Source organism: Eutrigla gurnardus (assembly GCF_963514095.1).
Source record: "Eutrigla gurnardus genome assembly, chromosome: 6".
Classification (NCBI taxonomy): Eukaryota; Metazoa; Chordata; class Actinopteri; order Perciformes; family Triglidae; genus Eutrigla; species Eutrigla gurnardus.
Genome location: NC_139920.1, coordinates 18,991,960 through 19,064,048, shown reverse-complemented (window position 1 = coordinate 19,064,048; position 72,089 = coordinate 18,991,960). Strand labels below are relative to the sequence as shown.

General features: G+C 43.2%; 3 protein-coding genes across 5 annotated transcripts; all 3 read left to right on the top strand.

Moving 5' to 3' along the window:
- Window positions 1–33,501: 33,501 nt before the first annotated feature.
- On the top strand, window positions 33,502–35,516 carry jun (Jun proto-oncogene, AP-1 transcription factor subunit). Its single transcript, XM_084011665.1, has one exon. The coding sequence runs from the start codon at window positions 33,800–33,802 to the stop codon at window positions 34,784–34,786; it is 987 nt and encodes a 328-aa protein (XP_083867791.1). The 5' UTR covers window positions 33,502–33,799; the 3' UTR covers window positions 34,787–35,516.
- A 7,043-nt stretch (window positions 35,517–42,559) lies between these two features.
- Window positions 42,560–45,598, top strand: LOC311014613 (uncharacterized protein). Its single transcript, XM_084011316.1, has 5 exons — window positions 42,560–42,675; window positions 44,168–44,208; window positions 44,293–44,367; window positions 44,460–44,649; window positions 44,950–45,598. The coding sequence occupies exons 1-5, from the start codon at window positions 42,609–42,611 to the stop codon at window positions 45,453–45,455; spliced, it is 879 nt and encodes a 292-aa protein (XP_083867442.1). The 5' UTR covers window positions 42,560–42,608; the 3' UTR covers window positions 45,456–45,598.
- Window positions 45,476–50,259, top strand: faslg (Fas ligand (TNF superfamily, member 6)). 3 transcript variants are annotated; one of them, XM_084011313.1, is made up of 5 exons: window positions 45,476–45,798; window positions 47,621–47,863; window positions 48,610–48,655; window positions 48,744–48,803; window positions 48,897–50,259. In XM_084011313.1, exons 1-5 carry the CDS (start codon window positions 45,610–45,612, stop codon window positions 49,313–49,315), a joined length of 957 nt encoding a protein of 318 aa, XP_083867439.1. In that variant the 5' UTR covers window positions 45,476–45,609; the 3' UTR covers window positions 49,316–50,259. The 3 variants fall into 3 exon arrangements, with proteins under 3 accessions (XP_083867439.1, XP_083867441.1, XP_083867440.1); XM_084011315.1 differs by having other exon boundaries at window positions 45,664–46,041; XM_084011314.1 differs by lacking the exon at window positions 45,476–45,798 and having other exon boundaries at window positions 46,057–47,863.
- The last annotated feature ends 21,830 nt before the right edge of the window (window positions 50,260–72,089 follow it).

The following is a 72,089-nucleotide window of genomic DNA, read 5'->3' as shown; positions in this document are numbered from 1 at the left end:
TCTGTCAGCTTGATGCACAACGGAGACAGAGCAGAGGAGTCACGAACGCACAGTTTCATGCACGCACAACACACAAATAAAGGCCCGCTGTCAATCGGCGCTCGGTGAGAGAGGCAGGAAACAGACGGGCTATTCTGTCCCCCTTGGCACGAGTCCCTAAACTGTGGCCCCGGCCGCCGCAGCGAGAGCACTGTGTGTCACACGCTACCGATACAGGCTGCCCTCTGTCACGCACAAACAACTCTCTCTCACTCGCCGGCTCGTTGTATTTCGTTCCGCCACGAACCCAGCGTTCCCATCTGCATGCGTGCACGACGGCCATTCACACACACACACACACAACGCAGAAGTAAGCTGAAAAAAAACAAACCCACGTGTGAGCTGAGACAAAGGCGGCAGCGCTCGGAGAATGCCCGCCAGACCGGTTCACCTCGCCATGAGTGCACACGGGTTTACGTCTGTGTGTCACCGTGCACGCTGGAACCCCCCTGAATGTTACGCCACTGTGTGAGTAGTGAACACATCCTTTCCGCTCTTCTGGGAAAGGCTTTGGAAGACAAACCTGCTGCAGCGATCTGCTCCAAAAATATACCCAACATTTCACACCGTCATCAAATGTCTAAGTTCACTTTGTGGCAAAGCGAAGGGTTCAATACTGTCCTTCGTGTTGAGGTCAGAAGAAAAGAAAAGAAAGAAGGCTTTTAGAGGAACAACAAAATTATGGTTTTGATATTACTATCTTGGTTTCTGTGGATCCACATACAATGAGGAAGTAAAGAAGTTACAATTCATATAAACACAAGTGGCATTCAATGATTCAGTTCTTCCCTAAAGGTGGTGAAGGGGCCCAGAGGCCTCCGTGTCGGCCAGTCCAGTTCTTCCACCACCGATAAGCCTCTGGCGGGAACAGGCCTTTATTTTTGGGGGTCCCAAGATTTCCTTTTCTGTGCCATGGCCATTGTTTACAATCCGATTCGTTGGTTGAATAACTCTACTACCGACACTACGCCTCGTTTTCGAAGGTCGAGTCTAGCATCAAAAGGGTCGATAGCAGTTTCAGTGCGACTGAACTGCTTCATGTCGGTTTGCATGTCAACACAGTTTGCTAAATACAAACCAGTCACTGTTGCAGTTGCTGAACACATCTGGTCGGGTGTTTGTATCTCTAGTTCATGTGTCGTTGTGAACCGACCAGTTGGCCAAAACACCCACGTTTCCCTGAGGCTGTTTGTATGCTATAACATCCATCATGCAGCTGCTGGTTAAAGACTTAATAGTTATTGTTTTGTTTTTAACGAGCTCGTGTGCCAGGAGCGTGCACATTCTGATACTCATAGGAGCAAGTACAGACTCGTACAGAATCAGAGGTGGAACACTGTCTGTCATTTCTTTCATTTTAATTTGTTCATCACCTTAACCTACCTTTTTATTTGTTTATCTTGACAACTGGGTTGGGTTGGTCCCTAACCTGACACGCCGGTTGGTTTGTTTTTACAGAACCACGGGAGAAGGAAACTATTTGAAAAGGGGGCTGGCACTTTCAAAGAGTTGCTTGGCAGGTGATTGGATGAAATCTGTCAAATCAAAGTCTTCCAGTTGGGAGAAATCGAGCGAAATCGTCTTCTGCTTCGAGAAAAAGCCTTCGATGTCGTTCTTTGCTCTTCTTTCAGTGTAGGAATAGTTCCCACGGTTCTGATGCAACCGATGCTACTGCAGCGACGCTATCCTCTTCAGGAGCCGCCCCCGTCTCATCACACACATAGAAACCACACCCTCAGCTGCCCGTAGCTCGCTGATTGGTCCGATCACATGCTGGCCAGACAGAAACATAAGAAACTTGCCTAAATAGATTTTAGGCACGTCAATTCTCGCGTGATCTCGCGAGAATCCAGCTGGCATTCAAGATAATTGGTCTTTCCCAATATGTGACTGAAGTTTTGTCCTCTTGCACATGTTGCTGTGGAAAACTGAAGCTGGACCAGCAGGTCCAGAACAGGGATTAGAAAAGACCTGGAAAAGGACTGCTCACAGAAGAATCAGGAAACCCCCGAAAACAGTTGGCTTTCTTCTTTTGAAGAAAAGTGACATTTTAATTAAGTGAATGAATGCATTCATTAATAACCCAAATCATCCCTGTGATCAAACATAATGTGCTAAGTGAAGCCTAAAGGTTGTGTTTGCCCATCTGCTGCCAAAGAACCCACACTGGGCTTCCCCTCTTATCTAAGGGTCACCTTCTTCATCCACAAGTCACTCTCTCACACAGGGAAACTACAGTGCTGAGCGCTGGCACTGACCTTCGACTCGAGGCCTTCCAGCTCCTCCGCTGAAGCCATAATGAGGCTTTTCCTTCCAGAGGCTTCTCCACAGTCACTCCCCCCCCAAAAAAACGACCGCAGGAAATGGAATTTTCTAAAAGGATCAAAACAAGTCGAGAGTTGTAAATGGTTTGAGTTTCCGACAAAGACAATGTGCCAGATTCCAGCGCCTTGAGGGACACGACCGTATCACAATGAGTCCTCTGTCTGCCGGGGGAAAAAAACGTGCGCACGGGCACACGCCCACTTGTCCACACACACACACACACACACACACACACACACACACACACACACACACACACACAGTGTTTACGAGTAGTTAGGAGATCCTGGGAAGCGGTACAGTATTCCAGTGGTTTTCCAGTGGAATCTTTCCCATACCTGTGTGTCAGGGCTTAGCCAGGTGCATGCCTCTGCATATCCTGCACTTCTGGTCTCGTATGTATGTGTGAGCCACAGTCCTCCGGGCCTTAAGGCAGTCTTACATTTAACAGTACTCTGCTTTTGTGTTTGGGGCAAGGTTCAACAGGGTTTTTGGAAGAAACTCTGTTTCAGCCTGTGTGTGTGTGTGTGTGGGGTCACGCAGCCCATTAGCGAGACAGCCACTGATCTAATTGCCTCCTTCCAGCAGCCAGTCTGACAGCTCCGTGATCTACAGTTACTCACGGTGCTCGCCACGGTAGGTCTGTTTGTGTGCATGGGCGTGGACGTAGACGCGCTTCGGTTGGCGAGGCAGGTTACAGATTAACTACCACACGTGTTGCTTACCTGCGGTTTATCTCTGCTCTATGATGAGTTGGGAACACTGTGTGATTCCGAAACGTTCATTCTTCTTCTCCGCGACATCTATAATCACTGGAACCAGCATGAGCGCAAATGTGGAAAAAAACGTGTCCAGCTGCACGACAGAGTCCAGTGAGGTTGTTTTCATCATGTCAGGTGGTTTATGTGTTTAATCTACAGAATGGCACGTTTGGAAGGATATTAAACGAGTGCCTGTAGAGGGTGCGGTGCAGTTGATGTGCACGACAAGTGTAATGATACTCTGTTAGAAATAAGGGTTCCAAAAGGATTCTAACTGAAGGGCTGAGGTTCTACCCAGAACCATTTGCTTCCGAAGAACCCTTTTTTCGAAGAAAAGGTTGTTTTTTTTCAAGGGTCCTTTGTAAGAATAGAACCCTTTTCATCCAAAGAGACATTTTTGGAAGAATGAGTTCTTGTATGGTTGTATAAAGTACAGATGTTAAAAGGGAACATCCACAATCCAGACCTCACAACCCCCCAAAAAAAAACCTGTGAATGTGAATCAAGATTGTTGCGGCTCATGGGTGGGTTCTAGAAATTATTCTTTATAGAACCCCCCCCCCCCCCCCCCCGGATAGGCTTCTAGATTAAACCCTTGGAATATGAAAGGGTTCTTGGTAGAACTCCCTGGATAGGCTTCTAGATAAAATGGATGGATAGAACCCTCTCCAGAGAGGGATCTGGGTGGCATCATTACACTATAGTCGGGCTCTGTAGAACCTCTCAAAGGGGGTTTTAGGTCGAACCCTTGACATACATGGTTCTAAGTGTAGCACTCTATGTCGGGTTCTAGGTAGATGCCTTTGAATGTTTACAGGTGGAATATTAATAAGTGTTTTCCAGGAACCAAAAAGCAGGGTACGAGTTATGATTTAATCTCTGTGGGGGTCTCCAAAAAAAAACAAAAAAAACTATGGATGCGCAAGTAAATATAAGCTATGATTAAAAAATAGGGCCGTCTTTAGTGATGACTACGTTAGGCATGCACATTGTATGCATACAAACTGAACTTTTAATTTTTTGTTGATGCCAAAAAGGGTTCTCCTCTGGGGACAATGACAAACCTCAGAACCCTATGTGCAATGTGTAAGGTTAGTGGCCACCACGTATTAACATGTTTATAACTTTAAGGGTGAAATCGTACACGTAGACTCATAGTCTCATAACAATCTTTGACAGGACCTTTTAAAGTTTTAGAGAGAGAGAGAGCGAGAGAGATAGAGAGAGAGAGCGAGAGAGAGGGAGAGAGAGAGAGAGAGAGTCAGTTTTAAAAAGAATGCTTTCATGTTTCCCACAGGCGGGCTGAGAGTGGTCTTATCTCTGAGGCTTGGCCCAGCTATCTAGAGTAAACCACAGTGTCTGCACACACAGGGCTAAAATTGATGGCGCAGTCCAATTTCTCCCTGTTAAACATTAGTCCCAGGAATCCCCCTTGGCTTTGTGTGTGTGTGTGTGTGTGTGTGTGTGTGTATGCGCGCGCATGTGTGTGTGAGTGAGTGAGTGCTTTCAGCCATCAGGAGATTTCCAAGAAGATAGCACCTGTTCCGGAGAACAGAGAAATAAACATTCCTGCAGACCTTCTGTGTGAAGAAGGTCGGGACGATCACGTCTCGGAGGAGTCGTTCACGTAGTCAAACAACCACGAGAGAAAGAAGCGCCGCTGAAGCAGAAGAGGCCAAAATACCAACAGGACAGATGCATAAAAAGAGGGAGAGACAAGAGAGTTAATTGGATGGACAAGCTGTCAGACGCTGAGAAGAAAGACAGTCTCTCGCTCTCTCTCGCTCTCTATCTCCCTCTCTCCCACACACACACATGCACACACACACACTCAAGCTCTCTCTGTCAGAAAGACAGCAGACCTTTGGCTACGATAAGCACCCTGGAAAACAGTTCAATCAGTAAGAGATTTCCTCTGCTGAACACAACACACACATAGACACACACACACAACACACACACACCTGCATGTACCAGCAAGCCTGAACTCCTCAACTCTCTGCACATACACACACACACACACACACACACACACACAGCCAGCAACCGAAACGTAATCGGCGACAGATTGCCAAAGCCAACAATTTGCATCTTTTCAACTTGATTGTGAGCCGAACATGAGCCACGAGTTCACGAGAGTCGACGAGGTTTCACCCATCCACTTTCCCAGGACTCTCTCAAAACATTGTTTTCCATTCTGACAGTTAGCAGTGTGTGTGTGTGTGTGTGTGTGTGTGTGTGTGTGTGTGTGTGTGTGTGTGTGTGAAACAAACCGCCTGTTTCAGCTACAGTCTGCAGCTCTGCGCGTCTGTTTTATTTTGGCCGTAGCCTAGCAACGGAGCTGTTTCTGCTTACTTCTCTCTCCACCCTCTGGCCCAAATGCTCCAGGCTGCTCTTCCACGTGTGTGTGTGTGTGTGTGTGTGTGTGTGTGTGTGTGTGTGTGTCACACATCTGCTTTACATTGCGGAGGATCTCGGCGCTGACTGTTCTCTCTCTAAGCCCCCAATTTTGTTACGGCGAGGCAGTGAGACGAGGAGGCAGTGGAGGAGGAGGTCTGTGGGTGTGAGGGGTGAAGATGGAGAAAGAGCAAGCAAAGACGTACGAAGGAAAATAGGAATAAGACGGCAGGGACAGTGCTGCGAGAGCGTCTGTGGCACATGCAGAAAGAACGTGACCGCTTCATGGCAGACTGGGGGGGGGGAGGGGTTTAAATATTATGGAGCTATAAAAGTTTTCCAGTGTTTCACACAAGCAGCAGAGGTTCCACGCTTTGCCTCCTGCGGGGTTGGGGCGAGCGGTCGGGCGGGGCCAAGATTTTGGCGTGCTGCTAGGTGAGGCTAAGAGAGGATGGGTAGGGCGGAGTCGGGGATGGAGATGTCCTGTCGCTGCCAAAAGAGGAGAGCATCAGAGAGCGGGATACGCACTGGGGTCACCGGGTTCGTTCAGCTGCTCCGACGGCTCCATCTCCCTCCAGTCCACCGTTTGGTTGCACTCCTTCCCCTCTATATCATCGTATTCCCGTGGGCTCGATAGCCCCCTCTCACACCGGTGCCAGCTAATTATTGGGGCCTCGCTTTGTGATTATTTATTGCACGTTGCGGAGGGATGAGTCGAGGGCTGAGAAGTGGAGTAGAGGTGAGAGAAAGGGTGAGCTCCAACGTGAGAAATGACTGCAGTCAGTTGCAGTGAAACATTTTGGCAAAGGGCACTGGGCAAGTAAAGCTTCGGGTCCGTGGACAAGCGGGTATGTGTGTGTGTGTGTGTGTGTGTGTGTGTGTGTGTGTGTGTGTGTGTGTGTGAGTCAGTCTGGCATTGAACCAAGATATCAACTATAGGGTGCTTGAGCTTTGGGGAAGCTGGGGTACTGCCAAGAGAGCATTGTGTGCTCACAAAAATATATAAAAAAAACTATACAAGAACAGCTGTGGTGCATGTTTGCATGTTTTTGTGCACTTGCACGCTCACATGTGTGTGAATGTGTTTTGTGTAAACTGTGTTGGAAACGGCGTCCACTTGAGTCTTTTCAATCAAACTAAAGTGGAGAAGGGAGCGCCAAGAGAGCACTTTAGCCTTTGGATGAAGAGTGATGAGAATAGACCAATAATTACTGGTGAATCCTCTCAGTCTGCAACCTTCAGCCCAAAAACACTGATTGTGTGTGTGTGTGTGTGTGTGTGTGTGTGTGTGTGTGTGTGTGTGTGTGTGTGTGTGTGTGTGTGTGTGTGTGTGTGTGTGTGTGTGTGTGTGTGTGTCATTCATCTGTCTAACAACGAACATGCTCCATCACATGTCATCATGAGCAGCAGCCTTCAAGTAAGCCGACACACACACACAGAAACACAAAGCTTGTTGGCAAGGGCGTACCTTTATTTTCATTATGTGTGCTTGCAATGCAACACGTAGCCTATTATAAGTTAAACCTTTCCCTTTTTTCCGTGTCCTGCCCCTCCCACCTACAAACATGACGCATCAAATTGTCTTAATGGAGGGAAAGGTGTGCTATGAGTTGTTATAACAATCTGAAGTTTGCTAAGCTGAACTTTAAACTTCTATTAGTGTACATCAGTTTTTTTTCGCAACTCTTTCCGTCAGATGTTTTATGAATTTTTCAGGATTTTATTAGGATGTGAAATTAATAGCGACCACCCAGACAGCAACCATCTGGAAACTCCTCTTCAAACACCCGAGCAACTAGCGAGCAACTAACAAGTGAAACTTCCACAACCATCATGCAAAGGTTCGAAGGATTTCTGAAAAACATTTTCTTATTTTTCGCACGATCCTACGAATGTCCAGCAACATGAGTGACCAGTGTGCCTGGGAAGCCCAAACTATTCGTAAGGTTTACGAAACGATCGTGATTTAAGTACAAATAAATACGTTACGTATTTTGCTACATAAAATAACTATATTTGCTATGCAACTTACATAGTTGGCATTAGTTTAGTAAGTACGTTACTTGCCAAAACTAAGTGTAAAGATATGAACTCTGATTTTTGGTTCCACGTGGGACATGAACAGCAGTTTCCTGGGTGAAAGTCCTGTTTGATCCACCCTAAACTATTTTCTTCACTAGACAAAGAAAATGTCAAAACCACCTGACTCCCGAGAAAGGCTATAAGACACACCCACTTTACAGCAAGACATACCAGCAAGGGTTAACTTCCCAAATCAAGTTATTTTCGAAACATAACCAAGTAGTTTCTGTGACTAAACCTGACAAAATATATTTCGGCATCAACCAAACTGCATCAACTTTGAGATGTCGTCACAGATTTACTCGCCATGAGCTGCAGTGCTGCACGTTTTGGTTTTGTTTTCCAACTTGCAATCTTTTAGCACTTAGTATCCGTCTTCTAATGACCCACCATCCAGTAACATCTTAGCAACCACAAAGCACAAAATGTGAGCACTTTCAAGAACAAGCTAGCAAACTTTGCTCAGGCAGAAAGCATGCGTGACATTAAAATCGGTAACATTTGTAGTCTGTTCTCTAAAAACTCTTCTGCTCAACCGCTTCCTGCCCGTCTCCCCTCACTCGACACGGCACTCTTACAGCCGTGTCGGTTCATGTGGCGGCCAAAGTCGGGTCATCAAAAACATTACTGGCGACTCCGTCTGCGTTCCGCTGACTTAACTTCTCCAGCAACTAAACTGTCTGAATGTGTGCGCGCGTCCAACTGTTACCGTCCGTCTGTTTGAGGCTCCGACCATAACTTATCTTAATGGCAGAGATAATCTGAAGGTATATTTACAGCGATGTGGACAAAGACACACACACACACACACACACACATGGATCCTGTTAATTTCCAGGCCGGCTTGTTGTTCAAAAGGTCTAGTTCAAGACAGAAATCTGGTCCTTGTCCCTTTTTGACCTTAGACACACACACACACACTCACTCACACACACACACACCGGCGGCGGCAGGCTAAAGGCCTGTGGCCAGTAATATCAGAGACAGTTGGTGTTTTCGCAGCACTTAGCAGCCCGGTATTCTCTTACCACCACAACATCCAATCACCTGCCAGCTCCCGACCTCTGACTTCTGCTACAGAGCCGGGGATCGAGTTGGGATGGAGGGGGATACAGCGCATACCGGCGTGGGGTTAGGGTGGTCCGCAAGCCACAAGGAGTTGAAAGCCTTTGGTTTGCCTCCAGGCAAAGGGGGGACCTGCACACAAGTGATTAGAGAGAGAGAGAGACCGAGAGAGAGAGAGGCGGTTCATCGATACACTACATTAGGCGGGTACAAGGATGACTATCTTTTCATTACTTACGTGGACAGATGAACCTCCCTGAGGGATTTCCCCTCCCTTCACTTCACCATCTCTCCATCTCGCCCTGCTCCTCATCATCCCATCTCACCCCTCGTCCTCCTCCTCCTCCTCACCCTCTGATCTGAAAAAACAACGCATTTCAGTCTTTCCTCCCACATTCAGCCGTGCTTGGGGAATCCAAAATTCTGCTTTTTTCTTTTTTTTTTTTATCCTACTCGTGGACAAATTAGGGATCCGCCAATTTTGGGGATAAGAAAGGTGGTGAATCAAAGTTTTCTGGGCCTCCTTAACAAATTCTCTTTGTCCGTTTGTCCTATCGATCAACAACTCCTCCTCTAGTCCTCCTCCAAATCTCCAGTTTAAAAGGAATATGATGGAGCACGGGCAATTTATGTGATGGGACTTGTGCTGTAAGCAATTACCATGAAATCAGCCTTTTTTTAAAAAAATCATTACTGATAAACCCAAGGGCACACACACACTAATGCACTGAGTCCTTGTGTATTATATGAGTGGTGTAGAAGCCCATCGTTTTGGTAGGCATGCAAATTCATTAGCTCTAAAAACAGCATTGGATAATAGGGATGTGTTGATGGGGTAATGAACCCTGTGTGTGTGTGTGTGTGTGTGTGTGTGTGTGTGTGTGTGTGTGTGTGTGTGTGTGTGTGTGTGTGTGTGTGTGTGTGTGTCTGATGGGAATCAAGCAGGGAAAACGATGATTGAATTCTGGGCCATACTCATGACTCAGTACTTTACGGGGAGCGTTTCTCCTTCTCAGAACCACTAAGTGGAGTGAATAAGTGTGTCTTGGTGTGCGCTCGTGTGTGTGTTTTTATGTGTGGGTCTTCTTCTTCCTCCTCATGCACGCAGTGCACATTCACGGCGTTTATTAGCGCTAAACACGCATTTCACCGCGTTGGGGTAAATTTCCTCCAATAGGCATTTAGGCTTAAACCGTTTGCTATTTCCTGTCATATACAGGGCAGATGCAAGGATGCTGCCAGCACCGTTTTTTAAAAGCGTGAGGAGGGAAAGACTTCACTTACTATTTCCAGTCACTCAGCAGAAAAAGTCTCCAACCAGAGCCCTGCTATAAATCTGTGGACGAATGAGCCAAGTATGGCTGCTGGCACGCAGAGAAAAAACATTCCCATTGTCTTTATTTAAAGCCACTGTGAGGAACTTTTAACTAATTGTGAAACGGTCTCAATTCAAAACGGATGCACACACGAGGAAACTCAAACCATCAGTGGGACTATTGGGTATTTCTCTGTAGTTCTTCATTGTGTCTGATTCCCACGCAAAATCAGAAAGACCCAGACTGGCACCTCCTCCTGCAACCAGGAGCAGAGCTTCGCCTCGCTGGGAGCCAACACCACTATGGTTCCATCCATAGTGAAGGGAGACACGGGGGGAACCAGAACCAGGACTACGCATGGGAAGATTATTAGACAACCGGAGGACAATCTCAATGCTAATGGGCCTTCGCGACACGGCATCAGGCAAATGTCTTGCTCCAGTTGAAACATTTAAACTTGCGCGAATGTGCAGATGTTGTGAAATTCGCCTCACGTCACACATTCGCCCCACGAAAAGTTAGCTTTGCATTTGTTGTGTGCACCGAATACGTATGAGAGAACCCGATTCGGCGGTGCAAGTTTATGTTAATAAGGGTCAGGGAGTCTGTTTAAAAGGTACAATGAAGTGTTTTTTGTGTGGGGAGCAGAGGGGATGGGGGAGGTCGAACTGTCAGCCCAGAGCAGCAGCAGCTGTCTGGCGGCCTCAGCGCCCGGCTCCACGTCCCCGTCCAGCATGTCGGAGGGATCACGGTGGCTAACTGGATATAAGGGGAAGGATTAAGCACCTGGACATCACACAGAGCGGCCTGTCCGCCTGCGACATGAGATGAATGTCGTCACCTAGATAAGTGATCCGGGGGGGGTGGGTGTTAGGACGAAAGGGTGAGGGGGCAACAAAAGGAGGAGAAAGCACGGTGAGATTGATGTCCAAGCCAAGAGGAGGACGGAAGATAGTGTCGGGTGAGAGTAATAAACTCTGATCTACAGTGGTCCATCCATCAGCCCGATATCACAATGCAGAAACTGGTAGAACACGTTGTACGAGGCAAACGTGAACAAGGGGAGTAAAGGAGAGAGAGAGGAAGGGGGAGGGAATCCCTCCTCACTGCCTGGAGGGTCACAGGTCCGTGTCAGAGACTTGGCCTGCGGTCAAGTTCAGCAACCTGCGGTTCACTCGCTGGACTATCAGTGTCTGCCTTTCCTTAAAGCAACATTGTGCAACTTAACCTTAAAGCAACAGCTTCAAAGTCAATTCCACGGCACGCTATCAGGTTGTTATTCACAAGTAGCAACATCACGACGAGTCTCAAGGCAGGAAAACGACGAGTTTACAACCCTGTCGATGTTTTTTATGAAAGGTTAAATAAATGAAACGAAGCCGAGACATCGTTGTATACCTTGTGATAGTCATTATCCATCCTACTTGTGTCAGCATGCTAACATTTTGGTAATGAAGTGAAAATCCCATTCATAACCTAAATTGAGGATAAATTATTAGCCATAATGTTGAAGCCAAACAAGGTGGACGTACCACAAGCTATGGGATTATGAAAAAAATGATGAATGGGAAATTAGCATTTATTATTATGAAAAACGTTGGCTCATAATATGATGAAAGGTTAACAGATCCAAAGTCAGTAGGATTATAGGAACCATAAAAGTCAGTATCCAATTCAATTCAACTTGATTTAAAGTGTCATATCAAAACAGAAGTTATCTCAGGACTAGAACATGCTCATCATATCAGAGTCAATACATTAACTTCAAGATTCGTGCCAATTGATACAGTGAGATAATTAATTGGATGAGTGAAAACTTCAAACTGCTGGTGGCACTCGAGGAAAAGGTAATGGATCACTAAAGTCATTATGATTCATCCTCAGGGTATCTCATCTGCCCTGCTTCATGTTTTTAGGGGTTTGGTTTTTTTTTTACATCTTTCATGACAATCATTAATTTTTTGCAGCTTCCTGTCTTATTTTGTCACTCACCTTCTCTCGTTTCATTACCACTTCCTGCCTTTGTGTGTCTTCCCGCCGGTTTTGGATTGTCTGCCCCGCCCAATTCGTTTCACCTGTCCCCGTTTGCCCCTGAACTCACCAGACCTCCTGCTCAGCTGTTCCCCAGTCAGTTTCTCGCTACAAACTCCAGCCCAGCTCTTTGTCTTCTTGGTTAACGTGGTGTTCTGTCGCCTGCTTTCCTGCGACCTTCTCCCCGTTTACACTCTCGCCACATATAAACTGAATCTTCAATGCTGCCTCTCTGCTCCTGTGACACGGAGTGCAAGAAACTTCACAATATTTATTGGAAACACATCAAACAGTTGTTGAGATATTTCAGTTCAGAACCAAAATTGTGGACCGACCAACGTGGCCGTCCAAGCCCCACTAGCTAGCGTGATGAAAAACAACGTATATTTATGTCTCATTGTTTCCAGAACCAGTGTGGCAACACAGTCACCCACCTTTTCTCTCTTTTTCTGTGGACTTCAAATTAAGCCATCAGTACATTACAAAATCTTGTTGAATCAGCGTTAATGACTGTTTATCTGGCGGTGTCTGTGCTTGAGTGTGCGGAAGAAGCATTAAGTTGTTCCTCATTCTGTGGCTGGCTTCCACCATGCTTTCATGCCACATTTACAGACATAACAAGCACAACTTCTGGGTTGGTCCACATTACTGAAACATTTAGCAAGGCTACATTGTTTTTATGTTACCGTTGATGGTAGCCTAACCCTTTCAAATTATTATTTATTATTACTATTATTAGCTAATTAAATTAATCGCTAATTGCTAGCATGTTGTTTTAATAATGGTTAGGTAAGAGTGCTGTATCGGTCTGTTGAGGTGACAGAATACAGTGGTACAGTGGTACATTCGCAAATTTTAGTTGACATACAAAGCTATGAGATATGTCAATGCTTGCGATTAGCAATAGTGCTAGCAATTAGCATGAAGCAATTCACAGCTAATTGAAAAGGTAGAGTTTGCAGAGACGAAGCTGCTTATATCTTGCGCCATATTATGTTGCAATTATTGTGAAATCACAATAATTGGGTTTCAGCTAGTCATAGGAGTCGCTATGCACATCGCAATATGTTGAATTCAAATACTTTGCTGTTAAATGTCAAGATTTGGACTTTTGGAATCCATCAACAACAATCCTCATACACATTTATACAGTTTGCTTGGCAATCATTTGAGGGATTTAGCATGAAAACACCCCCAAATATACGCGCAATGTTGAATATCCAGTTCACAGATAGGGTTCTAAAATAATGGTTCATGTTGTTTTTAGAGATCCAACATTTGTTAATGTGTAGGAATGCATGCACACGCAGATATCGTATACATGTTTGCACCCAAGGTGTGTAAGCTTGCACGGGCGTTCGCCTGCGTGTCTCTGCACTGGTATGTGTGCTTGTTTCTCTCCGCCTGTTCTATCCGACTGCCAAGCCAGAACAAGCCAGGTGATATGCAGATAGTTATTATTTATGGTCTTGTTATTAGTATCTGGCAGCGGAGTTGCTCAATATTAATAGCCAACGTTTCCCCCCCGCTCGCCGTTGCGTGCAAGGACAGAGTTATTACGTCGCAGTCGAATGTTAAAATTCGGGATTCTGTTCTGTGCACGACAGAGAGGTCAGACAGCTGCAGGACAGCGAGACGAGCTGCAGAGAAATGAACTGCAGCTATGTAAGCAGCGAGTGTAATGGCTGCATGTGACGTGTCAGAACGTTCTCCTTGTTGTAAAGTCAACACAGTCAACAGGGAAGATGTTGTTCTCAGACCAGGACAGAAACTATGTGTGCGTGTGCGTGTGTGCGTGTGCGTGTGTGTGTGTGTGTGTGTGTGTGTTGATGCATCGTGCGTTCCTCTTACAAAAGGACAGGAACAGCTGTCGCTCCCAGCAACAAGCATGTGGATGTGTGATGGCATTGGATTTCTCGTCTTTGATACTCTTTCCGCGGCCGCCGTCTCGTTTCTCTCGCGTCGCCGTGGCGCTCGCTCTCTCCTCCTGTTGCCGTGCAGCGTGGCAGCGGAGGAGGGGGGGGGGGGAGGGGGGGGAGACGCCTCTGTAAATGTTTACTGTAACGAAAGGCTGCGAAGAAAAAAAAGTGAGCGATAAACAGAAAACATCTGGATGTGGACCCGACATCTGCTGCCTCGAGGGAGCTGGACGGGGAGAATCTCTGAAGGGGGAAGGAAGAGAAGAGCGAGGGAAAACTCTCTCTCCTCATCTCTCCCTCCAGCCCTCGTCTTCCTCCCTTTTTTTCGTGGACAAACAGCCGAAGAGTTCGGGGTGTCCAACACCCACTACAAGGGTGGGCCAAGCCGAGGAGGGAAAACAAAGCCAACGAGGAGCAGATGTTCAAACACACACATTTGGCGTATATAGTGGTTCCTCCTCGACTCGAGACCAGGACCACACCCCTTCAACGCAGCCACACTGATGTCAAAGAGAGAGTAGCGAGGCCACACATCAGACACAGAAATCAGCATCCTCCCAACGAGGAACGGAAACTTCGCCACTACTTCGCTACTTCCAGTAGCTTGTTTTGCGGCCTTTTCCTGAAATCCCAGAATGTGTGTGTGTGTGTCATTCTAATCCATAATCATCTGAGGAAACAGCTGCATGGACCCGTGTGGGTTGAAAGGGGGCGGGGGTTCGCAGATAACCTCTGACTTCTCCGACAGGAAGCTTGGAGAGAGAGAGAGAGCCTCAGGAAGTGGCTCTCGGTAAAGCAGAGCTCGCATGTACGGCAGCGGGGAAAATAAACACAGCTTTCAGGTGCACACGAGCACAATGACTCGAGTGTGTGCCTTTTTTCCCCCTCGTTTTCTTCCAAAAGAAAGCGCGCTCGGCGCGTTACGTGCGCTGTGAATATGACAAACCGGCCTTGGTGTGTTTTTATTATGCACTAATGTAACACCTGAACTGCTTTTTGCAGGGCCGTGACAAACAAAGTCATCAATCAATCAGTCAGCAGCCTATCAAACTACTATGTTCCCAAACTCTCCAGCAGTTGGCTATAAAAAAAACGCACCTCGGGCTAAGAGGAGGAGAAACTGGCACTGTGCCTCTTTTTTTCAGAGCCTCTGCACAGAAAGGAAGCAGCCTGAGTGGTTTCATTGTAAGTCCTTCCTGCTGCTCTTGAAAGGCTGAACCCACCAAGGCCTGTCCTCGTGTCAAGGATCTGTTTGCATCGTTCACCTCAACATATCCATCGCACTCAGCCGAACAGCAGGAACACCTTAAAAACCCGGCGCACGGCTGTGATATGCATCTGCGACACTCTGTTGTCCCTACAGGTCGGCCTCCCGGGCAGTGGTGCATTCCTGGCACGTTTTTTTGTTTGTTTTTATGTTCTTCATGTTTAATATCTAAATGTCACTGTCACATAAACATGTAATCCATAAACCTCAACTTCAGACAGCTGCGGTTTGTTGCTACAAAATAAAGCGCACTCATCAACAGAAGCAAGGAGGCCTGCAAGTACGTGACGAAGGGGCTCTTTCGGTCTCTGAATATCACGTTTGTAAGAGAGAGAGAGAGCGAGAGAGAGAGAGAGAGAGAGAGAGAGAGAGAGAGGACAGTGGCGTCTCCAAGGCGACGCCGGTTTCACTTCTTCGCCGTGCAGAAAACCACACATACAAATATGTCCCCTCGCAAAAAAAAAACACACGATGGGCGGACGCACGTCAAAAGCAATCAGTGGAATCCTCCCTCCCCCCCTTGTAGCATCACACGCCCACTGCTGCCCGTCATGGCACCCCGACACACAAGAGACAGCGGGGCGTTTGTGATGAGCTCACTGAAAGTGTGTGAGTGTCTGAGAGCTCCTACGTCGTCTGACAGTGACGTCTGTCCATTGTCTCCACCACCTCCATCTGTTTCTACGTCCCACACCACTAGACAGAAAGAAGACAAGCAGAAATTGAAGATAAAAAAAACGAAAATGTATATTATATATATATAAACGCTATAATAAAAAAAGTCATTCAGTTCCAGTAATGACTCCCAGAACTGGTGGAATAAGACACAGCTGTGTTATCATAGGTGTCACTACCCGGCCTGTCAAAGACTCACACTCTGACACATACACACACATACACACACACACACACACACACACATGCACACACATGCACAATGGGTAATTAGTGCCAGTCGGCCCACTCATTTGCGGCTATTACGCCAAAATCGACTTCCTCCCGCTGCCCGTTTGAATGCACATCAGTCTGGAAATGCCATTCAGATACGCAGGCTTGACAGCTTCGACACAATTAAGCAAATTCAAGCGCATTTATCAAATCAGGCACATTTCACTACTAGCTTTAATTTGTTCACAAATAATAGCCGAGCTGAGAAAGTCCTGGCGAACGTAAATGCGGCGTTTATTTCACACACCTGCAGCCTCGACAGCTCGTGGGGGTCTGAACACGGAAAGGATGTGACACGCAGGGCCGACCTGATGTTGTGTTCGCACTGCGAGTGACAGAGCGACGGGCTACAAGTCATTTTCAACGGATGGTGGTGGAGATATGGAGATACAAATTGGGCTGATCTCAGCACAGCGAAGCAAAACCAACATTCTTTACTTGCAAAGAGTCTTCTTGTTCTTCTAAATCAGTGGACTAGTGTGAAACCACCAATACGAGTATCTATAAATATATATGCTGTCACAAATACGGGAACCGACTCGTGAAGAAACACTTTGTGATGCCGCTTGTGCTTACAAACTCCACATGGTACCTTTTATTAGTACGCTACAGAGGTGTTGGTAGTGAGATTTTGTTAATTAACTGAGAGTGGTGTCGGTCTTCTCATCTAACTCTCGACAAGAAAGCGAATGGGTATTTCCCAAAATGTAAAAGTACTGCTTTAATGGCTTACAGATGAAGAGAAAGAGGATGGATGCCTTCTCCTCGAGTTAATCGTGCAGAACTTTATAAAAGTCACCATTTTTGTGGACTTCATTTCGCATTTACTTTTTTGTTCTCCTCAGCCCAGATGTCAAGCAAACATCAAGTTCCTGCAGAATTCCAAGTTAGTCCTCCACCACTCATGTCAACCTGTTCTTTACCTGCATCCATCTCAACAAATGCCTGTGTTTTGGATCACTTCCTGCTGTTGGATCAGATTGTGCTCTCGCTGCAAACAAAGTTGACTTGGAAACGGTTCAAGACCACCTCTCGCAAGCGGTCTGGGACCGGTTGTTTTTGGTCCACACCAGAGTACAATTACTGCATTCCCAGCTGCCCAAATGAAACCGCACCAGAGTTTGATAAAAACAGACTTAAGATTGGCTTGTGAAAGCACCCTTAGACTGTTAGGACCTCCAAAAAAGTGAGAATTTTAAACGATTCGCAGACCAAACAGATCCGAGTAAAGCCGAAGGCGCGTGATAAATCTGCACGATAACCTTTGCGTGCAGAAACCAGGAAGCTGCTCAGAACCACAGAGGAATCCATTACCCAAGATTCTCTTGGTTGTTGACCTGGATTCAAAGAGACAGAAAACAATGCTGAGAGAAATGGAGACCTCTGGACATGCATTATTAAGACAGCCTGCAACAACAACAAAAAAGAAGACACCTGATGAAAAGACTGAAGGAGGAGGAGAGGCGGTGCTGAAGGAGAGAGAGAGAGACAATGAGAGGAGTGGAAGCGAGATAGTGGGTCAGCCGGGCTGCATGGCGACCTCAGGTAACCTGCAGGATGCTTAGTAGATAGCATCAGCATCATCAGTAGACTATTAGAAGCATCAGCATTATTATTAATATGGTTTTAACTGTAGTTTATTTAATCAACATGACCAGGCAGCAACCTCTGAGTTCAGAGTAGTGAAGCCAAATCTGAAGTGCCTTAGACTTGCATTCTCTCTACTGGCCATCAGGGGGCGACTCTACTGGTCGTAAGAAAGAACTGTGCTTGATAAAATGACTCTCACTTGATTTATTGCTTCAGTAAACATTGTAAACATGAGTTTATGGTCTCTATTTCTAGATTCAAGTCTTCTTCAATCTAGCATGATGTTCATTTAGAGAATAATGGTCCATTTACAGTCAAATAGACCAGAAAGCAGGGGATGCTTTAGGTCGGGGCTACCATGTGATTGACCGCTCGCTACCATGCTACCAATGCTAGTTAGCTATTAAAATGACTTTAACACTTAGCTGTAAAGTTGACCTTGAATTATGAAGCTAACTTTGTTAGCAGCTTCACACCAGAATCCAGATGGATCCAGATCCAGATCCACTTGTCTTTGTCAGATCCACCCGTCGCTCCTCCGCTGTTCAAATATGATCACTTCAGTTGAAAATCAACTGTTTGCAGAAATCCAAGATGGCGACGGCCGAAAAAGGCGAACTCAAGCCTTCAAAACGGGAGTCCACAAACCAACTGGTGGCGTCACCATGTCTATGATCACCACGTGACAGTAGACGTCATTATGAGTTCTAACAACACATTCAGTCAGTCTCTTGACCTTGTTTGTTCTTCAATATTGCGATTCCATGTTAAACATATGCCTGTGTGTTACGTGAAAGTACTGGACGCTTATTTCCTTGCTGAACAACATGGCTGCCAATGTCAATAGCAGCTGCTCGGCCATCTGGGAAAAGGAGGATCGGCTTGAGAGCCTGTGTTCATATATTAACGCACATTGCCAGAGTTTATACAGCTGCTTGTGATCTCTTCAACGCAGGTGAGTGTTTCTCTAGGATGCTTTATTTCAGGGAGTAGCAGGTATAAAACCTGAGGGTGGGCTGACTCAAGGCAGCTTTTTTTTTAAGCTTTTTGAGAATCTCCGACAAAAACCCCTACGGGAGCCAAGGAGGTGCACATCGGCTTCCCAGAGAGGCCTTTCATCAGGGCCGCATACCTCAATCCAACACACAAGTCTATCTGGGCCTTCTGGCTGGACCACCTGACCTTCGACGCCATAGTAATGGTCTGCCTGACGGAGCCAAAACACACAGCCTGAACAGTCCCATGGGCCAGTCTGTGTTTTCTCAAACATGCACATGCACACACACACACTTGTGCACAGGGTTATACAAACACACACACACACACACACACATGCACAATCTCAGTGTGTGATAAGAGCCATATAGCCCTTAACCTTCTGAGATAGAGGCAGGACTTTAAGTGCAGACAGGATTCCAACCGCTCACTCAATCAACCCGTGTGTGTTTCGAGCGAAACGCGAGAGCATGTGCGTATATGTGCATGTCAGTTTCGACTGAGACTTTTTTTTTTTCTGTTCCTCTCTGACAAACCAGTCTGACTGCACATACACACACACACACATACACACACACACACACACAGACACACACACACACACACACACAGACTAGTGTCCTAAAGTAGAGAGGTAAATTGGGAAAGATTTCTCACGGCCAGAGTGCCCCGAGCTACACTGAGTAAATACAGATTAATCATTGGTCGAGAGGGCGGAAGTGCATTCCACACAGTCACTGATCGCAGCCACCTCAAACTCAAATGATGTACACACACACACACACACACACACACACACACACACACACACACACACACACACACACACACACACACACACACACACAATACATGCTGCAAGATTGCTAGCTCTTCTAAGAACTTAAATAAGATAGGAGTAATGAATTGAGTCTAATAGTAGTAATGAATCTATTCATAGTAATGAATAGCCTCAACAACACAGAAACAAAACAAGACACTAAAAGAAACTAAACAAGGACCAAAACAACTACAAAGACATGCAAGACAGCTGCAAAGAGGCAAGGAGAGACACAATATTACCACAAAGAGACACAAAGGAACTTCAAAGAGACACAGAATGACCACAAAAAGACACGAAACAACTACAAAGACTATAGAAGTGGCAACACAACCAGAGAAAACAAGATAACTACAAAAAGAGCCAAACAATTAAGAAGTGACGCAAAACGACCACAAAGAGACTCAAAAGCACAGAGAGACGTGTAATGACCACAAAGAGAAACAAAACAACAAACGGAGGCTAAACAACGATGCCTCGTCGCTATGTAGGACATGTGGTGGGGACTTTTGCGTGTCTGTGCCCAAGGGCCCGTTGTCTCACAATCCGCTCACGCCTCCACACACTTACTGGTATAGTAATCACACACCGATTACTCAGAGACACACGGGCAATAGACGTCTACTGATTTGAGCGTAAATAAATGTCGACCGTTAGAGTTTAAGGCAAGACAAAGACCAAAACACTGATCGCAGGTCAGAAGAAAGAGCTCAAGTTACACCAGCTGACTCTCTTGGTAAGTTCAGACCAAACTTCTTGTCTGTACAGGGATCAATGACGCGGGGTCATTTCATATTTTACTAGACGATTCATATTGTGGAGACACACACACGTTGCATCGTGGTGTGAAACCCTGAGGATGAGTCGTAAGAGACCGGATGAGCCGGATGCCTCACAGAGCTCCGCTGCTCATGGCTTCCATCAGCATAGAGACGTGCTGCAGGACTGTGTGCATTGAGTGTGTGCGTGTGTGTGTGTGTGTGTGTGTGTGTGTGTGTGTGTGTGTGTGTGTGTGTGTGTGTGTGTGTGTGTGTGTGTGTGTGTGTGTGTGTGTGTGTGTGTGTGTGTGTGTGTGCGAGCCTGCAGGTAAATCCTCAGGCATGGCACATTCCCAGGCATCGCTTGTATATCACTTGTCAGAAGTTTCGGATTTCAGGCTCAGAGAATCGATCAGACTCGGCCAAGTCGTGACTCGATCTAATGATTAACTGATTGGCTGGTTGAGATTCGGCGCAGAACAGGAAGGAGAGCTTGAACTGAAATCGAAGCAGCACGTCGGTTAGGGGAAGTTCGTATCTGTCACCTCGGTCTTATTGCTCTGAAACTCACAGCTACAAGCTTGCATTTCTTACAGACATAAAACATTACAATGTCCAGTTTTATCAGTGCAAGTAAAAGTCTTGCACAACACGTAAAATATGAACTGCAAACTGAATTTTTGTTACAAAAGAAGAAGTGCACATTATGTTATTATAGTTATATAGTTATTATAGTTAAATCATGTTTTATATTTATTGTTGTTTCTATTTTGTAGCACAATAAATTGTAACAAGCAGTCAAAGTGAAAAGTAATGCTCTATAATTTGTGTATAACAGCTTTCTGATTAAAATCTGTTTTAAGAAGAGACTAAAAGAAAGCCTTATTTCCTCGAGTAGGTAGTTTCAGAATCTCGGGGTCTTGATCTTGAAACCTCCCTTTAGTTTTCATCCTAGACCACTTCCTGTGGATCTTAAATAACATAAAGGTTAATTAGGGGATTAAAAGATCTGATATGTAGTCTGGACTGGAGCCAGGTCATGAGGAGCCTCAAAAGTAATCAATAAAATCTCAAAATCAATCCTAAAACAAGCAGGGAGCCAATGTCAAGAAGCTAAAACATGCTCTCGGCCTCGCAGCACATAGCGTCCGTGGGTGCTTCAAGGATTTTTTGATTAAGCCGTGAGAAAAGGGGGCTGCACGGTGGTGTAGTGGGTAGCACTGTCACCTCACAGAGCGAGAGGGTCGCGGGGTCGATTCCTGGGTCGGTTCGGGTTCCTTCTGTGTGGAGTTTGCATGTTCTCCCTGTGTAAGCGTGGGTTCTCTCCGGGTTCTCCAGCTTCCTCCCACAGTCCAAAGACATGCAGGATGGGGATAGGTTCATTGATGACTCTAAATTGCCCGTAGGTGTGAATGTGAGTGTGAATGGTTGTCTGTCTCTACATGTCGGCCCTGCGATGGACTGGCGACCTGTCCAGGGTGTACCCTGCCTTCACCCCCCCGCGACCCTGAATACAGGATAAGCGGTCAAATCAAAGTGACACCTAAAGTCTTCACAGTTAAAGATTTTAAAGAAGTTTTCAAGCATGATTTGTGAACAAAATGTAATGTAATTCAAACAAATCCACGGACTTGGAGACGAAATGTTAAAACACGCCTCCTGGTTTTAGGACTCCTGATCTCCAGTCAGTGATTAGTGTGTGTGTTCCTGCTGTTAGACAGAACCACTTGTCCCGACTACTGTTTTCAAGTTCATTTTACCAGGAGACAAAGAGTCCATTTATCTAGAGGGAGGCAGAAAGGAGGGAGGGAGACAGTGAAGGGGAGAGAGAGAGAGGGAGAGAGAGGGGGAGGGAGAGGGAGAGAGAGAGGGGGGGTAGAGAGAAGGAGAGAGAGAGGGGGGGGAGGGAGAGAGAGGGAGAGGGAGAGAAGGAGAGAGAGAGGGGGAGAGAAGGAGAGAGAGAGAGGGAGAGAGAGGGAGGGAGAGAGAGAGAGAAGGAGAGAGAGAGGGAGGGAGAGAAGGAGAGAGAGAGAGGGGGGAGTGAAGGAGAGAGAGAGAGAGGGGGAGGGAGAGAAGGAGAGAGGGAGAGAAGGAGAGAGAGAGAGAGGGAGAGAAGGAGAGAGAGGGGGGGAGAGAGAGGGAGAGAGAGGGAGGCTGAGAGAGAGAGGCTGAGATAGAGGGAGAGAGAGAGGGAGGGAGAGAGAGGGAGGGAGAGAGAGGAGAGAGAGAGAAAGAGAGAGAGAGGGAGGGAGAGAGAGAGAGGGAGGGCTGAATGTTGGACGGAGAGCCACAGAAAGAAGGAGAGAAAGACGACTGACAGAGGAACTTTCCAAAACAACAGATCCTGGAATGTTGGTGCAAAGGTGCCACATAGCTCCAAATATTTGTTGCTGCGTTGGCACGGCAACAGGACAACCAGCATGTTTATTAGCTGTAATCTCTCTTCAATGACACCCGAGATCCAGGGAGGAGGGGAAAATATGTGATATGGGGGAAAGAACAAGTTCATCACTTTGTCAAGAAATGAGTTGAACAGCTTGTCTTTCTAGGACACACACACCCACCCACACACACACACACACACACCCACACACACCCACCCACCCACACACACACACACACACACCCACACCCACACACACACACACACACACACACACACACACACCCACACCCACACACACACACACACACTTGAACAAGGAGAGCGAGAAGGTCTCCTGTGGGTTTCTTGCGTCAATAATATATCTGATAATATTCACAGCACATTGTTCCAATTAGGGGAAACCTATGGATGACATGAGTCCTGTCATCTGAGTCCAGTATTTTCCAATAGACCTTTCACAGTTCACACACTCCAAATGGGTCACAGTTTACTTCCTGTCAGTGTATGTGAATGGTGGAGAATTCCACACTAACGAGATTAGTACATTATAAGCGTATTTATTTCGATTTTTTCTGGTACGTCCAAAATCTTAACATTAAACTAATTCTACCTATTTCTGCCTAAATATTACAGTTTGAAAACACTGAACACTAGCATAATTATCCCACAATGCAATGCGGTAGTATAAGAAACAATGGCGGAGCTGCTCGGTGCAACATATTTGTAAACAACATTTGAGAGGCGTTTCTTCTAGCGGCCTCTCTGGCGGTAGATGGAACTGCAGGCGAGCCTTTGGGACCTCGTCTCCCAACAGTGTCGACCTTCTCTTATCTGCATGATGCCTTTAAATGCTCCACACTGAAAGTAGGTCCGTCATTTTCCCTCGTATGCGGTCACTTTGCTTCTTGATTACTTTCCTTCTTCACTTCCATTAGTTTGTTGTTTCTTTTTCTTGGGACTGGAAGTTGAATGGTCTTCTTTCTCTGGCTGTTGATCCTCCATTGTGAGTCAGCAGTAATGAAATGTGACTCTTTGATAGATATTAACTTAAAAAACATAGTTACACTGTTATGGACTGCCAATTTAAACTCTTAAAATTGTTTTTTTTTATCCTGATATGCGATAATATCCTATATCGTAACATCCCTGGACCTGGTAATAACATTTCAGTGCATCAGAAATACTTAATTTACACAAAAGTATGCTAAACGATAGCATGTTCTGTCATTTTGGACCCCGACAATGACATAAGCTGACAGGAATTAAACATTGTCCCAAGCTGTTGTGCAACAGTCTATAGAGTGGAAACTGCAACCATCCAAGATGGATTGAAAGGCCGGGACAAAATCATTCTTATAAAGTAGTGTATTTTTGGTATTTTCATACATGACAACGGAAAAATCATGTTTTACATTAGAAAATGTTGTGAAAATAAACCATAATCAAAAATCATCGTAATCAAAATAACGATAAAATGATGAATGCCCCTAATATCAAAATCACATATATTTTCAAAACCGTTATATACACATGTTTGATGTGTTGTGGTCATCATCAGAAAGAAGTATTTTTCATGGTCTCAGTGCTCCATAAAAAGTGTTCCCTCGTCCAACAGCCAGATGAGCATCAGAGTCTGCTCCTCCTCCCCTACAACCATAACACCACTCAGTATTGATCCGTGATCAGGTTTCATACCGGTCTCAGAGGAGGGTGGTGAGGACGATCTGTGCACAAACATGAGAGATAGAGGGAGAAAGCGAGAAGAGGAGAAAGACAGTTGTCTCTTGTTTCATGGCAGTCTGCAAGATCTAGTTCACTTATCCTGATCAAATATCCAATAGAGCCCAAATATAATCAAACAAAATATTCACCGGGCAGTAAGTTATGTTATAAAAGCCATCTCTTCTCCTCCGTGAACAACCTGATGTCATGGGATGGCGTATGAATGTTTTAACGATATTTTGTGCGTCATGATAACACATTTGGTCTTTTTTCGCGTGTGACTTCAAGCCACATCGTTACCGATAAACAGCTGCAATTAGGTTCAGAAAAAAAATTAGGCTTGGGCTTTCAATAAGAATGTAAACCGAGTAAATCGGAAACTTCGGTACAGAAAACACAACCCGGCAACCAAACTACGCTCCCATACAACCAAACTGCACTAACAATTACGTTTACGACAACAGTTAACATTGAAAAAATTGGTTAATGAACAAACTACACAGTTTGGTTTTGGCAGCAAGTTTGTGTGTAGTTTGATTAGGTTGGTGAAAAAAAACTTAGATTAGAACTTTGACACAAATTCAAACAAAAACGCTTCTTGCGTTTATATGAGGCCAAATTGTCATCTTATGGGTGTTTTTTAATCGGATGGTTGGGCTAAGACGCTAGCGGTAGCTTTCACTTGTTGTCATAGCAACGGCAAACATCCGGTTAAGCAACGTGTTTACTTCCTCTATGACAACTATAATAAAGTAGCAAATCTGCTACTTTAAAACTAGCAAATCTGTAGCAAATTTGCCGGCCAAGGAAAACTGGGTGAAAAAGATTGTTTTGATACGTGTGGACATGACAAGTTGTGATACGTCAAGAGTAATCCACGACAAGACACGTTTCACCTTAAAAAAGGGTTTCGTTGTGTAAGAACTTCATTTTGGCGACCAGTTTGGGAAAACACGATGTACATTTACATTTAGGGCATTTAGCAGACGCTTTGGTCCAAAGCGACTTACAATAAGTACATTTGTCGAAAGAAAGTAACCACAACAAATCATTGCCGAAAAAGTAAGAGTGAAAAAATAGAAACAAGTGTTAGGTCCTCGTCTGAGTAAAGTAGTAGCTGTTCAGTGAACATACCTTAAGTACAACAGTGATGTAACTTAAAAAAAAACCTCAACAACAGCCGAACAGAGGTCTCCTGGTTCAAAGTCCTGCATGACTTAAAACTTGCTGTGTCGCTCATACGCCATTTGTAGCTCTCAACCTCGGACAGAAACTGCTGTTTGACGAAACTGCCTCCCCTTCCTCCCCCCGTTCTACTCCCTTTAGTGTTTTTTATTGCCTCTGAAAAGCCAGACTAGAATAACCAGCAAGTCCAAACACTCACAGACAATCTCCCAGTCACACACACACACACACACACACACACAAACAACACAAATGCAGCCCCCAAGACGTACTAAAACAAACACACACACACACACACACACACACACACACACACACACACACACACACACAAACAACACAAATGCAGCCCCCAAGACATACTAAAACAAACAAACACACACACACACAGACACACACACGCACACACACCTTGTGCGGTTGTTGAGGTCTCCTAACTTGCAAAGGTAAATGGAGTGGAACTGCTGCCATACAGTGTCCCACACACACGTAGCTAGTCCTCCATCTGGATCCAGGCACTGGTGGGTTTTAATAGCTATCGATCATTCTCCCTGGTGACCACACTCACACACTCACCTCCCTGTTACAGGCTGAACAGAGCCAGCTGAGGACTCATACGGGTCTCTGAGTGCACACACACACACACACACACACACGCAACCTGTTATGCGGCGTCAAAAAGGCCCTTTACTTTAACTGCCTGTATGTGTGTGTGTGTGTGTGTGTCTCTGTGGCTCTTTTTTTTTCTTGATGAGGTTATTTCATTTACATAATGAGGTCCAGACTCACTCTCATAGATTAAATTACTCTGAGACAACAAATAAAAAAACGCACGCAGACAAGCAGCCCCCCCCCCCCCCCCCCCCTAACATACAGATCCTGGTCTATGTGAGCCTTTAACTAAAGTTGTTCGCCTGCTTCTCTCTTGGCCACGATAAAAAGCAAAAAAAAAGTCAAAGAACCCTGCAGTGTGCCCACCCTTACCCGATGATGTCATCGCACACTGGCCGGGGTGAGTTACGGCGCACTGAAAGGGTCAGAACGAGGGAGAGCCAATCGATATTCCATATGATTCTGACCAATAAATCTAAGATGTGATTAGTCTGGGTAGTTAGCGACGATTCATTGTCAAAGCTAATAAAGTCCTTTTGTGGCTGAGGGTGCCAGAGTGGCTGCTGGGAATCACGGCTCATTTTATGGGCAAATTAATTAAAACACAGCGCCTGAAAATCCCTGTCGAAGACGGGCATCAAGCACTCATTCTGCACTTGGTGAAGGGCGTCACAATGAGACATCACTCAAGGAGCTTCGCTGTGTGTGTGTGTGTGTGTGTGTGTGTGTGTGTGTGTGTGTGATCATCAAACACAATGATTCCGGCTTTTATACCACATCGTAAATCCAGAAAGGAGAGAGGGACGTTTGTCATTTAGTCACATCTTTCCCTTTTCATGAAGAAAAAAAAAATGTCTGCTGCAATTTTGTGAATGTGTGAGGACGAGTGTGTGTGTGTGTGTGTGTGTGTATAAAAGAAGAAGCAATCAGGCAGAATGAAAGATGTGTAACATGGAAGAACAAAGGAGGTTTGGATGAAGCTACTGTTATTGAAAGGTGCATCGACATAATTGTTTAATTAAAATACCAGCTATTTAGTCTCATCTTTTGTCTACATGTACAAAATATTCCTTTTTTTCCAAAAACGACAATGTTGCTTCTAATCTTACATGGTTACATGGCTAATGAAAACAAAAACCTGGGATAGAAGTCGCCCTACCTGGGAATCACTTTGCTGTCGTTCTAAATATTGGTGCAAACACACTCCTGCTGCTTTGTGTCTCACATAATGTTTAGATCCCTTTAGAAATCATGCACTGATATTACAGCTAAACCCAGACGTGTCAGTCCAATACACAATCTATTGGACTTCATAAAACAGCTGAAACAACACTAAGACCATTGTGAGCGTGCAACGGTCCATCCCCCCCGATTTCACCCTGCGAACCTCCAGGGATGTTCGGTTCGACATAAAGAAAAAATTGTGGGTTTTTTATTTCATGATTCATTGACTTTACACTTGTGCTTGTCCTTTGTTCACGTGCGGCGCTTTGGCAGGCGGCGTAACTTTTCACGACCGACGCAATCACAGAGCGCACTCTGAGATTTAACTGAGAAGAGAACTGCTGGAACAATACAAATGAGCCACAGCGTGTTTCCATCACAGGGGAAATCCGGCCGCCTGGACGGCCACTGATAGGACTGAGATGAGAGGGACGCGACAGACGAGGGAGAGAGAGAGATAAGAGAAAGGCAAAGTGAGTGGGGGGTAAAAGTCCAGAGGGGGGACACACCGGGCAGAGGTAACGTCAGGATGGAGGGAGTGAAGAGAGGGGGAGGTAATGATAAGAAGAAAATCAAAGTGAAGCAGGGTCGATGGGAGGAAAGGCTTCAGAATGGACAGCTTGGAGGGCCGCTTGTACCACCTGACGTCAGGATGCAGCTGAGCAGGAACACGGTACTTGAAAAACATGTACGTTTGTGTGAGAGTCTTTGTTCGCTATTCATCTTGAAAATAAAGCGTAGATGCGAAGGGAAAAAAGGAGTTGAGTCACCGCTACGCGTGTTATCAAGATTTCAAAAGGTGTTTCTGTAAAGTCAAGACCACAATGAACAAACACATGAATGCAGCTTTAGATGAGGAATGTTTTATTCCCTGGATTAATATTACTAAAACAACTTATTTTCTGTTTACCAAAATGTGTTGACCAGGAATATTGAGTATCATAGTGAGAGTTGTTGGTCGGTCAGTCGGTCTGATGGTCTGTTATTCCGTCGGACGGTCAGTCAGTCTGTTGGTCCACCACTTTGCTCCAGACTAAGTCTGTTGGTTGGTTGGATTTCCAAGAAAGAGGTGTTCATGGTTACCAGAGGATGAATCCTAAAGGCTTGATTATGCTTCCGCGTAGTGATAACGCAACGGCAACGCAACGGCCACGCAGTTGCTGGGAGACCGTGATGGTTCTGCGTTGGGTTTACGTGTCGAAATGCAATTCAAAGCCACACCGGTAAAGGGCGCTATGGTTTTTGTAAAGACTGACCGACCGACCGAGACTCTTGGCGTATATCATCGTAAGCTTCGTTATAGCCTATTTGTTTACTTTCCGGCTTTAAACGTCCACAATTTTTCAGAACTTGGTGTTTTATTTCTTTGTGCAAAAGCGAGAAGGTGCAAACAATAAAACGAGGTGAAAACAATAAAAGTAGCCTTTTAAAAGTTTAAATGGCGGTGTTTATGAGTGGAAACCGGATAGCGGTCTCCAGCGGATGTAGTTAGCGGACCAATCACAGCCAATGCCGCTGCGTTGATGTTGCGTCGCCTCGACGCGCGTCGAGGATTTTTGGGAGGCACACGTCAGGCCCTTGCGTTGACATAAGGGGGGTCCGCAAGGACGTAAGGGGTCCGCAAGCCCCCTTGCGTTGTGTCGACGCGGAAGCATAATCCAGCCTTAATGCTGTAATGGTAACCTTCTGACGTTTCCTCTAGCACGTTAGCATGTTAAAGTTTCCACTGATCCTGTGAAACATCTCTTGATAAATTGATACCACATTTTAGACGGGCAATCATGATTCCCAGATGATGTACACCAATGGTTTTTAAAGGGAAAAGTCTAAACAACTATTGGACAGATTGCTATGAGGTATGATACTTTAATCGAGTGCTATCATTAGGCCAAAATGTCAACGTATCAAATACTTTGGTTTATGATCAAAATACCTGCAGAACTATTTACATTATATTGTAAAGTGTGTCTGCTAAGCCCTGTTAGCAGTATTTTAGTTGGATGTACATAAGGAACAGACACAGATTCTGTTTGTTTCTGAAGTGCAGCATACGCCACATTATTATTACTGATTCTGGATTTTCCACAGATGTAAAGTGCTCTACAAAAATAAAGAGTAAATGATCCTGCTGCTAACTTTCCAACTATCCTGCTGTCGTATGTAGTATTTTCCACAGTGTTGAAACCTCATCTCCCAGAATCCTGAGAGGCTGCGGTCAGCTCCTCCAAGCAGAAATAATCCGATCAGAACACCAAGCCTCAAACAGAGTCCCTGTTACGTTGGTGGGATCATCTTGAATCAGTGAAATCTGGTTTGCTGCCTGATTTTAAAACTGTATATCATATTTGAATAATTTCATGTTGGATGTGTCTATTTTTTGGCAACATTTCTCCACACTGTTAATAATTGACTTCTATTATTGCTGCTGTTTTATGTTCATCTTTTATTTTCAATGTAAATAAAAAAGTAATAAAAACGCCATTATCCATAAATCATCTTTTTTTTTTTTTTTTTAAATCCCCAAATAAATATTGGTCAAATCACCATTAACAAAATTGACATGAAAGGGAGTAACTTACTTTTATACTTACTTGTATATTCAGTAGACAAAACATGCTATTATTAACATAATATGAAAATGAAAACAAGTGATCCTTGACGGTGATTTCATTGAACACATTTTCCAAACGTAATTTCATCTGATTAGAGTCATTTATATTTGTAATCTGATTACATAATCCTGATAGCGTGTAATCCGTTATGACCCAGCTACGCTGCATGCGACCACAAGTGACCAGACGTCCTGAAGCAAGGCAGTGGCGGCAGCAGCCGGATATTCCCACCTCACGATGAATCGTGACTTAAACAGGGTTCCACCACGCTAATTCTCCCATACATTCCTACCGAGAAAATGACTTTGGCAAACTACCACGCTGTGGTTACCCCCCTTTTATAACTTTACGCATGGCGACCGGGGAAGAAAAGCAGACCCCAATTCATCCAGTGCTGCAGCCATATTGAAACATTTAAAGGGTTCTGTATTAAACACTATTTGAAAGTATATAAAATGGGATTCGCTAACGGTCTGACTACTTTTGCCTTGGGATTTAACTCGAAAGAGCTTCAATTTAAATGAGATAATGGCTTTAAATTACGTCATGTGTTTTGAAGTTACTTTGGGACAATGGGTGAAGTCATACATTAGGATCCTTGCTGTCAGGTGGGGGGCACTAGACCACCTACTTATGATTCTTTCATCTGCTGTAGAAGAAAAAGCGGTCATAGATGAACGAGCCAAAGTGGATAAATATTTCAGAATGTGCCAGAGGAACATTGAGTGCAAACAAGCGGCTAATCAACTTTATTCTGCTTCGTCTTATTTCATCCCCAGAGTGACGGGTAGAAAAAGTACGACAAAAGTGAACGAAAATTAAAGATTTTATAAGTTTGTCCACAACATTTGGCATTAGCTATTAACCTGAATCCTAGCAAGGCATCCTGTATGAGACGCACCAGGCTTTCAAGGAACTACAAGGTAAACCAGGAGAGTTACAAAGAATAAGAATAAAACGTTTTTTTGCAAACACACACTTTCAACCAGGAGACCAGTGTTCATGTCCCACAATGTTGTCGGGGTACTTTGATGTAATGTTATGTTTTTCTTACTTATGTTACAAAGAATTAGAATAAAAAAATAATTTTAAACACAGGTCTTTGAACCATGAGACCGGTGTCGCAAAAAGTCCTTGAGTTACTTTGAAGTAACGTGAGTGTGATTTACATGTTTTTTTATGTTACGATGTTTATGTTTTACTTGTCGTAAAATGTTGTTGCTAATTATTTCAGGCCCAACCAGGATGGTTTTCCTTAACCTAACTTTTTTCAATGTAATTCACAATATACGTGTTTGCTGTGACCATTACTTGGGCAAACCAGGGAATTAGAAGGTGATGCCAAGGGGTCTGACAAAGCATCAGTATGTGACGAGTTGGTCCTTAAAAAGAGGGTTTGTACGTGCCATGTAAGGCCCAAGAACTTGTATGTAGGACCCATCTTAACCTTTACCTTGTGTGCGCATTCAATCAAAACATTTTTTAACTATACGACATAATTTAAGTCAACCAGTTAGATTATATGTGACTTTATTGATTGCCTTGGTTCTGACAAATACAACAGTACATAAAAGACAACATTAGCGGCCATAAAAAGTCAGACTGTGGTGGTGTTTTATGATCCGGTTCATCCTCCCGAGGTGCCTCTCTGAGCCAGCCAGCGCCAGGGGACTGATTTACTCGTCACACAAGGGGGACATATTTAGACGTGGTGCGCTGGAGATAGTCGGCGGTAAAGCTGGCGGGGCAGAAAATGACCCAGACAGTGGGAGTGTGGAGGACTTGAGAGGAACACGTAAGACACACCGGTTAACCTCCTGCCATTAAACCAGCCGTGATTTCTGACCAGGGGCCAGGGGACAATGGACTGCACTACACTAATTACACGCCCTGACATGGATAATAGGAAATGTGCTTGCTCTTTATGAGGACGAACAGACGTCTGTAGATCTATCTTTAACAATTTGTAGTTGTAGCAGAAATAAAAAGGTCTTAAAATGTAGCTTTTCAGACGTGTGGTTTGTGCTGTAAAAGTAAAAAAGGTCCTATTAAATCTGTCTAATGACTGCAGGGAGGAAAGACTGCCAGGTACAAAACTACATGACTCAATAAGACGGACTATGCACTTCAGGTAAATAACACAGCTTTAATGCAGGTCTTATTCAAGTAATTATGTCTATGTAATTATGTCTACAAGTAATTATGTCTATGTAATTATGTCTACAAGTAATTATGTCTATGTTGTATATATAAACCTGCCTGAGTGACACATTTTTAACTTCCAATAACCAAAACTAGTGTTATGTGTATGTGTCCTACAGAGACAGTTTATAGCACACACATGGAAAAATACACAACTGTATTCCAAAATGGTATTTTGAAATCAGACAAACTTTGACTGACTTGAATGGCTGAATTCAATATAACTTTAAAAGAATAGTAAATCATAACATTTGAATGTATCAAAAAAGCTGCTTAGAAACCATATAAACAATAAGCAAGATAATTTTTTTTAAATATGTGCCGAGAGAGAAGAGAACGTGTCATTTTCATTTCCTGTCAAAATAAGCATTAGCAGAAAAAAAAAAATTTTTTGTAATGTAATTGTAATTATAGGTAGAGCTGTAAAATAATTTGTGAGAAAAGAGACTAAAAAACTCAAAAAATATTGTTTTACCAAGATTAAACATGTATTTGGATTCTTTACCTTTGCCACACTTTGAGAATAAGGTATTTTAACTATATTGACACTTGTAATCCTTTATACATACTGTATATATACTCTACTTTAATTGTAAAAAATTATGAAGATTTTCCATTGTTTGTAAAAACTATTATACAGTATATTGTACCAATAGAAAGGCCCTAAAATTGGGCATACTTTATCTGTAATATATGTATGACAGTATAGAATTACAATATTATTGAGCCTTAATTATTTATTTATTATTTTTAATTTGTATGTATTTATATGTAATATGTATGCTTATTATTATTATTATTATTATTATTATTATTATTATTATTATTATTATTATTAATATCATCATCATTATTAATATTATTATAATTATTATTATTTTTATTATTATGTATAGTATTTTATTTTTAATATTTTTTAATTTGATTTTTTTGAGAAAAAGAGAAAGGCACAGCAGCAACGCCGGCTGTCCCGCCACCGACAAGTATCGCGGGTAACCAGATATTCAAAAACAATACGTCATCCCACAATGCACCGCGCTTACGCTGTCCTCGCAGCATTACCTCATCCCACAATCCACCGCGAGATTGAGAATCTTCTGGGTGGTCGTCAAGGCAACGCGCCTTATCGGAGAGCCGAGTTTCCCGCCCCTCGAAACGCCCCCCGACCAATGGGAGAGCCCCGTCATGACATCATGGCTATTTTTAGAGCGGCAGCGGCAGCAGATAAGGTTTGCCTCCACGCTGCGAGACTCAGAGTGTACACACACTACCCGGCGGAGGGAGCACCACAGACGGACGGAAAGTTCGAGACCCTCTGCGCTGTATCACTCACGGACTCGATACAAGTCTGGATACTTTGAACTGTCACAAGTCAACACTGAACAACGAGTCAATTCCCGTGTGGAGAAAAGTTTGGACGTTTGTTTTTTTCCGCGGACAGAGAGGAACGTTTGGAAACCCGTGTTTTCCCCTCGCGAAGAGAAAGTAGGGGGGAAAGGAAAAGTTGTAGAAAGACTTTGTGGCTACTTTGGTTTCTCTTCCATGTATACCAAGATGGAAACTACTTTCTATGACGACTCGCTCAACGCATTCTCCCAGCACGACGGCGCCGGGTTCGGATACGGCAACCCCAAGGTGCTGAAGCACAACATGACCCTGAACCTCGCCGATCCGACGGGCACCCTAAAACCGCACCTGCGCGCCAAAGCCAGCGACGTCCTCACCTCCCCGGACGTTGGCCTGCTGAAACTCGCCTCCCCGGAGCTGGAGCGGCTCATCATCCAGTCCAGCAACGGGCTGATCACCACCACGCCGACGCCGACCCAGTTCATGTGCCCCAAGAATGTCACCGACGAGCAGGAGGGCTTCGCCGAGGGGTTCGTCCGAGCGCTGGCCGAGCTCCACCACGCGCACATGCCGGGCACGGCGACCGTGAGCGTCACCTCCGCTCCCCAGACCGGTGTCAACAACGCGCTGCCGTCCGTCGCCGGCCCCACCGTGTTCAACAACAATAACAACGCGGCCATGCGCGCCGACTCGCCGGTCTACGAGGACTTGGACACATTCAACCCGGCCATCAGCACCGTCTCTGCGCCCAGCTACACCACCTCGGCGCCGGCTATGTCCTTCCCCGCTGCCGCCCCTCCTCCGCAGCTCCCCATCTACGGGCAGCCGCCCTCCGCGCACATCCCGCGGCTCTCGGCGCTCAAAGAGGAGCCCCAGACCGTGCCCGAGATGCCGGGCGATACGCCCCCTCTCTCGCCGATTGACATGGAGAACCAGGAACGCATCAAGGCCGAGAGGAAGCGCATGAGGAACCGCATCGCCGCCTCCAAGTGCCGGAAGAGGAAGCTGGAGCGCATCTCTCGGCTGGAGGACAAGGTGAAGAACCTCAAGTCCCAGAACTCGGAGCTCGCGTCCACCGCCAACATGCTGCGCGAGCAGGTGGCCCAGCTGAAGCAGAAGGTGATGAACCACGTGAACAGCGGGTGCCAGCTCATGTTGACGCAGCAGCTCCAGACCTTCTGAGGCGGCGGCGGAGAGACGGAGAGAGAGAGAGGCAGAGACTGTAGTTGAACGGGACGGACGCGTCCTGTGATGGTGACTTGGACCGGATCTCCCGTAAATCGCGACGGGGTTTTGGGGGATGATGCGGCGCTGGCACTGGCAGGAACCCCGGGGAGCCGCACTGAGGTTCCTGAGTGCCACGCGCTCCCCCGGTGAGGGGCTCGAGACATGAGACATGCATCCATGATAACAGATGTTAGGTTTTTTTGATAACAGAACTGGACAGGACTGAGGTTTTCTTGATTTTTACATCCAGCTCTGCATGGACCTGATCATCACCACCAAAGGAGACATTCAGTATTAGACGATCCGCAATAGAGACTTTTCTTGCTGTAGCCATAATGGCCTAAAACAAACACTTTTGGGGGCTTGTTGGCCAACTTTTAAAACGGCCGAAAAGTTGTTAAAAAAAATCTGCCTGACTTTACTGAGTTACAGTACAATGTACTTTTTTATTTCTTTATTGTAAGAAATGCAGTTAGAAAAGCTTCAAGATTTACTTGTTTTTTCTAAAGTTGTCTTTTTTTAAATGGGGTTTCACTCATTGTTATATGTATATAAGATCAACTTGGAGTACTTATGTTTACTATTTGTAATAAGAATACTGTATCATTTTTTTAAATGTTTTTTTCTTTATTTTCTGAGCACTTCAGAAACTAATATTTAAGAAAAATAAACCAGATGAAATGAAGCAACGTTTGCCTCCGTGTTCTTGTGTCTGTGTGACAGCAGAAGGGGAAAAGCAAAGTGGGTGTGCCATGTGAGGAGCTCAAACAATAAAACATGTTGCAACATGTTGCAAGAGCTGGCAGTTCCCACTGTAGCTGCAGGTAAATTCCATTAGTGCTAATATTGATCCAGGCTGTAAGTGATTGTGTTGCAGGCTCACTTGCTGCTGCATGATGGAGGCCTATCCTGCAGAGAGGGTGCATGTTAGACAAAAACCTTGTGTTGTTACAGAGTTACAGCAACACATCTCCACTGAAGACATCTCAGATTTTAGAAATAATAACCGGGGGAAATCATTGCACCATCCAGATGTTCTGCATCATTTCCTATCCTGTTGTAAAGTGAGAAAAAAAAAAAACTTAGATGAAGTCTTGGGTCTTATTTTGAAAAGACACACACACACACACATTGCTGAATATAAATCAGTAATCAAAATGTAAACAAAGGGAAATTGTTCCAACACCAACACACAAACTCAAAACACAAGAAAAGAGAGAGAAATGTCAGTATAAAAATGAATTCATAAAGGGAAAATGTTTGAAATTAATCTTAATTTCAACGGTGAAACACTGATTACAGCAGGTGAACGTGGTCGGATGTTACATTCAAGTTACACGGTGTCACGTTGAACTCTCGTCCTGCTCACATTGAGCCACTAGAGGGCGACACAGACCGATTTACCCGAGAGATAAACTGCAACGTTGCAGGGATTCGTTGCAAGGTCAATACTGCCTGCAGACCTGACGTGATTTCAAGAGTCAGAGAGACAGGACAGGTTATTAAATATGGAGGTCTGAAGAATATCCCGATGCAAAATAATTATTTATTCTGACTTTACACTTCTCTTTCATTTGTTTTTCTTCTTCTCTATTTTTTTTCTTATAAATCCATAATGAAGATTTTCACGAGTTATGGTTTTGACACATTCATTCTGCTAATTCAACTGTTCGCCAATGGTTTTCTCTTAAAAAAATACATATTTTTACAGTTAATGCTCATTTATTATGATTACTTTATAATTATTGTTATTTTATTTTGTAATTAAATAAATTCAATTACTATTGTTATTTAAACTTATATTCAAAATTCAATCATTTATTACCATATCAACCACAGTAGATTTGGAATATATTATGGAGTACTCAGCAATGAAACATATAATCACACACACACACACACACACACACACACACACACACACACACACACACACACACACACACACACACACACACACACAGAGACAACAGAAACACACTGTCACGGTAACAAATACAGTTACCATATAATAATAATAATAATAATAATATATCATCAGAATTTCTCCTTGAAAGTGTTCTGATTTCTCAAACTTGGGGTGGCATGACATCCTTCCCGGAAGCGGAGTCCTTCCCCACCATATAAGGAGAGGAGGCTCTCGGCAGACCTACGTCACGACGGAGGAGGCGTGTTTTACGGGAAGTGAGTCGACCTCAGTAATCTCTGCATAATCCCGGGGAGGTGAACCCTGAGAAGTTATCCAAGGGGGCGAATCAAGGAAAGGATTACACCGGCGACAAAAGAACCCCAGTGAATGCCAAATAAATAGGTTAATGGTGATTTTAACATTAAAAAAATGGCAAAACAAATCCAATATCTGAATATCCAGTAAATCTCGATTTTTTTTCTGTATTGTTTTTAATTGTATTGTTGTAGGCAATGCATACTGTTTATTTTGTACTATAGCTAAAAGCACATTTTTATCCGTAATCCCTGGAAAATAAAAATAAATTGCACATCTGTTAAAAACAAACAAACACAAAACAACATGCAAAACACCGTACTGGAAACTAATAAGCAACACAAAAAATAACAACCACCCTTAAATAAACAGCATATTTTTTTTGTTAAAGGACCTACTGCCTTATTTTATTGGTTTTACAGGCAAAATACATAAGTATCTCTCACTACCGCCTATGGCCACAATGTAGAACTGCTGCAAATGTGTCACTGCATTAGTAATCATAATGATAATAAAACATTTCAATTTAGGAAACTTTTCAGTTTTCACCAAGTGAACGTGTGTGAATGTCGTCAAAGTAGCCTACACAGTAACAGTGACATTAATATGAACCCAATATTAACATTTGTATATAATAATGAATTAAGTATTAAAATTACATTTTAACAGATCACATCCAGACAGCGAGTTAAATCCTGATTTCTTTCTCCTGGTTCTGTAATCTGGAATTACAGAGCTGAAGTGTCGAAATCAATGTCCCTTATTTCATTGAATCTGGAAGCACTGACCACATATTGTGTTTTCTTCCACTTGATATGATTTTATTTCTTGTGTCTTCCTATTTCGACTGCCAGTTTGTGCATGGTTAGGATTTCTAACTCTGATCGTACAGAGATTTTCTGCCAATTCCCGATCTCTTTAAAGGCCAGACAACATTCAAAATCACAGAATCTCACAAAGGGCCGGCTGTGCTGGACGGATGTTAAGGTGAAGTGTTTTCACTCAGCATTTAGGGAAGAAACACAAACGCAGCCACAAACACAACGTCATAACAACGACTTGCCACGTGTTAAAGCTTAATTTAAAATGAACAATATGAAGCTCAGAATCCAGATGGATCCAGATCTAGTACGGTTGCTGCTCGGGGTGACACTCTGCTGCCTGTCAGAACCACCTGCTGCAGTCCAAATATGGTCATTACTCATTTCCATTAACTGGTTGCAAAAATCAAAGATGGCGATGGCCAAAATGTCAAACTGGAGGCTTCAAAACTGTTGTCCCCCCCATGACAAGAAAAAAGTGGGAAAAAAAGAACGTAGTCCCAAACCAGCGAGTGAGGTCACCATGACAACGTCCACATACTGTCTGTGCTCAAAACGAAAACAATGCCAATGAAAAGTTGTTTTTGGTGGTGGACCCAAATTAAACAGCGTTGTATTAAATATTATAAAAGACAACTTATGGCGGGTGGGGGAGCTGGACTGGTCCAACATCACATTGGTATGTCCCAAACTTAACATTTGTTGTTGTCGCCTCAACCGTACTGTTATTTTAAGCCTAACTGACATATTTCCTCAACCTAACATGTTGCATGAACGAGACAGTGAAATACATTAAAGTTGTGGTAAGCAACACAAAAAAAGAGGTACATTTGTGTCCATCTAAATCCTTCCTCTTTCACAATCACATACTGACACTATTGTTCATTTACATTTTGAAGTGTGCTGCATCGCTTTGCCTTAGACTTTCTTTTTTAATGATAGAAGAATGCTGCAAATATACAAACTTGCATCTTGTTTTCTGAAGCCAGCTTTCTCCCTCAGCACACATTATTTCATATCTTTTTTATATGTTTTTTAAGTCTGACGTGAATGGGTTTTAAAGTGTCATATCCGATGTGATGTTGTGTTTTACGTGCCTCTTCTGCACATTGAGGGAAGCATTGTAGCAGCACACATTGCTGACTGCCTCTGTGTTATTTTATGCTACCACCAGGGGGCAGATGTTTTCAACTTGTACACATCAATTTTGAGACCATGACGTGTATCATAGAACATACAATGACATAAGTAAATAATTAAATATAAAGTAAACCAAAGTGCTAAAATCACAATATAACAAAGACATCAAATACAAAACTATAAAATACAAAAAAAAACTAAAACAATAATACAGCTAACAAATGTGTTTTAAGACAGTTTTTAAATCCTGTCCCGGCAGTTGTAACAGAAACAGTTATGCAGATGACACACAATGTAACCTGCCTTTGAAAATTGAATGATGCAATCTCTGTAAAAACCCCTGTTGGATCATCTCCGGGACTTCAACGCTTGGTTGGCGTGACATTGAAAGTGAAAGTGAAATCCTGATATTTTAACCACCATTGATGCCTCCTTAACCCTGTGAGCTCTGGAGCCATAAAAACAGTGACTTTAAAGTGGACAAGCAGACAAATGCAGTGATAAAAATCCATCTTCTTCCAGCTGAGGCTGAGGTCCAAGCCTTTTTTATAGGGCCTATATAATTTAATGATTTTGAAAGCATTGCACGTGCTTTTATCTCAACCTGACTTGACTACTGTAATGGCCTGTTGGTGTTTTTGACTGGGGCCAAGCTGGGCACATGGAAATGGAAGCAGGTGAATCTGCAGGCGACCAATAACGTACATGAACAGCTTATGAGGGACTTTATTTTTTGTGTTGATTTTTGGCGGCCCCTAGCGACAAAAGCGGTAGTGTTTTTAATTTGGGTCTGTATGAAATTTCAGGTCTGGAAATGTAATAGGTGTTCATGTAAATAAGTCACAAATCAAGAAATAATGCGTAGACATGACATCGCTGATATTTACCTACCAAGTTGTTTAGGTCAAAATAAATACCCTAAAGTATTTTTATTGTATAAGAGATCTGCAGAGATACTGAAAGTTGTGCTGAGTGATTATAGTCGGAGATTTAAATCTGCCTCATGAAAAGTTTCTTCCTGTCTGAATGTTGAAAGAAACGACCAAAGTGTCTGACAGCAAAACCAAAACCACCAGAGACCCAATAAGGTCACGGTGGGATTTTTTTCCCCCCCTTCTCACTTTGTGTTTCTCAACGTAGGCAACGTTATAGTTCTTAGTAATTCAGATCACTTTTCCATTGCACTGCTGAAGTGGTCCATCAATCATTTTGCATCAGAAAATGCTTTGTCAGCACGACGATGCTTTGTCAGTAATATACAGTATATATATATATATATATATATATATATATACAGTATATATAAAGAGTCAAAATCTTGTGGGCAATGTTAAGGGGGCAAGATACGAAATTTTTAATCTGTGTTCTACTGAAGAAAACCTAATAAACCTTTTTTTCACCTGAGATGCTTCACAAGTTTGATATGATGTTTACTCTTCATCCTAAAACAACTAATCGTGTGTCACCAGCTGGGAAGTTCTGATGAATTCAGGCTCTGATCAGCTCTGAGTGTCTTTTCAAACACAGTGATTTGTTTGGCGTTGAAGAGTCACCCTTATGAAACAGCCTTCTGTCGGGTGACAGAAGGAACATTTTAACCACAGGTGGGTGAGGAGCTCACAACCTTCATACTGTGAGCCAGGTTCTTTACGACTTAGCTGTCAAACTTATGAACGCTTTTCAATTTTTCAATATATCTTTTAATGTTTTTTTTCTTACAACCCCCTCAATATGCACCACATGGGTCCCTCCTGGGGTGAGAGGTTAGTTCATCAGTTTCTTTAGCAGCTGAACTGCCAGATCTTTGAGAAGAAAAGTCAGAAGAATGAGTTTGTAAGTGTAAATTTCAGTTTCAGTCTGTCAAGCTACTTAGCTGCAAAAACTCACAACCTTCAGATTTCAAAGCAGTTTGTCTACCTACTAAGCTGTCAGGATTTGTTTCAGTTTTAGTCTGTGCACGTTGTCTCTCTTCAGGGTGATGATAGTAAAGTCTTTGCTACTTCAGTCTGATTGTCTTGCTTCATTTTAAAGCTTCAGAGATGGTCCATGTGGTTCAGGATGAGGTCTTTCAATTTTGACACATTGGTTCAATACCCGCCCGAGGTAGTTTAAAACCCTTTAAAATAAAAATTATTATATAATAATATATTAACATCACTGGTCAACACATTTTGATTTGTACCATAAATGACCAGAGTTTTTCAATTGAGATTCAAATAATAGGTCAATTAATGGGCCACCATGTTTTGAAGAAAGGCTTCAATGGTAAATATTATGTGATTTGCCCTCTACAGAAGGAAAATACTAAGGCTGTTGTTCTCGAACCATAAAATAATTGTGTGTCTTATAAGAATGTATATATTCTTCCTTTCATTTTGACATCCATTTTCCTGCAGCCATCAGACCATTGATCAGCTTCCTGAGCTGTCAGGAGTTTGTGTTTGAGTTTCAATATGAACAGGTCTCAGTGTGAACTGGTTTCGATGCGAACATGTTTAAATTTCAGCCTGAGCTCTTTGGCTCTCTCTTCAGATTAATGAAAGGGACATTTTTGCAACTTCTTGCTTCTTTGTTGCCCTGAGAGATGGTCCAGTGGTTCAGGAGGAGCTCTTCCAACCTTGACACGTAGGTTTGATACCCACCTGAGGTACGCCACACAGGAGTGATTGTGCTGAATGTATGCGATTTCAATCGTCCGCTCGAAAATTTCAACCGTTCTCGTTCGTCGTGTCGACTTCAACTTGCGAATTTCGAAATTTCCAACATCATCCAAGGAGCAAGCGCCAGGGCACACGTAAGTTCATGTGAGCCCAGGTGGTTGAGCTAGCTAGCTTAGTAAGCTAGCTAACTTGACGGGCAATTTTAAATGTATTTATTTCAGGTTTTTGTTTGTTTTAGTCTGCAAGCTTTTTGAATGACTCTGCAGGTGAGGAAGGAGTTGATCATGTGACCTTTATCTGCATATGACATATACAGTAAACTGCTTCATGAAGGCTTTTTATGGATTATCTGCTGGCTGGCAGCTAAAACTGGTACATTTTAAGGAACAAACAATGCCTTAACATGTAAAAACCCACAACAGTCACCCTTATTAAACATGTATTAAAGTACTTTTATTGGTTTATCATCCATGAATCCATGAATATAGACATGAATATATTATTTATCTTCTCATTCTGCCTCTCTTCATTTGCTTTTATATGTATCTCACAGTTGTTATTTGCCCGTTTGATTTTTGAAGATTTTACAGTAAGGTTGAACTCTTGAATGAAACTCATGAAAAAAATTATAATTTATAAAATAAATTATTTTATGAAAATTAATCTTTCAAAATAATTTTAAAATATATAAAAAATATTATTAAAAAATATTCCAGTAGAAATTCCAAATGACAGATAATATTGTCCAGAAGTACATTTATGAATATAACATTGTGGTTTAGGCACAGACTCTGCTTTCAGAGGCTGAATGCTGCCGTAATGACGTTATAGCCGCTCTCGCGGTATCTCAGAATCACGTGACGGCTGCTGTGTCACGTGGCATTGTTTTGTATCAGCGTCTCAGTCGCGGACGCGGCGGTTTGAAGTTTGAAATGGCGAGAAACGAGGAGAAACAACAGGGGAAACTGAACCGACTGTGGCTCCAGAAAGAGAGAGACGGTATGCACAACTGCGATTTAACTATATGTGGTGGTTAAAGACACTGCTGTACGGACAGCTAGCTTAAACGGACACCGCCATGCTAACTCTCAGTTGTGAGATCAACTCCTTCCGGTTGAAGTGAACCCCAGAATGTTCCACCTACCGGTAGCCTATATGAAGTAATATTATTATTTTTTATTTCCATACAATGGTATTTTCCATTCTTTTATACTGTTGTCTCTTATGAACTTATTGTTTCGGTTAGTATCAATATTTATATGTCATCATGTGATTCAGGGGGTGCTACGTTTACTTCCTGTTGCACTGTCAATTCCCCAGCATGCAGCACAATAGTCCATTCATCCATCCATCCATCCATCCATCGTCTCCCGCTTATCCTGTATTCAGGGTGGCGGGCGGACATAGGGTGAAGGCAGGGTTCACCCTGGACAGGACGCCAGTCCATCACAGGGCTGATATGTAGAGACAGACAACCATTCACACTCACATTCACACCTACGGGACATTTAGAGTCATCAATGAACCTATCCCCATCCTGCATGTCTTTGGACTGTGGGAGGAAGCCAGAGAACTGTGACATGACATTTTTATTTTGTCCCATGCTAAGAGCTCATCATTAAAAAAGAATAAATAAATGACGTGCTCTTGGCATGGGACATTTTGTTAAATAACTATTCAACCAGTGAATGTTTTATTTCAATGTAAAGAAGTTGTTTTGGTGCTCCACATGAAGTTTGGCTTAAATACACCTTGTCTCAACTACACGCTTGTAAAGCTTCTGGACCAGGCACGGGTCGATATGGACATTTCATTTCATTATCCTGGCCAAAATAATTGCGATTCACGATATTATCCCGATATTAATCTAAATATTCTTAAAACACTTAAAAATGTTGCTTAAACATGCAGGAATCACTTTACATTTTGTCAAGAAGTAAATATTTGTATTGCATCACAGCTAAGATGCAAACAATTTTAAATAAGGTAATCATAAGGTCTCCCTGCATAAATGAACAATAAACAAGTTTTAAAAATGGCAACATTGTGTGAGTCTGCTTTTTTCAGACACGATACTTCCTGTAACGTCTCTACGGTGATGGTGAACTCGATCAAATCGCCCATGACATGACAGACTGACAGATATATAAACACCAGGCAAAGTACTCAGGACCGCCTCTGTGATGGTTCCTGTAGAACTAGGTTTCTCAAGGATCCCATTCTGCCATGATGACACACACACACACACACACACACACACACACACACACACACAAGCCGAGATTCTCACGGTTCAAACACAGTTTAAAGCACGTCTATGTCCTAAAAAGTTCCAATTTATTTGATGTTCAGCAGGAACATACTCAGCTCAGTCTAACGGCTCATTCACTGTGTTTCTTTTTTTAGCTTTCAGAATGTTCCTCAGAGTAAATACTGAGCTCCTAAATGCAAATAATATATAAATATATATATATATATTAATATTCCACAGAGGGACGCCTCAAAGATGTACTTGAGCGGAGACCCAAGCTGGTATAGTAATAATTGTTAACACTTCATCTCAGTTCACTTTCACCTGGACAAAGCTTGTTTCAGCCAACCGTTTTTCCTTCACAGTCTACTCTCAATTCGGCGTCCTCCGTGAAAAAGTGGATCCCCAGCATCAAGAACGAAATAGAGTACTACCTGCAGGTGAGCGTTTTTTCGTAAGTAATGCGTGAAATGGATTCCGACAGAAACGGTTTCCTGTTGACGCCGAAGGTTTCTCGTCTTCTCCCTCTCAGCAGTCGCAGCTGTCCCATTACCCGGAGAGGAAGATCGGCGAGTTCCAGCTGCACATCGAGGCTCTAGAGAAACAGTACAAAAGCTTCATCGCCAAGCTGCGAGTGCTTGACCCCGCCTGCAAACATAAGCCGTGGACTCCTCGGGCGTACTGCAAGAGGCGAGCAGACACGCAGCACTCTCCAGCTGTCGGTCAGTGTGTTGAAGCTCATCACTAACTAATTAGCCAACAGCTTCTAGAGATTTCCATGTTTAATCATCACTGTTTTAAAGAATATCCGCGTCAGTGCATCGCTAGTCCATTTTGTACATTAAATACATGTTATATAACATATCTGAGTGATAAAGTTTGTCTTCAGTATACATTATGATCCCGTACAAAAAGCCGTCTCTGATACACATATTTGTTGGTTTCTTCTCATTTAATTTGGGTGAACTGTTCCTTTAAGACGCCTGTAGCCAACCATTAACCCCTCTCCGTGTCATCTACAGTTAAACAGCCCCGGCCCTGCGAGTCACTTGATGGCAGCGAGAACGACTCGGCCAGCGATGGCCGCGAAGCCCCCGAGAGACATCCGGAGACGAGCTTTCGATCCCCCGTCCCCGCCGACCCAAAGTCAGGGACCTCAGATGCAGTCTGTGCGGACCAGGACCAGCCCCTCTCCTTCGACCACACCAGGCTGGCGGTCGCTGCCGCCGCGTTCAGGGGGCCGTCAGTCCGGCGGGGCTCCTCCCAAACACAGAGCCTGGCCCAGGTGCTGCAGTCTGGGCTGCCAAACCTTAGTTCACTGAGGACAACGTTTTCAGGCCCGAGCAGAGACACGCAGAGCGACGACGGCGCAACAAAGGCATCTGTTGTCGGACAGAGAAGCATCGTCCAAGAGCCTAAGTCGGACTGCGAAGCGGCAGAAAGGACACCTGGGAAGTCAGAGGAGAGGACCGGTCATGTCTTGGGACTAGACTGTTATTCTTCTTCTGATGAGGACTGTGACACTTAAAGGTCCACATCTCAAATTCCAATGAAGGGTCTAACTGAACCTCTTGATGATTAGTAAATCTTCACTCATCTTTTTAGACATGAGGACTGAATCGTGATATCCCAATATTAACAAATATAGGATTAGCCACGGGATGATATGAACATTTAATTTCATGATTATCCCGGCCAAAATAATCCCAGGGAATATTCTAAAAACTCAAAAACATCCTGGAATTGGATGCGCTGATAGCTCAGTGGTAGAGTTGGCGCCCCACATACCGAGGTCCTCACTGCAGCGGTCCCGGGTTCGAATCCGCCTGGCGGCCCTTTGTGCATGTCTCTCCCCCTTACGCACTCACACAGTAAAAAAACCCTCCTGGAATCACTTCACAGTTTCTTTAAAAAGTGTTTTTTCACTTGTCTGCCATAACAGCACATTAAACAATATTCACAATCAGCCCACAAATGAAAATTCACCACAATCAACTTATTGTATTTACTTTTTATCCCGATTTTAAAATCTTGTATCGTCCCTCCTCAGGATACAGAAAAGCTGAATATTGAAAAATAAGACCTGCGTAAGGGAACCTTTTGTGAAGAAAGACGTGAGTAATGTCGTTCATTTCAGGTTGGGAAATTCACCCTAGTCTTTGTGCATTCAGTCATCGCGACCACAAGTGTCTCCGCCGTGTGACAGAATGAGGGAGACTGTGAGAAACGGATGGTAATTGTCAGAGATACTTGCTGAGTCAGTGATTCAGTTTATTCTCCTCGTCTGGTTCTATTAACTAGAGCAGCACCGAAAGTGACCTGGTTAGACCCCACAACCCCACCCTCCCACCTAACCCACCCTGCTGCTGCTGCTGCTGCTGCAAGCAACGCATGACACTTCTGGGAAACGGAGTGCATTGACACCCTGAGCAGTTTATGGTTAAGTTTGACGTAGTAACACTCTTAGTTGGAGCTCTGCATGCACGCTGCAGGGTGGGTTTCCCTTCGTCTGTGCAGGGGCCTGGACAAAGGAAACAAAACTTAAGCCAACGTTGGACAAAGCGAAGGCCGAGAGCTTCCTTCACACCGAAATACACACAAAAAAAAAGCAGAATTTTACACACAAGATCAGGCTTTGCTTCACAAGTGATGGGAAGCAGGTTTGAGTGTTTCACATCTAAAAAGATACCCTTCATCAAACCACCGAAGCCCACTCAGCGGTGCTAATAATTACTCATGAGCAGATTTTCTCGATTGATAAAATGTCTTGTGGAAACCGTTTGCAACCGCGGTGAAGGATCAGCTTCATCTCTGTATACTGCAGACCCAAAAGTGGCAGAAAGACCACAGTGGTGGCAACCAGCCGAGTGGGAAGGAAGGCAGAGCGTTCATGTTTTCTGCTTTCCTGTAAGCTCGGCTCTGAGGTATTTGCTAGAGGGTTTAGTTCTCACATCTGAAACAACGCTGTGTCTCGCTACGAGCTGCTCACGAGCGATGAAGACCTTTTCATGTGGCAAGCGGCATCTTCCCACCAACAATACTCTCAAACTGCTGCGTCACTGTTTACCAACACGCCGAGGCCTCGTAAAGACTGACGCAATAATGCATTTTTAATAATGTGCATTTTTTAATAGGGTTGGGAACTGAAGATAAACAGATTTGGGGGTATGATGCTTAAAAAAAAAAGACCTGTTGCTGGGCAGGTGTGTTGGTTGTGGCTCAATCTTTCCTTTCGTGGAATCTGTGAAAAGCAGTCGTTTCTGATGATGACTTCATGGTGGTGAGCGAGGTGGGGGGTCAGCTGAAACCTCAAGCTTCCTTTCCCTTCAACACTGACAGTTTTGTTTTCTCAAAATGAAAAGTATGACCTAGGAAGCACACAAAAAGACCCCAAACTTCTGTACTTTAAAGAAATTAATAAGAAAATGCACTTTAAATACTTTTGCAGCAACGCAGAGCATGGGAGAGATGATGGGCTCTGCTCTTGTGTCAGTTAAAGCTCAGCGATGTGCACTTGCTGCGTGTGGGAGGGATCTGTGGGTGATGAATATCTTGTGCGCTGAAGACGTTGAGGAGCTCAGACCAACGTGAACACCTCCTAGGTGCAGAGGCGCTGTAGATGCACACGCGGTTTTGTCTCACGGCAGGACTCGAACCATGAGCCATGACCACCAGAGCTACCCGTTCCCACAGGTCTTCCTCGTGGACGGAGGAGACGCACAGCACTCCGACCAGCCGCCGAGTCTCGTGCCCTGCTGGTCCTTCCCGCCGGCCCAGGAGAGGGCGAGGAGCCGTGGGAAGAGCCGGGGCTGCATGGGGGTCGGCCCCGGTCCGGCTCTCATCGTGCTGATGCTGTTCCTGCTGGTGTTCCTGGCCCTGGGGTTCGAAGCCTACCAGATCCAGCACATGCAGACACAGCTGAGAGAGATGGGCGAGGTAAGGAGCGATGGATGAGAAAGGAAGAGGGAATGAAAGTTGTTCTGGATTATTAAGCCAGTGGTGACATCAGTAGTGTGTGAGTTTTAAAGAGTTCTGAGGTCGTAGAATGTGACCGCAGTGTGCAGAAAGAACGACTGAAGTGATGACTCGTCCACTACAGCTGCAAAGATTCACCGACTATATATGGGATACTGATAATCGATTTATAGGTTTGAGTTTGAGTCCAGCTTTTCAAACATGAGTATTTTCTTTCAGATGTGGACAAAACGAGAAAAGCTGATCGTTTTTTTTAGACCAAAAAACTAGCCGACTAATTGAGAAAAGAAGTAATAAATTACCAATGGTTTTAGTTAAAAATAATGCCTATATTAGTAGTATTGTTTTGTGTGTGTGCGTTATTGCTTCTTGTGACGTTTGAATGGGATCAAATTTAAAAAAGGTGTAACTTTTCTCACCTCTGCATGAGAGGAGGTGATTAAGGGGTGGGAAGGTGGAAAGTTAGCACTTCAAAAGTGGAATAATTACTTTGCCCTCATTTGAAGAGTTCATTTTATTCAGCTTTGCTCTGACATAAAAAATTACAAAAAGCGACCGTAGGACTGAATCGTTCCATCTGTGGTCACCGGTCCAGTAAGACAGGATTTCCTCTCTCTCTCTCTGAGAGGGCTTACTCTCTTACTTCTAGTCTCTGTGTGATGTGGTAACGAGATTTCTCAGTTTCTCTTCTTGTCTCACTGTTAAAGGTCAAACCCGTGACTGCTGAGTTGAATGCACCTCAGAAGCAAATTGGTAAATATATATAAACCGCTCATGAATGATTCCCAACATCTTCCCGATACAGTGGAAGGAGATGTGACTCGAATGTGGTTGTTTTCAGGTCTTCAGCTCGAGATGAACGGAGGAGAGAAAGACAACAGACCTGCAGCACATTTGATAGGTAGCAATAATAAATATACATAAATATAAATATAAAATGTGCTGATTCCCCATCCGACATTTGGAAGAGCTGACATCACTTCTTCTCTCTCAGGGCGGATCCAAACAGCAGACTCCCCTAAGACTTTGCGCTGGGAGCCGCAGGCGGGCCGGGCCTTCGTGTCCGGAGCGGTGGCCTACAGGTCTGAGGACGGCGCCCTGCAGGTGAACCGGACCGGACTCTACCACGTCTACTCGCGGGTGGAGCTGATCTTCCAGGACTGCTCCCCCGCGTCCTCGTTCGTCCACTCCGTGTTCGTGAGGCGGGCGGGGCGCGCCTCGCCCATGCCCCTGATGGAGGCCCACCGAGCTGGCTTCTGCTCCCAGCAGCGGGGCCACGCCTGGACCGCGGAGAGCTACCTCGCCTCCGGCCTGCAGCTGCAGGAGTCCGACCGAGTGTTCGTGAGCGTGTCGCACCCCGTTTATCTCAGCCACTCGCATTACGCCAACTTCTTCGGCCTCTACGAGATCTGAAGGCGTGTCTCCGAATCTCCCTCCGCGGTGTTAAAACCAGGGGGCGATATTGCACAGTCTGTTAGTCAGCTTTGAAATTGGTGGTGAAATTATTCGAAGCGGTTTCCACGCATGCGTGAATCAATATTGTGCCTTTTTTTGATATGAACAGAGTCAGTAAACACTAACACTGATTTAGTTGTAGCATTGTTAAGATATTTATTTTCGTACGGATCTGCAGCCGTCTCTTTAAAACAATCAGGTTTGTTGTTTGTGAGCCATCGTGGATGACATTTCGAGGGAAATGTGGTTTGTCTCGCAGCACGCTGGCTTTTAATACGCTTCAAACGCATCCACGACCATCGGCGTGGTGAGACCAGGAGACTTGTGTTCGCGTATCTGTGTGACACTAGTACTTTTGGTTTTGCTTCGATTTTTTTGTTTCCGAGGCGGGAGATTAGCTCACGACCTTCTCGAGCTCATCCTGATGAATGTCATGTTACTGGTTGGTTCTTGCTGCTGTAAGCATGTGTCAAATTTAGTTTTCCAAACAAGAAGAAATATTGGAATATGATGTAGAATTTCAAAAGAAATGTGATATTTTTTTTTCATATATTGTTAAATAACTGCACAATATGACCTGAGATTTGATCTAAATGAGTTTTTTTTTAAAGGAGGCCTTTTTTATTTAACTTTTTCCATTAAAGCCAAACTACGATATTCATGTAAATAAATCTAACCAAGCCGAATGTTGTGGTTTTTATTATAATTTATTTATTTCTTATTTTATCTATTTTTCAGACATGTTTAGCTGTATGGGAACTTCATTTTTGAAGAAGATCTGATGTCTAAATGTGTGATATGTGTTTCAAGTAAAAAAAATAAAATAAAATACATTTCAGTAGATTTTCATTTGGAGAAACTGAGAAATGCTTTCTTAATAAAATCTTGAGTTTTCCGCCTGAGCGAGTCTGCATGTATTTAACACCCACGTTTTGCTCATGACCACTGGAAATATTTATATATTTATGAGGACACCGACTCAAACCCGGTTTTGTCTCCTGATAATGAACTTGATTTCCATATATTCCATCGAGGTTCTGCAGAAGTCTGAAGCTGGTTTGTGTTTGTAAACATGCAGCTGACATCAGAAATGTGTTGATTTAAAAGTTTAGAATTCAGTTGACCACAGTGCACTTGCATCATGGCAGCAACACCCTCGTTGCTCCGTGTCGTTTTTTTGTTTTTTGTCAGTACACCACAGGCGCTGATGTGAGGAGACGTGCACACTGAACGGACTGAACAGTGGCATGTGTGACGCCTGCTTCCTTCCTGTGTGAATATCACAAGGGTCTCGCTTCGCTGCAGGTCCATTTTTGTGAGTTTGTGCTTCCTTTAAACCACATGACGAATGTCATATTTGCTCGTTTCTTTCTGCAGACTTGTTTCCCCCTCCTTAAAAGAGCTAAATACTTCTTTTTTTGTTGCCGTTTCCCTCATTTTGGGAAATCTCAGAATCTCTGAGTTACAGAAACACACATTCTTAGTTTAAAATCAGCATCTTTGTGCAACAACTTCAGTTCAGGGGGACGTTGTGTTGCGTTCAGGATCGTCTCCCTTCGTCGTTCATGTCGCGGAACATCTCAAGAAGCAGATAAAGCGACATCGTGGTTGATTTGTCATGTGAAACGGTTTCTGTTTTTCCTGAGGCCCACTCCACGATGAAGACCTAGACGGGCTTTAAGGTGGAACCACAGATGTGAGGGTGTTCTGGGTTTGACTCAACAACTTCATTAAGATAATGCAGTCTGGAATCAGCAGACTCGTGGTTTCATCTTGTTCCAATAATAAAACGTTTCACTCATCATGATACTGGCTGATCAAAGTGCCCCAGAATCTGGTTTGATTTGGGAACCCTCAACCTCTGTGGACTCCAAAGGGGGCTGTAAAAACTCGTATCTATATACCTACAGAAGACCCTGACAGAACTTACCTTTTTTAAACGTTATCTCGAGATCACAAGTTAATCATGACATCATGACTTCACGATATAATTAACTCTGGATCATATTTTGGGGCTTGTGTAGTTTATGCTTTCATAGTTAAGGGCTTGTGTGGTGTAAGGCTTAAGTAGTTTAGGGCTTTCATACTTAAGGGCTTTTGTAGTTTAGGACTTCCCTAGTTTAGGGTTTGTGTGATGTAAGGCTTTTGTATTTGAGGGATACCGGATTCGGGCTAGTGTAGTTTACAGGTTACCTGTCTGTCTCTACATGTCAGCCCTGTGATAGACAGGTTACCTGTCTGTCTCTACATGTCAGCCCTGTGATAGACTGGTTACCTGTCTGTCTCTCCATGTCAGCCCTGTGATAGACTGGTTACCTGTCCGTCTCTACATGTCAGCCCCGTGATAGACTGGTTACCTGTCTGTCTCTACATGTCGGCCCTGTGATAGACTGGTTACCTGTCTGTCTCTACATGTCAGCCCTGTGATAGTCTGGTTACCTGTCTGTCTCTACATGTCAGCCCTGTGATAGACTGGTAACCTGTCTGTCTCTACATGTCAGCCCCGTGATAGACAGGTTACCTGTCTGTCTCTACATGTCAGCCCTGTGATAGACTGGTTAACTGTCTGTCTTTACATGTCAGCCCTGTGATAGACTGGTTACCTGTCTGTCTCTACATGTCAGCCTTGTGATAGACTGGTTACCTGTCTGTCTCTACATGTCGGCCCTGTGATAGACTGGTTACCTGTCTGTCTCTACATGTCAGCCCTGTGATAGACTGGTTACCTGTCTGTCTCTACATGTCAGCCCTGTGATAGACTGGTTACCTGTCTGTCTCTACATGTCGGCCCTGTGATAGACTGGTTACCTGTCTGTCTCTACATGTCTCCCTGTGATAGACTGGTTACCTGTCTGTCTCTACATGTCAGCCCTGTGATAGACTGGTTACCTGTCTGTCTCTACATGTCAGCCTTGTGATAGACTGGTTACCTGTCTGTCTCTACATGTCGGCCCTGTGATAGACTGGTTACCTGTCTGTCTCTACATGTCGGCCCTGTGATAGACAGGTTACCTGTCTGTCTCTACATGTCAGCCTTGTGATAGACTGGTTACCTGTCTGTCTCTACATGTCGGCCCTGTGATAGACTGGTTACCTGTCTGTCTCTACATCCCCCCCCCCCCCCCCCCCCGCGACCCTGAATAGTGGTAGACGATGGATGGATGGATGGATGGATGGATGGATGGATGGTCAGAGCAAATGTTGTAAATGTTTAAAAACCTGGAAGACATCAGACTTTTCTACACCACCAGATGGAAGTTCAACGATCTACAAAAGCATCTGAAGCATCTGAAACGTGAAATGTAAACGTCTGTGTGTGATGATTTCGGATTGAAAGTTGGCTCACAGAAGAAATATGGGTCGTGATTCATGTCAGAAACAAGTTGTTTCCGGGATTTAAATATATTAGCGTATGTGTGGGCATGCCAGGATTGTTTTAAGGCGGACCTGAAACCTTTTTGAATCACAATTAATAGTGTTGAGGTAAAAACGTCACACGGGCTCCAGTTACACTCCATTGGTGGAAAAAGTAACCCTTCAAATCGTAAGTGTTTCTCTACAACATGAAATGTTAATGACAAAAAACATCTTTAGATTTTTAACATTCAAAAAGTCAGTTAAATCCTTCAGATTAAAAGACTGAAACCAAGCGACAGAGTCGAGGTATCACTGCACAAAGAGCAGTAAAACAATCACATCTGGTGGAAACGCATCACGCTCTGCCCTGTGAAGGACAAGAAGGACACAGAGAGGAAACAACATGCTGAGGCCATCTTCACCTCTTTAGCTCCATCTGGCAAATATTTTATGAAATTGAATTCAACTGAGAGGAGACAAGAAACCATGTCGTTATTCATATTTAAACATTTACTTTGGCTCTCGTCACTGACAGTAGCTATATTAAAAATAATAATAATAATAATAATAATAATAATAATAATAATAATAACTTAAAAGATATGTACATGCAACTTCATGTGCTCACAAACATGCCAACACATCCATTAAGTATAATCATGTAGATTTAAGAAAAAATAAATACTGCAACATTGTGAACACATATTTGTATGTATTTACTCCATCCATTGTCTACCGCTTATCCTGTATTCAAGGTCACGGGGGGGGAAATAAATACTGCAATATTGTGAACACTCAATAGTATTTGTATTTCTTTACTCCATCCATCCATCCTTCCATCCATCTTCTACCACTATTCAGGGTCGCCGGGGGGGCTGGAGTCACCCAGTTGTCATTGGGTGAAGGCGGGGTACATCCTGGACAGGACGCCAGTCCATCGAAGGGCTGACATGTAGAGACAAACAACCATTCACACTCACATTCACACCTACGGGCAGTTTGGAGTCATCATTTAACTAAACCTATCCCCATCCTGCATGTCTTTGGACTGTGGGAGGAAGCCGGAGAACCCGGAGAGAACCCACGCTCACACGGGGAGAACATGCAAACTCCACACAGAAGGAACCCGGGACCTTCTCGCTGTGAGGCGACAGTGCTACCCACTACACCCCCCTGTATTCCCTCCATTCATCGATTCACGTGTTTTAGCAGTTAATTGTTACGCCACCAGAGGGCGCCAACATACCATCTAAGATAATTGCTGCCAGTCACCTTTTTTTCTTCACACTTGAGTTTGATGTTCTCACTTTGGCTGTTAAGCTAATGCTAGTTTCTAACTCCAGTCCCATTTAGAGTTATTTTGAGGATGAACCATCCCAAATATTAACACAATATGTTTTATTGTCCCAATACATTTTTTTATTTAATTTATGAATTATTTTGTAAGTAAGTGTCACTTAATAATAATATTAATAAATTAAATAATTTAATAAATTAAAAATATATACCACGCTACATCTCAGAGGTAAATATTGTGCTTTCTACTCCTCTTCATTTTTAGATTTATATTAGTAATACAAAATACATCTAATCAATTATGATCTGTTATTATAGATTAGACCTCCAGGCAGTATAGGAAATTATTAAAGTTCCACCTAATCTGGCTGCAATGTGAAACTAATGAACAAATCAATACTTATAATCCAGTTATGTAATATTCTATTTGATTCTAAAGTATATTTTAATATGTTTGCACTTTTGACTTGAGTAAGATTTTGCAGCACTTGTACGTATAACATAGTATTTTTACATACATTTCAAAAATATTTTTTAAATATCTGAATACGTCTTCCACTGCTGCAAATCACCATAGTAAAGACTTTAAGTAAAGGGTAAATAGAATCTAAACAATCGGCTCTTCTGAGAAATCGTACAAAGGTTGTGTACGACTAAATGAAAATTAGTTGGAAAATGCTACCATGATGCAGATTAGTTGAGTTATTTGTTTAAATGTTAAACTGCTCTCAGTTTCAACCTTAGCTGTGGAACGATATCGAGGGCTGTGAAACAATATTATGTGCGTTGGCAGAAGGTGTCAAAGTTTTCTTCTCAGGTAAGTAAACATACGTGTGTTGAAAAAGAATCTGAAGTACTGATTTAACTTCTTCACTCTAGTCAAAGTGGAAATATACAGATTCTGAACAGTAGGTTACTTACAGTAGAAAGTAAAAAGCAAACTACTGGTTGTTGTTGAATCTTGCTTCATATTAATGAGACAGTAAAAAAAATTATTATTCCCTTCAACTGCATTAAAACTATAAAGTAACGAGCCTGTTTTGAAAATGTGAGGATTAGAAAGTACAGATATTTGTTTTAAAATGTAGGAATTAAAAGTAAGAAAAGTGGTCAGAAAAATAAAGTAAAGTACAAGATAACTGAAAATCATACTAGTAATCACAATAGTATTTGTACCTCTGCATGGGGAAAAATAAGGATTCACACGTATAACTGTGGTTTTAATGATGAGTTTCATTTACAAAGCCACGATCCCCGTCACAGTCGAGAATGAGGATGGGTGAGAGCTGTTCCTCGGAAACCCAAAACTCCAAAAGTCAGTCAATGTATCCTGGCGGAAAGGGATCTCTATAGCAACAAAGTATCATTTCACACTCGGTTTCAAACAGGCGGTAGAAACTATGTGGTCATGTTAAGAGAAAAAGTCATTGTTGATTGTTGAAGAACTTAAAGGTTGAGTCAGTGAATTTATTCAGAAAAACTTTCTGCTGTGTCACTTGAAATCCTTGTAACACTTGTAACATTCTGGGGGAGCGGCTTGAAATGCGGTCTGAACGGAGGGGGCGGGACTTTTTCGGTTCTGTGAAGCATTTAAAAGTCAAAGTTTCTGTGGTTTTTTCCAATGACCTACTCTGCCTTTAAGTTCCGTACGTCGGTAAATTATCCAGCTGTCAACTTTCAACATGGTGTTCAGCGAGGTCATAATGATGCCAAGGATTTGGCGCTGTGTGTTAGGTTGTTGCTGGTGTAATATGAGACAAAATCACAAACCAGTATGCTTTAGTACATTGTAAGAAGATTTATTGCCACAACACCACCAGGAACATTTAGATGTAAAACAAGATTTTTCTTTTCTGTTATCTTTACCAAAGTTTTTGGTCATAGATCACCTTCACAAAACAGGCTTACTGCGGGTCAGAACCCTGGCAGCACATCAGTCCCAACCTCATGCACCTTCAGTGGCTCATTATTATTATAATGAAGTCCAATAAATCAGATCAGATCAATCTGGTGGAACCAGAAAGACGAAACTCTTTAGCCGTTGTCTGGTTTGTGTACTTTATGTTCAGAGATCCGACCTTCGCTTAATTAGACTAAATGTTGATTTGGATGTTGAGTTTAGACAGAAACTGCAGTCTGCAAGATCATTTTTAAAAAATGAATGAAAAGAGAGAAAAGCAAAGTGTACAAAATATACAGAAAGTCATCCACGTCGCTCATTTGGTGTCTTAAGTCTAGAATGTGCCAGCAATTTTTTTTTAAATCAACACTATTATCTGTCATATCCCTTTTTTGTTGTTGTGTGTGTGCAGTTACCGTTACTGCACACAGGGGACACCTCCGCCGCTCGTTGTGATCTGATTCCTCCAAAGTCTGCTTCGTTTATTATCAACACAACACACTCATAGACCGATTGAACTGGAACTGAGACCACAGACTCACTCCCAAATAAAAAAAGGGTGCAGAGCGACATCCAGCCGTTGCGGGGACTGCACCTTCGGTACCAATAACAACTCTGAGGGGGTCCACCATGTGTTTGCCGTTTGAGTCAGCAGCAGGCTTCCTGGAATTGTACAGTATGAATGCCTACAGCTTAATGCAGCGGGAGCAGCTCGCAGATACTGGCAGAGAACTACAGGGGGGGATTCCCTGTGCCATCTGAAGCTGCTTAAGGAAAGGCAATGACGATGCGATGTAAAGCTTATAGGTCGAGCTATAAGCTAACCCCCGGGGGAGGGGGGGGGGCTCCCCTGTCCTTATATTGGGAAATCTTTTTCTCTCAACGTTTTTAACCTCTGCATAGTACCCTCTCTACAGTTTCACCTCAACCCCCTTCGGCACACACACACACACTTGTTGATTTTCCATAGAAAGGTGCGAAAGTAGGTCTTTGTCACTCCTCTATGGTGTCCCTCTGACAGTGTCCTCTCTGATGCACCGATGAGGTTCACAATGACTCATCCTGCAGCAGAAACCTGTTCTCTCTCTCTCTCTCTCTCTCTCTCTCTCTCTCTCTCTCTCTCTCTCTCTCTCTCTCTCTCTCTCTCTCTCTACTCCACACAGCATCGCACATCAATCACGCTCGCTGTTTTGGGAGCACAGTACCAAAAAGTGTGGGTGTGTTGTCCAAGAAATGTGCCCATCTCCTCCCTTGCATGAATGAAATGGAAAGTATGAGTTTACCAGAAATGTAGGCTGTAGCTCGGTTGAGTATACAAACAATCATTCCTGCAAATAACCAAGCAGTTTTTTTTTTACTTTCCGGTCAAGCCGCGTGGAAGCCCTCTGCCACTGATGAAAGGAACAATCCCGTAAGTCATTTTGATGACAAGCTATCTCAAAGTAATGAGTTTGTATCTCAAAATAAAGAGAATGTTTCTTTCTCACAATTAGGACATATTATCTTAAATGAACCAATTAATCCTGTAAGTTAGTATAACGAGAAATGATTAAAAAAATAATGAGTTAGCATCTCTAATAGTTAGCATCTCAAAATAATGAGTTAGCATCTCAAAATAATGAGTTAGCATTTCAAAATAATGAGTTAGCATCTCAAAATAATGAGTTAGCATTTCAAAATAATGAGTTAGCATTTCAAAATAATGAGTTAGCATTTCAAAATAATGAGTTAGCATCTCAAAATAATGAGTTAGTCCGAAGTCATGGTTTGTTAAGTTTGTCCGTTAAGACGATACGCAAATAACTTTAAAAATCCTTGTTTTGGCGTTCGGCTCGCTCCGACACTGAAAATAACATCGTCTTGGCATAAATACGGCAGCGAGCCTGTTGTTGTTGATTGGCTTTGCGTCGGAGCATCAACGCGAATTTGTCACTCGAGTTGATGAAACATTTCACCTCATTGGCGTCCGTCGCTTTACGTCCAACGCGCAATTCCCGCCGCAGAAAACTCATTGCACAAATAAGCAGCATTGACTTTACATGTAATTAGGAAACATTTGCGTCGTGTTCGGAGTGAACAACCCTTCACAGTACAAACGGCAAACGTAATGGCCTGAGGGGGGACCTGAAGGGTGTGATATGCTTCCACGACAAAGCTGCCATTCAGGAAGCAGGGTTTTTTACTTTCCGTCTTCGGGTGGTTACTTTAATTATCCACACCTGTCCTTAATTACTTCTTCTTCACTTCTTTGTCTTCCATGTTCCATTGTTTCTGTTGTGGACTGTCAAAGACCTAGCCCGTTTCAACACAGGTAAATATTTGATTAGCTAATGTGAATAACTCTCAAGAGGCTCATTCACTCTTAGGTGCCCCGCCCACATCATGAGAAATAATGCAACTGACCTGCCTGTACTGCGTTGACACCCTGAGACATTACCTTTATGTCATGAAGCAAGTTTGGAAATTTGGCTTTTGAGTGGGAGGAATGAAGTGAAATGCTGCCCCGCTGCCCACATTCCCAGGAATTGCTACCAGTCTAATTTTGGTTTCCCTCATGCATCAATGTCTGCAGTGTTTACTTTAGTAGATCTTGGGATGGGAATTTTTCATTTATAGTTTATTATAGTATAATTAGTCATTTGAATAGTTTTGACATATATTCCATGTGTCATGAGGTTGCCTGTATTCTGCACTTACAGTGCTATGCATAAGTTTAGGCACCCCATGTTAAAGTTGACTAAAAAGAGGAATAAAAATCATCTTTTGGGAATTGATCTTAATGCCTTAATGTAACAAATGAGTAAAAATCCTACCTTTAAGGACACCAATTTTCTTTGTGAATGAATAATGTATCATAAAGAAATAAACGTTCTTCATTAAAATTGCATCAGTACGGGCAACCCTACACAACAACCCTATGTTAAACTCCCATAGAGGCAGACAGATTTTTATTTTTAAAGGCCAGTTATTACATTGATCCAGGATACTATGCGTTCTGATAAAGTCACATTGGCCTTTGGAGTTAAAATAAAGTCCAAATCCTCACCTGGCATGGTGCTTTTCAGTTAGCCTATTAGCTGGTTTGATTTGCATTGAGAAATCATTAGGCTAACTAGCATGCTATAGGAATCATGCTTTATTTTTTTGTGGGTGAAATAACATGAAAAAAGACTCAAGACAAGATGATGTGGTGGGAAAGGATTTTCATTTTCATGTTTACATTTACATTTACATTTAGGTCATTTAGCAGACGCTTTTGTCCAAAGCGACTTACAATAAGTACATTTGTCAAAAGAAGGAAACAAGGAAACCACAGCGTATCATTGCTGATAAAGTAAGAGCTAAAAATAGAACAAGTGTTAGGTCCTCATCTGAGTAAACTAGTACTTCAAGAGCAACAGTGCTACGATCAGAGTGCTATAGGTAAGGTTTTTTTTTTTTTTTTTTTTTTTTGGGGGGGGGGGGGGGGGGGTGTTAGTGGGTCATGCTAGTCGAGGTGAAGTCTGAACAGGTGAGTCTTGAGCCTTTTTCGGAAAATGGCAAATGACTCAGCTGTCCTGACATTAGTCGTTTAACATGTTTAACATGATTACAGTCAAACACAAAGGGAACAGGCACAGTTGGGTAACTAATTCTACTGTAGTTTTCTTAGCAACGGGGATAAACAGTGACAGGTTACCGGGGACCTTTTACCGCTAACATTCAAAATGTAGCAAGTAGGTTAGTGCAGATCTTTTCAGCACAGTCATTGACAATGGTATTATGTTGAATACGGTAAATTAATAAAATGTTGCTGTTATGTTCGCTCGCTCAGTGTTATTATTTTAATCCAATCAGGATCAAATACTAAAGAATTTGAATCGGCAGTCAGCACAGCAGGTTAACGTTTGATATTTGCGGCTAAAGGCTATTGATACAGGCTTTACAAATTACAGGCTTTACAAATTAGCAATAAGATATGTCTAGTCATAAAAAAATAAGCGACAGTTGTCACAGACAAGTATATCTTGCTGGATTAACAAAAGAAATGTGGAAGTCAGAATGATGATGACCAACAAGAGCAACTCACAAACCTTAACGGTGAACCGGACAATCAGCAAGGGTAAGTGTCAATGGAGGAGGAGGAGGTACGTGAGCTGGTGACAAGGAGCAACGTGCAGGGAGGCCAGGAGCAGGATGAGGAGCTGTTGGGGGACCACGGACAGGAGGAGGTGCAAGGAGGCCAGGAGCAGGATGAGGAGCTGGTGGGGGACCACGGACAGGAGGAGGTGCAAGGAGGCCAGGAGCAGGATGAGGAGCTGGTGGGGGGCCAGGGACAGGAGGAGGTGCAGGGTGGTGGCGGGCAGGGCTGCAACGATGAGTGCTGTCAGGGAGTAGAGACTGGTCGGATAGTTCAGCTGCTCACCATGCCGAGGAAGGAGACAGCTAGGGCTTACGGGGATGGAGAGAGGTGTTTCAATGTCAGCTGGTATCAGGCAAGAGAATGTCTGTCTCTCTGCAGAACGCGGAAAAAGGCATTCTGCACAATCTGCAGATTTGCTGTCCAAAAAGGCCTTGTTTCGTTGTGTGGAGATGTGGCATTCGTTCAGTGGGGTTTCAATAACATGGAGAAAATGCCCCAAGTTACTGAATGTGCACCAGCGCAGTAACTTCCACAAGGAATGCCACCAAAAATATATTGCGTACCTCCACCAAACACTGGTGGTCTACAATTCCTCGTCCGACAGGGGCTTGCAATCTAGGGTCATACTGATGAGGAGAGTAATTTGAAACAGGTCGTGGCTCTCCTAAGGGCAAAAACAAACACTTAGAGGCATTCGCAAATAACTCCAAATACATGTCCCATGACATAATTAATGACTTAATTTCTAAAATGTACAGAGAGTGCATTAATGTTCTACTCACCAAAATCAGGGCGGCTAAGATTTATACTATCATTGTGGACGGGACCAGGGATCCATCACCAGCACGTTTTTGGACATGTTGGCCAGATGCGGTCTCAAAGTTGAGAACATGAGGGGGCAGACATACAACGGGGCAGCTGTGCTGCAAGGAAGATTGAACGGTTTTGCCAAAAGGATTAGGGACATCAACCCCCGGGCTCTCTCCATCCACTGTGTGAGCCACAGTCTAAACCTCATTCTCCAGGAATTAGGTAAAGACTGTTGTAGAAGAAAATGTGTTACCTTACAATTCTTATTTGGTTTTGGTATAATGTTCCTTTCTCTCTAAACATCAAATGTCCTGCTGAGCTGTTTTTCTATTGGGTTAACCCTTGCCGTCTTGATGAAAAGACTCTTTGATCTTTCCCTCTTCCTGAACTGTCTCCGTAACATTTGTCTCACATACATTGATCAAGGCCCGATGAGTGACCCCTGTAGTGACATCGTCTAGCTCTCTCGAGAACGGTCACACCTTGTAGCTATCAACAGATGTCTCTTCCTCTGCAGAGAGACATGTGTTGATTCAATGCAAATCCACTCATGACGCCTTCCCTTTTGTTCTCCCGAATGTTCTGTATAAATCCACCTCGGCCAGGCCATTCGACAGACTGGATCTTCATGGATACACTGTGAATTTCTTTTCTCCACTGTCAGTGATTAAACCTCATTTGAACCAGCTACAGAATTGGACCTGAAGAGTTTTCTTCTACACTGTCCCATTGTCCGCAATGCCCTAAATATGGTTCTCAATGTCCATGAAACATCTGGATATCTTCGAGCGCATTTGTGCCTCTTTTGAATGCACATCGCCTGGCCTCAAACAGCTGTCTCCGACATGCTGGACAGCCCGCACGGCTGCCATCAAGGCACTGCTCCTTAATTACTAGGTAGTGTATGACACTGGAAGAGGTGGCTTTTTCAAATGGCAGCTTAGACACAGTGGCAGCACGGAAAGCACCAGGCCTCTGTGCTCAGATGACCAAATTTGATCTGTTTTACGGCTTGCAGATTTCCTTGCGGCTGTTCTCCTCTGCTGAAGAAGTGGCACGGGTGCTGCAGTCTAAAGACCTCACATCAGAGGCAGTCGCAGTTGCTGTCCAAATGCTGAAAAATCCATCTCAGCAGCTTCCGCAGCGCAGAGGCATTTGCATAGCTGTTTCAGCAGATACAGAAAGCAACGCCAGACATGGTGCAGCCCCCGGTTGCTCCTGCAAGACGGCAAGCACCTGTGTGGTATGATGATGATGGTGGGAGACAGCAGAGGATTATTTCCTTCGAAATGATTGACCTCATCAATGCTGAGTTGGCCCGTCGATTTGAGCAGCCCACTCTGATTCTTCTCAGTACCATTGAGAAGCTGGTCCTTTCTGCATTCATTGATTCTCCTCCAGCTTCCTCTCTCGACGACGTCAGCATCCCTGAGGTGTTAGCAAAGGTCTACGGTGGTGAGGACCTGGACTTGGGGCGGCTGAGCACTCAGCTTGGGATGTTGCCTTCTTTGCTGGCAGTGCTCAACAGCTGTGAGGAATTAAAATTCAAGGGGGTGACACAGATGTCTACTGCTGTCCACGTCCTGAGCTAGCATCCCGCAAAGCACTCAGCTATGTCAGAGGTCTGCCAGCTACTTTGAATCTACCTGACCATACCCCTCAGCAACGCCACCGCGGAGAGAAGTTTTTCTCCTGCCTCCGCCGTGTAAAAACATATCTCCAGTCGTCCATGAGCGAGAAGCGCCTCAACCACTTGCTGTTCTTAAACATCCACAAGGACTTGACAGATTCCCTCAATCTTCAAGCAGTGTTTAAGCAATTCTGTTTGGCAAATGAACAGCGGTTTGCGTTCTTCGGGAAAGAAAAATAGAAAAAAAAACCTTCAGCCTTCCTCCTCTGTTATAAGCAGGCTATGTTTTAGTGTCTGAGTCCGTCTGTTTACAATGCTCAGGGGGTCAGCAAGAGTTCATGAGCCGGGCCAAGCCTTCTAATAAGAGATTATTGTGATCATTACTATTGTACTACCTACTCCTAACTCCGTGAATGGAAATTCAGGTTATGATGGTGTGTCTGTGTCTGTCAATATCAGGTGCAGTTTATTTTAGCAGATTATTAGAACATGTAGACTAAATCACTCTGTGCGTAAAAAGGCGCTACTTGCAGTCCAATCAGCTTGAATGAAACCACCTGAAGTCACTACACAGCACCTAACCACGCACCTAACATAATGATAGTTTTTTTTTTATTATTATCTTATATCGTGATATCCCACATTAAAACGTGTGGAATGCTAGTTGGCCTTAAAAATTTTCAAAATTGTCTCGGGGAACTCAAAACCAGCTCTCCCGCCCCCCCCCCCCCCCCCCCCTCTTTGAAACTGTCTCTCTCTCCAGACGGAGCTAATTAGCATTTAAAGGTGCAGACACAGAAACAGTCTGTTCTCAGCAGAGCTCATTTGAGCAATGTTTAGAGAGCTGAAATTCAGGACCACAGATGGGTTTGGGGGAATGCAGATTGAATTCAGTGTTGTGGGACCTCTGACAGCTGTGTGGAATTGAGTACAAACAGTATAATAGGGGATCTTTAACAAAACCGGTCTGCCATCTGACTTGTTATTCTTCAAGCTGACTAATATCCTCGACAAGTTCTCCTTCTACACAAACAACGGTACACTGCTTCTATGATGACACATCACCAACATCTGTATATAAAGCCCTTCTCAAGACTGAAGAATTGGACTCTTAAGGAGTCTGCCCCTATCTGGCCAGATAGTTTGCTCTGAAGCTGTATGTCAGTGATGCGGTCCGCTTGGACACCCTGTTTGCGAGGGCTTTGACTTATTAGACTGTTTACAGTCTGTCTGTAGCGACTGCTAGCCTGTTTTTGGACTCTTTATAGAATAAATGACTAAAAGCTCTGTTAGGAGTAGTATTCTTATTTCTCATCAGGTGATCATAAACCGATTTCCACCACAGATCTCAGCCTACCTGTTCACTGCCATGCATGTCGAATATGTGGGTAAAAAAACTCTACGAGACTGTTAAGTCTCAATTAAGATTTTCTTCATTTGTGTCTGGCGATCGTCTGCTTATCAATGTGTTTGAGTTTTTGACTGTTAAAACAATTAAAAAGTACAAATTGAGGATTTCTTTCATGAAATAAGACACTTATGACAAGCCGTCAGCAGGACAAACCTGATATGTGTTGTATCAGAACAATTTTTTGCTCCATCTGCTGCTAAATGTGCTTATGTAAGGGCAGCTTACCTGCATCGGTGATGCCAGTTGGCCCCGACAGCGTGATTTGAAAACCGAACGCAGTTCCTCTGACCCATATAAGGAATCTGACAGGAAGCAAGCCTTCCTTCCCAAACACCCTTTCAAACAAAATGACTGAAAGTGAACCAACCCAAGGTACTTTCTTTGACAGACAACATAAAAAAAAGCTTCAGTAGATTCAATCTTCTATATTTAAATGAAACTGAAATGTGACTTTTTATTACTCACAGAGGTGGAAGACGGTATGGATAGGCTGGTGGAAGTGAATAGAAAATAAAACCAACATGTTTATTGTGTGTGTGCTTCACTCTCAACCAACATGTGACACTGAATCATAGAAGAATACCACCGTGAGGCAACGCAGACGTGTCCTCACCTGATCTGTTCATCTGAGACTGCAGGCTACCGACATGAATGGACATTTCTGTTTTTGTTCACCTGCGCCAGAGCAGTTGCACAGGAAGTCAGCTGACCTGTGTGGTGGGAGACATGCTGTCATGAAGGGGATGTTTGTGTGTCACAGCGGAAAAGACAGACCATTGATATTGGTAGTTATCTCGGGTTCCAGCGTCACCTCCCACGCTCGATCAAAAGTAGAAAAAAGGAGATGGATGATGGCGGTGGGACCGTAGGCGAGCTCTCCACATACAGACATAGCGTTTGGGGGGGTGGTGAAGTTTATCAAATGTTCAAATCTGATGGACTGTGGAAAAATATATGGTTTTGTGACGTACGGGCAGCACACCACAGACTTTCCCCAAATACATCAGATGGCCATTCCTTAATTACCTATTCATATAACACACTGCTATTACTAATACAAGCAAAGGCACTAAGGGTTTATTCCTATTATAATATGATGCCTTTGGTAATCTTGTCTTTGTCACATTCAGGCCAATAAAGCATTTGAATCTCACCTCACCTCTCACCTATAAAGTGTTTGGGGATTCATTAAAAAAGCACACGTCATGTAGCAGTGTGGTGTTTGAGACCGATACTCGAGGCAGATTCTCCTCATATTTGTATGTCTAGCTATCCCCAATATCCAGGAAATGAAAATCTCCATGGAAACATTCTAACGCAATAGGTATTTTGTCCATTTCAAAACAAGCCAAAACGATCACCTGTATAGCAAGAAGAAAGAAGAAAGTGCTGTGAAAAAGGATTTGCCCCCTTCCTGTTCTTCATTTCTTGCATATTTGTCACACTTATATTTTTTAGATCATCAAACAAATTTTAATATAAGACAAAGATGTGAGTGAACACGAATCATAATTTTATATGATTATTTCATTTATTGAAGGTAAAGAATTATCCACACCGATATCAGCCATGTGAAAAAGTAATTGCCCCCCTTAAGTTATTAGCTGGTTGCGCCAATCTTGTCAGCCAAATCTGCAATCGAACATTTCCGATAACTGTCAATGAGTCTTTTACATCACGGTGGAGGAATTGCTGCCTTTTCCACTCTGCAGAATTGTTTTAATTCAGCCAAATCGGACATTACTGCCCGTTTAAAGTCATGCCACAGCATCTTAGTTGGATGGAGAGATGGCCACAGCCAAATTGCAGAACTTGAGGTTTCAAAACAGCAGTCCACAAAACAAGGGGGTACTGATTTATTTCCCTTGCTTCTATGTATCTGAAGAGACAATATTATGAGTTAAATTCGAAATAAATCTTATAGGGGCATTTGTGCGATACTGGTGACTGTGAAGGGATTGTTGAAGTCCTTGTCTGTTTAGCCTACATTGTGAACGATAAGTGCTGTACAAAGAAGTGCGATTGTGACTTGGGCAAATATGTGAACAGTTGAGCATCTTGTGCTTATTGTGCTTTTGTCTCGTCATGCCAATTACTCCTCACTGACAAACCGTTTCCCTCAAGGGACAATTAAGTGTCCTATTGTCTCGGTGACTACTTGCGCTGAGACCCTGAGTGAAAAAAATACACACACACTAACTTTCGCACTGAATCAAAGCCCCTTGAGGGTAATACAAAGACTCAGTTTGGTATTGGCTGGAGGGTCATACAAACATTGTGTTTGGTCTTGGTTGGAGGGTCATACTAACACTGTTTGGTCTTGGTTGGAGGGTCATACAAACACTGTGTTTGGTCTTGGTTGGAGGGTCATACTAACACTGTTTAGTCTTGGTTGGAGGTATACAAACACTGCTTTTGGTCTTTGAAGCAATGCAACTTGAATGTGCATGGGCGGATGGATGTGATAAGCAGACTGGAGGAGTTCCTTCAAACATTGCATCACGGTGACAACTTTCACTTCCTCTTTGAAAAAGGAGTCAAAACAAGTGCATGGGTGTGTGACTTTGCGTCACGCCGAAACAGGTAACTTTTTGATATCTGAGAGCTTTTCAGTTGAACTGTTCTTGCGGTTTAAATACCTGCTGGCTTTCTGAATAGGCACTTTAACATCATGATATATAAGATCAAATATCATTACATGTGTAATGTTCATAACGTGTCCATTGCTTGGCTCCGGTTATATTGCATAATGTGATATGACTTTTTTAATGTTTGATGATATGGTAACTTATTTATTACAACATATCATACAATTACATTTTCATTACTTTTTTATCGCATACTATACTATGACATTTTTATGACCTAATACTTTGACATTGACATATTATAACTTTGTGAAGGTTCTCAGTCATCGAGGTTAAAGTCCAATGTACAAAAAACCAACAAAAAATAATACTTTTGCAAGATTATAAACTTTTTTTTGTTAGGTGACCAAATCGCTTTTTTTTCTTGTTAATTTGCCGGTTTAATCTCAGAGTACAATTGCCCCCAATACACTGATGTACGCTATATTTATTTTGATGACATATTATACTATGATTTTTTATGAGAACACTTTTTTATGACTTTTTTAACAAACTAAAGACATAACATAAGACAAACTACACTATGACTTTTTTATAATAACACACTATATCATGACTTTTTAAGACATCTTTTTATTACATCTTTTTTATAACATATTAAACTTTGACTTTTTAAGGATATTTTAACACATCTGACAGTGTCAACAAAAACAACAGAATAACCAAACAGCTCGATCAACACATCTCTGAAAGCGCAGAGGGGAAAAAGACAAAGAGGGAATTTTGTGCTAAGGATCATAACTTCAAAAGCTTTAGATTCAATTTATAATGCATTTTCACTAGAATGTGGATTATGTTGAATTGATTTTGGAGGGGATAATTTTGCAGCCAGGAAGAACAATTAAAGCAACCAATACCTCTTTGGATATTGTAACAAGATTAAGTTTGTTTCATTCCACAAACTGCTTCAGCTATGCTGAAGTAATTGATTTATAGACATTTAAAAAAAAAGCTGTCTGCATCTCTCTATTTGCAGTGTATGTTTTGTGTTTTACATTTTTGTATTTGGGTCGATATGAAAATGACATGCTGCGTCTCAACAGGCATTTGAATTTGAATAAATTAAAATACACATTTTAAATATACGAGCCCCTTTATACTCCCAACAAAACAATTCAAAGACTTTACAATTTTAATAGTCAAGTCATCTTTATTTAGCACACAGCACAAAAAATATCACAAATCATTTGATTATGGATACAGATAATATATAATACTGGACAAATACCAATATTGCATGCTTTGATCTTAACTTTATAATTTAATAATTCCCAGAAAGCACAGCGTTAAAGTCTTTCCACTTCTGTAAATATTACAAGCTGCAATACGACGAACAATGAGTTGGAAATGAAACATGCGGTTCACGCCTGATTGATCATCCTTGTCAATCAGAGAGAAGGAAATGACGAACAAGAAACCTTTTTTTGCGAAGGTGTGTTATTTCTTGTGTGGGTGACAAGAAAGTAAACTAGCATTGTGATTTACCATTAAAGTCATGAGACATCGTTCAGGCTTTTTTAACAATTCAAAAGATTTGATCTATAAATTTAAACTGGATGTTCCACCTCTCTACTTCACGAGTGTGGGCGTTTCTAGAGCAACAGAATAGTTTCCATCACACCTCTCACTGACAAATAAGTTAGATTAACACCTTCGGTTTTATCGTTTACCTCTGGAGGTAAAAAAAAAAAAATCCCATCACTCCATAGGAGCCAGCCCAATGCAAAAAACACAGCCATGAAACCTGCTTTGCTTTTCGTGGATATACCTTCTGATAAGTGCACACACCCTGACAGCAGGTTTGTGTTGCTCACATGCAGGCAGTTCTGTCGGTCTCAGCCGGTCAGAGTTCGTAGACGAGGAAGTAGCAGCTGACAGGCTGCGTTAACAAGGAGTTAACAAGGCTGATACTGCTGCCATTGCTCAGCCTGACCTTATCCAGAAAGAAGATGTCTCCCTCGATATTGTCGGTCCACTTCATGGGTCTCTCACTACCTCCCCCCACTTCCGTTTGCACGAGAGTGACGTCGTCGCTGGTGACGTCTCTCACCACGCCATAGATTAAGTAGATTGCGTCTTTGGGCACAGTGACGATATCGTGTCTTTTCAGATGTTTGCCTGGAGGAGGAAAAATGAAATATCTTGAACAATGAACAATGGGAATTCTGAAATAAGATGAAATATAAGTGACGCTTACTTTTGACCCGATTGATAATGTTGAACTTTGCCTGAGCATCCGATGTGTGGGAATTCTGTGGGCAGACGGCTTGATTATAGACAGACATGCGTATATATAGAGGCAATACAATTTTAATCAATGCTGTTGGGCGTTTCTCACCTGGTTGCAGATGGGGAACGTGGAAAAAAGCAGGCCGAAGCCCACCACCAGAGCCACAATCACCAATCCCATCACCATTGCTAAAGCAACCGCAAAGTTCGTGCGGCCACAGCGGTGTGCGGGTGGGCCTCCGGGTCGAGCAAAACTCTTCTTCTCCACCCTGACCTCCACCAGCGCCTCCTCCTGTCCTGCTTGATGTCTCTCCATGATGCAGACTGTGATGTTTCCTCTGGAGAATATGCTCCTTAATATAGTCCACACTCCCACACACAAAAAGAGAAAGTGGGAATCCCAACCTCTGTCATCTCCCGCCCTTGTGCAATAAAAAGCAAACAGAAACAGGCAAAGGGAATCCCTCGCCACCCACGCCAAAACTGGTTTAATAATTACACCTGTCTTTTTCTCTATAATCTTGGCTGTATTTGAGTGCTGATAGAGCCGTGCTTATATAGTTGCTTGACTTTGAAACGCACAACTCGCTTCAAAGTCGAGATTGCATAGCATTTGAAGAATTTGTAAACCCCGAAGCGGTCTTCTTAAGTCAGTCAGCATCCGACGTGTTGAGGATTGCTCCCTCATTGCTGTTCTTACACAACGTCAAGGCATCTGCATCGCTGATTACACAATCATTCTTTACTACTCTCCACACGCATTCACTCTCACACACGAGCCAAATGATGACTCTATCATCCTGCCTTCATGCACAGACAGGCCTTTTTGCCTATTAAGTATTTCCCGAGTTGGCAGTGAGAACGGGGTTGGTTGTCAAGCATGATTGAAAGCCCTGCACCCGTCATGCATTACCTCCAGCAGTGTTGCAATCTCTCTCCGTGGCGAACCTTGGCAGGAGGAGCACATGGCAGGAGGAGCACATGGTGCTTTTCACCTGTTTTTCACTCGAATGCAGGGGCGGCAAAACACCGGGAAGCTCTCTCTCTCTCTCTCTCACTCTCAGTCTCTGTTGAGTCTACCGGTTTACCGTGACCCAATCAAGCTGGAAGTTCCTGCACAAGAGAAACTGCCAGCTGTTGCATCACTGTTGTTGTCCCGCCCACATCATCATTGTTCTATATCCGTCTTGGCTGTGGTGCTATCTGATGGGAAGGCCCGATGACACCTTCAGACTTGAGTGGGCACGTACAAGACATTAACAGACGAAAACTGCTTATCTGTCGGGAGTGTGTGTGTGTGTGTGTGTGTGTGTGTGTGTGTGTGTGTGTGTGTGTGGATAGTTTCACAGTTTATGTATGTCTGTATGGACTGGCGGTAAGAGAAAGTGGACTGCTGTTAATTCATGAGCTGGGCATGTCGGACAATAAAATGAAACCTAAAGGAGGTTAATGAATTCATGTTTTTGTAATTGCAGCTCGGCCGTGGGAAATATGCGGGGCTTGGCATGTATGTGACGATTAATGTTTCAGGAAATTTGCTGCGTGTGACAAAATGTTCTCTTATTTGTACGGCGTAGAGACACAACAAGACAAGGCAAGGTAATTACAGACAAATTCGCCTTCCGTTGTATTTGTGCGTACTGTCCATGAGATCACACGGGCGTGGCATTATTCAGAATTTTCATCACCAAACTTGGTTTGTAGCCTGAGGCGTTGGCCTCTTAATCCAAAAGTCTGACCTGTTTAATTACACAGTAGTAGTGTTTGTTTACATGCTCATAGTATCAACCAAAACCTGGCTTGGTTCAGTCCGTCAGAAAACTCTCTATTGACAGTTTATTTGAATATAATACAACTGTGCTGCAGGCCTAATGTTATCTGACCCACGCACAGACAATTGTTTGGAAGCAACCACCGATGGTCAGTGTGCACTTTCAGCTTCTACGTGGAACTACAAAATATAAGGCCATTATGGCCAAAACTGCTGTTAACCCGAAACCATAGTACAGTTATTACTGAAACCCACGGGGAGTTACCCACTGAAAATCCTACTCCGACCACAGGACACATACCTGCGTGTTTTTAATGAGATTTGAATGACACTTATGTCTGTAATTACAGTGCTTTGAACTAAATGCTAGTGTCAGCATGTTAACAATGACTTATTGTGATAGCATGCTAGCATTTGTTTGCTGAACAGTTGAGGCTGGAACGTCATTTGTTTGTGTGACATTTGGCGATAGATGAAGTGTTGAAATCATGAATGTCTGTACCAAATTTCACAGGTATTCATCCAATAGATGTCAAGACATTTAACGCAGAACCAAAGTTTAATGCTGCGATTTTACTATTTACTGCTAAAGACCTGCAGCAAATATCAAATTAGTGAAGCCCCCCCTCCCCCCCAGCACTTGAAAATGCAATACTGCTTGCCAAGACAAAACCGCAACCAACTGTCTGTCTTGAGCATGTTTTAGCTTTTACAAGCTGCCCTTTGCACTTCCTGAGGTACAGTATTGAAAACATGCTGTCAGAGAAGTAGGTTACAAGAGCAGTAATATAACCATAAAGGCAGAGTTCAGTACCTGCTAAGAGTCTTTTATTCAAGCCGCATTAAAGTGGCCTCTGTTGTTCTTTCAGATGATACCATAGACCACATGAGCAGAGAGGGGTTCACCCAATAAACACTATGACATAAAACAAAAATATACCATAGTAACTGTATGTGAGAAAAGGATAAAACGCTAACCCTGACATGTAATATTATATATTTAGTTTGTCATTAAAAAAACGTCATTAAAAAAGTTGTGATATACCAGGTCGATAAAAATTTAAAAAAGTCATAGCATGTTAGAGAAGTCATCGTATAGCATTTAAAAAAAAGTTATAGCATAGCATGTCAAAAAAAGTAAAAAAAACAACAACAAAGTAATAGTGTAGCATGTTGAAAAAAGTAATTTACAAAGTTATAGTATAGTATGTTCAAAGAAGTAAAATAAAAAGTCATAAAGTTGACAGTAGGACGGAACTCAAAACCTTCAGTCTTAATTAACATCTTATTAACAATTTAATAAAAATTATTAGTATGTAGTTTACGTCGCAAAAAGTCATATAATGTAAAAAAAATCATGAAAAAAGTCATGGTATAGCCTTTCAAAAAAAGTTTAGTATAGCATGTCGAAAAAAGTATTGAATGTCGGGTAGTACTATAGTATAGGGGTCATTCCGTGTCATTTCATCAAATTTCTGAAAATCTTCCCACCTGACCATCTCAGAATGTCCTGAAAAAATTCAAGTACAAAGACACACTTGTTAATAGGACAAATCC

Coding starts and splice junctions, on each gene's coding strand:
- jun (XM_084011665.1), top strand. CDS start 33,800: ATGTATACCAAGATGGAAACTACTTTCTATGACGACTCGCTCAACGCA.
- LOC311014613 (XM_084011316.1), top strand. CDS start 42,609: ATGGCGAGAAACGAGGAGAAACAACAGGGGAAACTGAACCGACTGTGG. Junction 44,209..44,292: donor TTGAGCGGAGACCCAAGCTG/GTATAGTAATAA, acceptor TTTCCTTCACAG/TCTACTCTCAATTCGGCGTC. Junction 44,650..44,949: donor GCAGCACTCTCCAGCTGTCG/GTCAGTGTGTTG, acceptor TGTCATCTACAG/TTAAACAGCCCCGGCCCTGC.
- faslg (XM_084011313.1), top strand. CDS start 45,610: ATGATTATCCCGGCCAAAATAATCCCAGGGAATATTCTAAAAACTCAA. Junction 45,799..47,620: donor CCCCCTTACGCACTCACACA/GTAAAAAAACCC, acceptor CCGTTCCCACAG/GTCTTCCTCGTGGACGGAGG. Junction 48,656..48,743: donor TGCACCTCAGAAGCAAATTG/GTAAATATATAT, acceptor GGTTGTTTTCAG/GTCTTCAGCTCGAGATGAAC.